The sequence below is a fragment of the Seriola dumerili genome, unplaced genomic scaffold (assembly GCF_002260705.1).
Source record: "Seriola dumerili isolate Sdu_G_001 unplaced genomic scaffold, Sdu_1.0 BDQW01000044.1, whole genome shotgun sequence".
Lineage (NCBI taxonomy): Eukaryota > Metazoa > Chordata > Actinopteri > Carangiformes > Carangidae > Seriola > Seriola dumerili.
In genome coordinates, this window is record NW_019174299.1 from 6,356,008 (window position 1) to 6,428,096 (window position 72,089).

The window sequence follows — 72,089 nt, forward strand, 5'->3', positions numbered from 1 at the left end:
ATCATCATTTGGAGACAACACATTTGGAAATCTACTCAGAGGCTTCAGCATGTAGCCTGAAGACCCAGACCTGGTCCAGCCTGTTTGTTTCAGCAACAGAAAGGGCATCTGCTCAGTGGGACTGAGGGTGACTGTATAAGGTTGCACCCTAACATTTACACACTTGGCACTGGCAACAAAGCAGCCATTCCTCTGGCAACCACCGCCGGTCATTAAGCATAATTTGTCTGGTATCCCTGTGTTGAAAATGCACAAAGGAGGGTGAGTAAAGCCAGCGTGAGGTTGTCTTCTGAGCTGTCATGTGGAGGAATGGTGGGGGCCCCATGCCGGGCGGCGGTGGTGGTGGGGCAGACAGCGACAGAGTGGCTGACTGGGGCAGCTCCCACAGGACTGTTTGGGGACAGCAGCAACCCGAGAGGGACACCACCCCCCTACTTTCCCTCCAAATCCCACCTACAACCACTGCACCACCCCCTCCCTGCAGTCGTGCGTCTGACGGTTAAAACAACAGCCCCTGTGGCCAGCCAGGCTCCATCTCCCCTGCTAGATTTACGCTTGATTCTCAGTTCCCAGCACCCTCTACTACACCCTCCCCTCTGTCTCCTGCTCCATCGGCCAGGAACCTTCTCCTCTTCCTGACTTTCTTCCTCACCTTCTGCTCTTGTAAACAGCTTCTTCAACAAGACACCAACGTTTTGTCTATATAAGTTTTGCAGCTGACAAGTCGAAGCACTTCAGAGACACTGAATATCACCTGAAATTTTGGACACTATCAGCATAATATTCTGCCCATTAACAAACAGCTGCATTCGTCGCCTGTGCTGATTATGACACACCACACGATCAGAGCTCAAAGTCTGCCTGGATCCACTTGGTTATTAGACACAGCTGTCACAAGGCCCTCACCTGAACCAGTTTGACTTAATATAATTTGAACCTAGTCTTCCAAGGGTCCAGGGCTCATTAAGACATCTCAGCTACAGGCAGAAGTTACAGTGGCTGAGTTTTGCAAAGTCATAAACACAGTGTTTATAATTTTGAGTCAATGACAGTTGACACTTTTCTTGAGGTTTTCAATGTGTTTTAGCTGCAATTGTCAGCACCATAGTGTTAGATGCACATATTGACTGTAATGTAGCATAGCTAGAAAACAATGTTTGTGTGAAATTGGGTTTCATCCACACTGATGTTTCGCAACAAATCCTCACATCTAAATTACAAAATTACTTGTTTGTCAGTGCTTTTTGAAAGTGCTTTTTGTTTTGTTTAGTTTTAAGCATCTACAGCTGTATGGCTAAGTTTGGGGAAAGATCCAGTCTCATTGTTCAAAGAAACCAGTTGTTGACTGTTGGTAGGAGACAAAACATCAACTCCAGTCTCAAGTGTGCACCCCTCCATATACACTGACCCTCTTCCTGTAACTTTCTGCCAGACTTCAAGAACATCCGACTACCTCCAGCTTTGCCACTGAACTTAACCATAAGTTGTTTAAGTTGTTTAAACAAATGATAATGTCTTGCAGCTCTAGAGGGGAAATTCTCCCTTTTTTTTTTTTTTTTATATCGTCTTCTTAAAGTTCACCGTCCTCACTGAAATACTGAATCAATAAAAACATTCGTGTCTGCTCTTTTTACTCCTTTTTCAGCATTTACCTCCATCATCCTGTGACAGACTTTTCCAGGCCTCTCCTCAAGTGCATGCAGTGAAAAGCGCCAGCCTGAACAAGATGTAGAAAGTGGCTGCATGGATGAACCAACGTCAACTGGTAAGGGCTGGTGTTAAATTAATTGACTGTTTGATCTCTGTGGGGTAAAACTCTCAAAATCAACACTGACTCACATTATCATATCTCTGTTTCTGTTGTGAGACGATTGAATGAGTGTAAGTTTTGATTTTATTATAGGTCATAAACAGTGGCTGTTAAGCAAGGCAGCAAGGTAATTCCTGAGCCACTGCATTTAGACCCACAATCAAATAACTTTCATTCATGATGCACAGTCATCCAGCAAATGTTTCCCCCCCGTCTACATGAGAAAATGTATCTATTATCTATTATAAATTCATTGTTTGACTTACAATAACACACAAATGCAACAAAATCTCCCAACTCACAGGAGATAGCTGTGTACACAGGCATGTAATGAGAAATAAAAAGCGCAACCCCGGCCATAAACCTGTAAACTGACCATCATAAAACACAACCAGTATAAAAAAAAGTGCATAAACACGAGTTAATCTTCTTTTTCCTTCTTCTGTGCGGTTGGATAGCACTTGGGATAATTTACTGTTCACAAACATGTGTCAGCCTAAAAGATGAAGGTTAACTAGCCTGAAAATAACATTTTGGGTAAAAGTATCTAAATTTAAAAAAAAAAAAAAAAAAAAAAAAAAAAGTCTCACCATATGATTGTCTATCTGTAGCGGTCTGAAGCTCTGATGTGTCAGTTTTTAAACATGTCTGAGAAACTTTTAATCTAAACCAGCAGAGCTTCTGTTAAATAACAGGACTCAGGAAAAAAAAAAGGAGGAAAAGAGAGGAAGAAAAAAAAAACTACTCTTGCCTCCCAGAAATGGTGTGAAATCCCGTCTGTCTCCACGTCTGTTTGAGTTCACAGCAACAACACAGTCACATGTTGAACCAACACGAGAGGCTGACTGAGGTGTGAATTGGAGGAAGTGTGAGGAGCTTATAGAGCCAATAAAGTGATTATAGGTTCCTTCCTATCAAGTCCACAGAGCTGCCTGACAGTTCCGTTCAGTTAAACAAACATGTTGATTTAGTCCTCGCACAGACCTGCTACATGAGGCCTTTTTGATTAATTTCTCATTTGCTATAACCTGATTATTTTGTTATTAATTCAGTCACTGAGTTTCTAAATTTCTGTTTTTTTTATTTTTCAATAGCTCAATCATTTGGTTTGTATGTAAGAAAATAGTGATAAATGCCCATCACAGTTTCCTACAACCAAAGGTGATGTCTTCAGATTGTTTCCTTTGTCTAATTAACATGCCAAAGCCCAATGATATTTTAGCTTGTTGGTTTAAAGCATTGTTGCTTTAAAAAAATGACAATTACTCTGGTCAAAACAGTTCATTTTTGTAGACTGACTATTTGATTAATTGGCCATTGGTTCCACTGTCTTATTCCTGTCTGGTGGATACGTGGAATATTTTTTTAATGTGGCATGAAAGTGGTTGAGTGAATAAACTTCACTCCAGAAATGTCACTATATCGTCACAGGGATTGTCCTTCAGAAAGCCATTTTTGGTTGGACGCTAGTATGGAATCATTCCTTCATTTTAACTTGACACAGAGCAGTGGCTGAGATGAAAGTAAGGTATGAAGTCATGTGTCTGTCACCCATTGCTCTGGCCACTGCTGGACCGCAGGCCAGCGAAAGTGACTGCCTGTCTGTCTAATTGCCTGCTTTGCCTCCTGGTTGTTTGACACGCTGAAGCCACGTGGAGGCTCGCTTGCGGTCTCACCCCGATCTGCTGCTGCCGGAGCTGTGGAGGTGAGCTGGGAAGCGCCTGGGTGGCAGGGCAACACACGGGGCCTCCCTGGCTGGCGCCTGTAATTTTACCTTCCCATTCATCAGCCAGAGATATTAATAATAACAGCACATCTGGATTCACTTTACTGTCTCGCGTTAACCCTTTCCACTGCAGAATTGACTGCTGCTGCAGTGGCTAGCGAGCCCCCCCCCCCCGTCCCAACTCAAGTCTCATTCCTCTTGCTGTCAGTCTTCATTTCTCTGTCTCATCTTGTGCTGCAGTTTTTCTTTTTTCAGCTTCATAGAGAGCCAGCGAGCTCACCTGAAAATCTTTGACATGTTTTTTATATATATATATATACACCATGGTAGCTGCCTCTTGTGGGCATCGTGCTGCTGGACTTTGTGGACATTTTTGTCACAAAAAGTACCATAAAATTGCGGAATAATGTGCAGGTGTATAAATTTAGACCATAGCTAATGCAGAATCCATTGTTGGTACCTTACAAATATGTTCATAACAAAGTGCTATGTTTGTAATAAACTGCATCAGGGATCACTAAAAGCTCTGAAAACTTTTTCCCTGTTTTTTTTTTTTTTTTTTTTTTTTTTTTGGTCCATGTAAATAGAGAAGGATCTTCATGTTGTTTTCCATGTGGAAAACCACTTACGGCTGCAGTCATTGTGAAGACATACACTTCTGCTGTACTCGCCATCGGCTGCACTGTATTGCGGCTTATTTGCATAAACTTGAATGCTTTGTTCTTTGTTGTCGCTCACACTGAGAGAAACAACAGCATCATGAGCATCAGCTGCTGCATGACGAAAAACAACATCCACATCAATTTGCTTCACATTAAGTTCTTGTCAGATCTTCGTGTGTGAACTCCCTCCGCTGACACTACCCAGCTGGCACCGGACGTCACTGCAATGTTAGAAAGACGTTGAACTCTAACGTCGGACAGACGTTAAAAAAATGTTTGCTAACTGACATTGTGACATTTAGCAGATGTTGAATTTTGGTCACCATACCTCATGACTAGAACGTCGGTATTTTCGCAAACAGTTTTCCATAGGTTTTCTATGTCAAGATGGCGTTGGCATGAGACGTTTGAAAGATGTTGGGTTTTGGTTACTATACAACACGACTTGAAACCAACAAAATATCAACGTCAGCTGTCATCGGTTTTCTACATCAAATTGATGTTGGCATTAGATGTTGTATTTGGTCACCCGACATGACAACCTTCCTTCAACCAAATATCAACGGCTAACGGTGGTGGTGGACAGCTGTGTGCCTTGGGTATTTTTGCTTTAGAATTGGAGGGGCTGCATTCGAGGTTAGGTGTGGAGATGGGAAAGTATGCAGGATACTTCACACAGCTACTTACACCACTTTTCATGAGTACAACCAAGACCATGAATGCCTTTGAAAAGAGAAACCATGCACTGTTATTGCCGTTTGTACTATTCACTATTAAGAACTACAAAAGACACAGAGTGCTTGAAGAGACATCATGGAGTCAATGAGATGCAAGAGGAGGAGGCTACGACAGCCCACTTTTTTACAGCGCCTTCAGTTGTGTTTGATACAGGTGATACGTTACGCCAAACATTGTTTTAATTATACTGAATCCTAACTGGTCCTTTTCAGTGTGTCCACCTCGAGGCTGCCCGCAAAGGTTCTTATCCCCAGCTAATTCAGTGAAGAAAGAACCAATTAGCTGAGCCTTCCATTTGATTTTTATCACCATGCCAAATAATCCAAACGTGAGAACTGCAGTTTGTTTCATGTCCACATGAGACGATGGGGTGTAAAAACTCAGACATCGGCCTGGCTGTATGCCGCCGCTGCTACATGAGTGTCCGTAGACACCTCTGCATGGAGGCAGAGTAAATCACCCTGCTGAGCTGTCTATAGGTGGAGCCAGGGCCCTGCTACTGGCTGCCACGCTTGGCTCCACGCCTGTCGCCCCAGGACTCCCGCTGGTGGTAACAGGTGACAGAGGTCTGCTGTGTGTAGAGCTGACAGCCCCCTCACAACGCATAGAAACACTTGCTTCATTACCAGATCCCCCTCCCCAACTCCTAGCTGTGGAGCGAGAGACAGCAAGACAGACAGAAGGAGAGAGAGGCTTTACTACTTTTCTGTGGCACTAAACACGAGTTTGAGAGGAGGCAAAAAGCTCAGTGTGCATCACTCATCTGCTCATGAGTCAACACTCATGATGTCACAGGCTGCCTTGCCAGCCTCACACACAACTATACTGTATTACCAATTTTCGTATAAAAGACCTTATTTATTAAAAAAAGGGGAGAGTCGGCTCTTTTTCCATGCAGTGGACTGAGCCGTACCTCCCAGAGAGCCCTGACTGTTAAACCATCGTGCCACAAACAACCTGCTAAAAACACTTAGAGTATTTCTCCCATACAGAAATAAACACTGGCCAATTAGTGTTCTTATTTTTGGAACTATTTTAGCTGCCAGCGGAGTTGAAAATATAACCAACCAGACATGGCCTGACACGGAGGACTGCAATTTCAGTCCTCGACGTCTCCGTATGGACGTCCAGGAGCTGTTGGAGCTATCAAGGCTATACATCGGCCTCCAGGATAGTTTATGTCTCTGAAATGAATCCTCGTGGTGGAACAATAGTGCCACTATTATCCAGCACAGAGAGAGATGAATTCACATGAGGATAGGCCATCTTGATTTATGAAGTGTGAATTAGGAGCTGAGAGTTTGAGACCAAGGTGGGGTCGGTGGGGGTGTTGCCTGGCACAAACAGCCGTCTGTGTTGTAGGAGCTAGAGACACCGCGACCTCCCGTCATCCCCCCACCACCACCACCACCCACCGCTACGCTCTTACTCCTGGTCTGTTCGCTCATTCACAGGAGCATCTGGCACGGCTGCAGCTTTGGCTTGTGATGATCTGTAGAAATCCAGCCAGATCGCCATGAGGGGATCAACGCCTCAGCTTCGGCAGGACGTTGAAATGCGCGAAATGCCTCGCTGGCCGCAGAGGACGCCTGCTGTGTGACTGTGCTGCTCGTCAGGCTTCATTTATATCACATGGCGGGTTGATGGAGTGCTGAATCATCCATCAAGACTGCAAGCATTTACTCTGATTCTAGTAAAATAAAGGCTGCTGACTTGGTCTCTCTCTCTCTTTGGCCAACATGGCAAAGTAAGAGTGGGTGCGTGTGCCTGCATAATTCTGAATATTAGTTTATGTCAGGGTTTGACCAGTACAAGCTCATGAGAACCCTATTGAGTTAAAGCTGACTGTAGTCAATATTGTAAATACCTGCACGTGGCCATTAATGGGGTTTACGTCTCTGGGGAAATAATTTCACAGTGACAAGAAACTCCAATCATTTTGGAAAAATGGCTCAAACATGGTCACAGCTGCGGCTGCAGATGAAATGTGGCCACAGGTATTGCCATGAGAATTGTCACTCACTGTGATGATGGAGATTTACTCTTAAAGAAAATTCCTCATTTCCTGTTTGTGCAGCTTCACCTTAGACTTCACTTGTGCGTCACAGCTAATGCTAGATTCAAGCAATATTAATGTTTATTCGTCCTCCACTCTATTTAATCACAGCCGGGCTCCTACATACAAACAGTGCTTTAATGACTGTCAGTCAGTCAGTCAGAGTGTATGTGTGTGCGTCAGTGATGCAACCATTGGTTATATGCAGGGGATGCTGATGTGAATCTATAGGGCAAATTAAATTTAATATTAATTTAAGACCAATAATAATAAGTTAAGATATTGATGGGAAAACAAGCCAATTATGGTCTTGACACTGACAAAGGCATTCGCTATCAGCGTCCATACATACATTACTGAACATCAGACCAATAACAGCCCTGTGTTAAAAAATTGAATTGGTTGAATAGATGGGGGTGTGTTGCTTCAGAAACTTCAGAAATGATGAAAGTTTATCAGACAGAAAACCAATGCACAGTTTGTAATACTCAGGGATAAGGTTTTACAACTCTGGAAGATAGCAATCACAAGGTAAACAGAAATTCAGTATTCACATTACACACCTATGTACCACAGATGACCACTTGCATGTATTTGATTGGCTAGCGCAGCACCTTGCCAGATGACAGCACGTTGCTTTCTGGTAAAAGTTGAGCTAATGTCGGCCATAGGCCTTCACTTCCTGTTTGTCCATTCTGCTTTTTCGTCACAGTTAAATATTGTGCATGATCAAAACTTCTGGCATCAGTTGTGATCAAGGAAGTTTATATACTGTGTGTAAAATTTAATTCAGATCGACTTTGACAAAAAGTGTTTTTTCAATAAAATTCAAAATACTGGAAAAATTATTATAGCAGAAAGGAAAATTGGTTCGTACAACGAGCCAAAGACTCTGAGGGGGAAAAAGTTAAAAGAATAGTTCATAGTTCAGGAGTGATGAGCCAAAACATAAAAATACTTGTTACAGTGCCACCAGTTGACCAATTTCAGTACTTGTACTTTACATTGTGTAAAAGTTGAGTTTTTGAATCTTATGAACCATGTGATCGCTCTGGGACTTTAATTTTGAAATTAAGAAGAGGTCAAAAATATTTCTCCTCCAGCTTCTCTTGGCGATATATGAGATGCTGATAAACTCATTTGTCACTTGTGTGTAGAAACACAAAATTCAGTCTCACTGAGCACTTTGTTCTGGGTTAGGGTTTAATGACTTTGTTTGGATGCAGAGTTTCTGTCTGTTAAAGTTTATGGAGGAGTGGAAGGAACATACACCAACACTGGGATTTGGGTGCTTTGAGAGTCAACTCTGCAGCCTGTGGGAAAAATTAGCTAAATGTACTATTAATAGCCCTTGTTAAAAGCCACAGATATTTATGAGTGTTGTCTACAGCCTGAAGATGACTCTCTATGGATTTAACATACAGGTTTCATTTGAATGAACCTGGATTTTTGTGAACTGAAATGCTAAACAGACATGGAAATCTTCAGATTTTCAGTTGCTAAACTGAAACCAGTTGATTTTCATATTTCAAGTTGATGCAAGACTGAGTGAAAATGGCTATCAACAGTATTGACAATAGGTCTTTATATTCTCAAACAGGACAGGAATAGTGTGACTTGCGAGAATGCAAAGCTGCCATCCGACTCATGGTCAGTGGTCAGAAGTAGCAATTAATTTTAATTAAGCTCACAGCAGGAGTGATTATTGTGATTGTGTGCTCTTGGATTGCAGAGGAATGGAAAAAAGTGCTAAACAAACTAGCAAATTGCACACCTCCCAAGTGCCAGAGTAAACAGAATAGCACCCACTTCATGTCTGTGTGTATTCAGCTTGGCAGCGTGGCCTCAATTAGCACGAGGTGAGAAACAGCGTACTGATGGAGATAAAGCATGGTGAAAGGTGCTTTGTGTTTTCTGAGTGACACTGTAGCTGCTTTATGTCATTGATAACCTCCTGCACAGAACCACTGCAGAGGGGACATCAAGCCTCAAAAGTCTGCTCAGATGATTTAGTTTAAAAAAAATAATGACCAAAAGAGACTTTCTAAATATCTCAGGTCTTTTGTGTGGATGAAAGCTATCAGAATCCTTTCTGCTGTGTGTGTTTCTACCTGAGCGTGCCTTTTCTTGGTACCAGTACTGAAGGTGTCTGCCAAGAGAGAAGTCTGCTTTTCCTCACTAAATGAGAAATCAGCAGGGAAGGCCACAATGTCCCGTGCACAGCTCAAACAGGGAGATTCATTTTGAACGCATATCCTTAAGCGCAGGTTTTAAAGTCTTCAAGAACCAGACCCGGCAAAAAAAAAAAAGAAGAAAAAAAAAAAAAGGTCATTACCTTGGCCAGATTATTAGCCAAAGGGAATTGTGTTTGGTTAACTTAAGAATGAAAAGAAACTCCTCAATTAAGCAGGCGTCTGTCTCAAGTAGCCTGTCTTTTTAAGGAGGAATATTTCACTATCAAAATGTTCCTGTGGTAAAACAGTAGGAAGGGATTAGAAGAAACAAAAACAACTCAGCATTAAATGAGCCTGGCAATCCTGATGACACTTAATGAGAACCATATTTGGACTTCACCCATGCAGCCACATTAGAAATGAAATATTCCAGTGTGTGAAATATGATTTCTTAAGAGGAAAAAACATGCCAATTTCATTTTGAAACTTCCTCAAGTGTGTGATTAAGTACTGAAAGTGAATTCAGCTACTTCATTTAAGTTGTCACTAACAAAAATAATGGATTGGTTTTAATCTTTATCTGCATTATACCTTAAAAACAGTGCGTTTTTAGAGGATTTTAATGGACACATACATTAGGTGTGTATGTGTCTGTATGCATTTGTCGTTAACTCTGCAGCGTCTCACGTGTGAATGCGCTGGATTGAGCCTATCTGTCAGGGAGCGATAGTTTATGATACGTGCTGGTCAGATGAAAAATATAAGGGTGACATTTTCCAGACTTTTCACCATCATTCGACCGTAAACTAAATGAGTCGTGTGCTCAAGTGCTTGTGTGAATTAGCTCATTCAAAATGAAACAGAGATGCATTTATCTAAAGCGGATGGTTTATGGCTGATGTAGCAGCTGGCTAAGTTCTTCCACTAAATTATTTTTCAAAGAATGATTCTCTGAGCATGAGTTTAGACAGGTTTGCAAATTGTGATACTTTCCATGGCTGCTGCTTAGTGAGCGTTGTTTATTTGGGAGCTAATTTGGCCGGCTTTATTGAGAGGCTCGCCGTGGCACCGTTACAGGCAGAAATATTGTCCCACTTGAGCTGGACACAAGCAGTAAATACACTGCAAAAAGTGCACTTAACAGGCCATTTCACATTTCATATTTCATATTCAGATTGTACTTTCCTTCAAACAAGTGGAAGCTTCTGCTGATTTTGCTCGTTTCCTGTGCAGGATGTTTTGATCCATCTTTGACAAAGGCAAAAACGGGGATGTCTCATACTATCAGGAAAAAAAAAATCACATTTAAATCAAGAAATCTGTGAACAAATTGGAAACAGATGAACTTTATTTCACCCTCAAGGTTCAGTTTTCTTCTTTAGTTTCATCTCATTCCACACTGTTGGACAGTATCACATATATTCTGTTCCTGCCCTTTATTGAAGCTTTATGATATTTACACTGCGTGAAATATTCAAACCCAAGACTCTGACACATTCCATCAAATGGAAATATTTTAGTTGTCCAACTGTGCATCATTTTATACAGGTTTCCAAAAGAATTCAGCCTTAGTTGAGATATTTCCTAAACAGACACAACCCTGACTGAGAACTATGTTAACCGCGTTGATGACTCAAACCTCAAAGTTGACTAATATCATCCAGTTGTAACTGAAAATATTTTTCATTTTGCAGTGATGTTTTCTTCAGAGGAACATCGGCCACAGAATGCATGTATGTCCAAATTTAGATGGTGCTTTTTGTGATCATGCACAGATTTTGTTTTCTTTATTTGCAAGATGGATCTAAACCTAAATATCACATCAAGTGTGCATCAGACTTTAAATGACCAGAAATTTCAGATGCGTCTGAGCAGAAAGAGTGTCTCTGAACTAAATGAGGTGTTTCCCAAACTGAAGTATGACTTTACCAGTGGTGAAAAAAATATTCAGATCATTTACTTTACTAAAATAAAATGTAGTAATAAAAACGAGAGTTCTGCATTCAAAAAGTAAAGGTCCTCTCAAAATGTACTTAAAGTATTGAAAGTAAAAGTACTCATGGACACTGTCAGTGTTAGTGTGTGTTATTATATTTAACTTGATTATCATTACTGCTGCATCAAGCAGCATTTGAATGTTGTACCTCCACAGCTGATTTAATGACTTTCAACTACAAACAATCACATTAATTATGAGTTAATATATTTTCTATGTAAAAATTGAAATGCAATGTAGTTGTAGGTGTGTGATAAATAGTGCAATAGAGGTAGAATATCATAAAATGGATATAATGTATATATACCCATATATATACTTAAATGGAGTCAAAGTACCTCCGAATTATTTGTAAATGTACATTTCCAAGTGACTATTTTACAAGAGGTTTTGGGTGTTGTGGAGGCTGCAGAGACTCCCAGCAGAAGGATTCATCAGATGACCAACACCCCTGAAGAATGAACGACTTCACTAGTCATTCCTACTGTGAGACTGATTTAAGGAGGTCTGGAAAACCGACAGGGGGCGTCTCCTCTCCCCGCATCCCTCCTCCTTCCCCTCGGCCACCCACCCCCCACCCCCCTTTCCAGTGAGATGGAAGAAGGAGGTATTGGGGATCTCCTCCTAGACAACAAACCCACATTCAAAGAGGGGCACACGAATTACATCACGGTCCGTGCGGAGGATATAACGGAGGTCGCGGGTTACGCTCAGCGCTTTTCTGCAGAGGAGACAACAGGGGCATCATGCCGAGCCCGCGCGCACGGAGCCCGAGGAGACATCTGAGCTTTGTCACGCAGTTCATTATTAAAAACAGGTTTCCCTGACGGTGCTGTTTTTAATTCTGTCACGGAATTTCATCATGGGAGTTTGTGAAGTTTAAAGAACACTCAAGACGCGGGTTTGGATACGGCTCACGCGTAATTGCGCACAAGAAAGTAGTAGCTCCCCGTGCGCACTGAACTCACCGCGGGACCGTCTGATACGGATCAATCTCAGCAGTGTTTAGCCATGTATCTGCTGGTGCTGTCTCTCGGACTTCTCATGGGCAGGGGGGTTTGTCAGCACTACTACCTTCTCCGCCCTATCCCGAGCGACAGTCTGCCGCTTGTGGAATTAATAGAGGACCCAGATCCCGTCTTCGACCCCAAGGAGAGGGACCTTAACGAGACCGAGCTGAAGAGCCTCCTGGGAGACTTTGACAGCCGCTTTTTGTCCGTTTTACCGCCCATGGAGGACAAATACACCGGGAACGATGAGCTCGATGACTTTGAGATCCAAAAGCCCGGCGGAGTACTGCCGAAGGAGATTAGAGCGATGGATTTTGACGTCCAGTTCGGCAAGAAGCACAAGCCCAGTAAGAAACTGAAGCGGCGGCTGCAGCAGTGGCTGTGGGCGTACTCGTTCTGTCCGGTCGTGTACACCTGGACCGACCTGGGGAACAGGTTCTGGCCGCGGTTCGTGCGCGTGGGCAGCTGCCTCAGCAAAAGGTCGTGTTCGGTCCCAGAGGGGATGGTGTGTAAACCTGCGAACTCGACCCACCTGACGATACTGAGATGGAGGTGCGTGCAGAGGAAAGGGGGACTCAAATGCGCGTGGATACCGGTGCAGTACCCGGTCATCACAGACTGCAAATGCTCCTGCTCCAGTTAAAAGAGTCTCTGCAGCAAAAATAAATTATAAGCTCAACATGTTTGTGATTCTTTTCTCACATGCACTACCGAGTGTAGGAATGTATTTTCTGTATATGCGGTGCCATGCAGTTATATATAACTCCCTGTACAAAGTCAGTATTATTTGTAACCAGAGTCTACTTTATTTGTGGAGAATATTGGTTATATATTTTGTATTTATGGAGATATGGCGCATAGAGCCACGTAAGGACTTGCTGTTTTCCATATTTGGATGAAGCAGATGGACCTCAGAGTTAAACGTGGATTATTGATACAGCCATCTATCAGTGACTTGTTTCATCCTGTAAATTAAGGAAATTTACTATTTATTCTTTATATTCTGCAATAAAACAACACTGAAATCAATTTAAATGCTTTTCTTTTCCTTTTTTTGATCACCTATACTCAGTCTGAGCGACTGGATGAAGTCACCTGCCCCAGTGCGCACAGCCTAAGGTTCTCAAACAAATACCATTTTAAACAACATGTAAGTTTTACAGTCATGGTATATCTTTACAATCACGTGTATAGACTACTGCAGTTTACTCCATATTACAATGATGTTGTAACACTGTAATTATAGAAACAAAAGCGGATTTGAGAATGAACTAGAACTCTTTTGGAAGGAGATAACTGGATACTGGTTTTATTTAACAATGTGGTCAATAGCTCTCCCCTGGCCCCCACTTAACCAGCCCTGTCTTATCACTGTAAAGCTGTCAGTCATACATCAGACCCATTACAAGCTGATAAAGGAAGCAGCCAGATTCAGTAATTGAAGGAATCAGCAGCTGCAAACCGTTCTCACTCTTTCACAAACCCTCCCCTCCATTTGCAGCCCAGCAGGAGCTGAGCTGAACAGCTAGATTACTCGACAGTGGAGGAAGCAGAGGCTGATGCTCCACATGTCTCACCCACTGAATCTATGACACCTTTAAAATAGATTTGTTCTTTCATATGTTAGTGTTAAAAAACAACCTACAGGCTGTTCACTAAAGCTTAAATCTCTGGTGTCTGATAAGTCTTTGCTGTGGGAAAAAAAGTTAAAGATATACAGCAGAGTTACACTTAGAAGTGGAAACCATAGTTAATCCTTTGATGTGAAATCTAGAAACACAACAAGACTGAGCACTTAGCAGCAAAGATGGAAACAAAATCAATTATTTATCAGCTGTAGATTAATATTTTAGACAATATTAAAACATCACAGACAGTTTTATAGCTTTAAAATCAGTGGTGGAACAACTTGATTTACAGTAAGTAAAATAGCAATACCAATAATCAATATAATAGAAACGGTCCTGCGTTCAAATTCTTAAGTAGTACAGACGTATTAGCCTGTCGGCAAGTAAACGTACTCATTAAGACCCCTGTCAGTGAAATAATGTTATTGAATGACCATATGTGTAAACGTGAGCAAACATGCATACTGTTGGGTAAGGAAGTGCAACATGTTGTATGAACACATGTTTTTATATGTAAAATCTTAATCTCTTACGAACCAGCAACTGTAGCTGTCAAATAAATGCAGCTGAGTAGAAAATGTAAATGCTCACCACACTTCCACCCCTGATTGAACTAATCAACCGTGTATATACAATAGTTGAAATTAGCTCCTCCTCTTCCAGAGATAACATTAATATGCTGCTTAATGCATCATTAATAATATTGTAATACTATGTCATTCTAAATGAATATTCTGCATATTCATTTGTATACACGAGAACATTTTGCAATTAATACTCCCCTACTTTTACTTAAGTACAATTCTGAATGCAGAATCTGTAATTCTGGACTCAAACAGTGTGGTTCTGCCTCTTTTACTTTATCTGAATGTGCATCAACCACAGTGTGTGATGTGTACATCCTTTGGCATCAAACATCAGTGACTGCCTCACATCTTTTGGCATCAGGCCCCTTCTTCTCACTTTTCTACCAACACATTTTCACCTTTTCTACTGATCGTGAATCGGATGAAGCTAATTAATCCCTTAAACTCTTGAACCCCTCGAAAAAAAAACCCTTTCTATAGTTTATACCAGCGTCACATATACTTTATAGTACGTATCAGTTTGTTCCAACTCTTGATTAAACCTATATGACGTGTATTTTTAATGGCTGCACCATCACGTCAAAAAGAAATATTGTAGATCTCTTGTGCTTTATTTTATTAGAATTTTGATATTTTTGGAAACTTTGGGATCTTCCCCCTAAATCTAAAGTGAAGTTCTGTGAGTTGGCCAAATAACACGAGTCTGTAAAGATGGAGCCACCATATAGTTTTCAATGAATTACTTTCTGTAATCAGTTTTACGTAGCTGCTTCTCTCTCATACTGACTGAGACAACCCCCCCCCCTCCTCTGTTCTTCCAGAGCCTCAGTTGGGTAGACTGTGGGGCACCAGAAAGCCTGTGTTTTGTTTTAGTTGTGTTTAGTCCATAATGATGCTCCTTAGCCTCAGAGCCAGTTCTGCACGTACACATGCAGCAGACAAATCCCTGTGCCCGTCACCAGATAGCAAAGTAAGGGGTGAAGATCTGTACAATACAGCTTAAACAAACACAATAAATAGCCTTTGATGTATGTGTGTGTTGGATCCTCAGTGTTTGACGGTGATCCTCTCGTCTTTTACATGATACTGTTTGTTCTTTTGCATAAAGCTCACAATGGTCAGGCTTCACAGTTGACAAGCTCTGTGGATATCCCCCTATTTCAGGTGTTGTGTGTCATAGTCGGGTGTTAAAGGATTAGAGTATAGTCAGTTAACAGCTGCGCTGGAAAATGTATCAGATAATAGTTTCTTCTAACATCTAATTTCTCTTATTTCAACCTGATTTTGTGTATTTTAAGTAGCAGGTGTCCTGTCCAGTCTATTTCTAAAGCTTTTAGGTAACTATAAACCCTTTCAGTATCTCTTCTTATAACTACACTCAAGATTTTCCCCAATGGTTCTTATTCCTCTCAAAGTTTCTATCTTTCTTTCCCCTCTGTTTTTTTTTCTGCTGTAGCACAGGCAAAGCGTTGACACCAGTCAGATGATTTGTGTGTGGAGTAATGCATGTTGACAGAGCGCTCGGTGCCTGCTAATACCAGCTGCAGACTGGAGGATGCAGGGCTGCTAATGCCCTTCGTCACTTCTGAGCCGGCTCTCGGCTCCCAGCATCGTCGCTCAGCGTGGCGCTCCTCAGCCTCGACTGTCCAAAGATCTTTTACCCGACGCTGTAATGCTTTTAGCCAACAGCAATCCATTAACTTAATGATCTCTTTGGGTATGGGCTCGCTTTATTGCTCCTTTTTTTTTTTTTTTTACTCCCTCCCCCTTTAACCTAATCAACTTTATTTTTTTCTCTATGCAGATATTCTGAAGCCAAAACATTGTTGCTGATTAAATTCTCCTACAGGGTTCAGATATTTCACTGATCAAAGCAAACTTCTCCTTGTTAGTTTTGCCAACAATATCAAACACGAGTCATTCATTTTTCATTACAGATGATAAAATTACTTTTAATAACGTTCACTGGCTCATTAATAGGCCAAAGGTAGCCTCTGTGGCACCTTCATTACGAATACAATAATAAGCCGAGCATGCCAGTTCAGTTTGTAAAAGTCAGACTGCTTAGTGATGTTTATGTAGCGAAAATGACAAATTTCAAATAATGCTGTTAAACAGTTGAACACATGAAAGGATGTGCTGTAATGATGGGGTTTGAGAGCTCTGAATACACTTTCACCACTGTACTTGGACCACAGCTCTGTAATAAAATGATACACAAAGTTTTATGCAGTGATGAAAGCCGAGAAATACCTTTTGATCTTCTGGTAGCTCAGAGAAACTTTTGACTTGCACTAGATATAGCTCTAAGACACATTACATATAAAATATCATTTAAACTTAAAAATCCAGGAGTGAGTCAAAATTTAACCGAGCGACTAATTCAAAGGTGTTTAAAAGTAATTTGGAAAGTATGACAGTGAACTGCTGCTATCATTCATCGACCAGTAATTGCGATAGTTTTAATGTGTATGCAGCGCATTTATCCTTGCTATGACCTCAAGCTATAAAACTATTAATGTTTTTCATTTGTTTTACATTCTTTAATAGAGTCTTTATGTTGGAAGTAAAATGGCTTATTACTCCAAAGAAAAATGACCCAATGGTGCCTCCATCTTTTTGTAGTGTAGAAAAACTTCAAATTTTCAAAAGATACTATGTAGTAAGTTAATTCGGGGTAAATGTGTAGTAAATCAACAACTACAAAAAAAACATATCCAGACATGAAGTGACGTACACTTAAAAAAAAAAAAAAGCATCTCTTGGTCTTCCTTAACAGATGGCTTTTGCTCAGTTGTCACAGTGATACCTCAGTTGTGAAGTTGACATCATGTGACTTAAGTATGGAAGTGACTCTGTCCACTGAGGAAGACTGAGATGCAGATGAAAAACTAGTGATTGGAATTTGAGTTTGCAAGATCAAAAATGTAAATTTGTGTATTTCATGTTGTAGAGCTTCAATAAAATGAACAAGTGTCCATAAAGAAAATGTGCATATATATATATATATATATATATATACAGTATATAAACAAATTTAATCAAAAAGATTTAGCCTCTGGTTCATGTGACTACAGACAACGAAACCTCTTATATTTGGTTTTAAATCCGTGAATTGAAATTTGTCATAAACCTGTCTGACCTATTTTTAACTTACAGTTCATTAGTATTTCACAGCTTGTTGGTGTAGACAAGCGCTGCTTTAATGAGCTGAGGGATGTGTCTGCATACATCTATCACTATGATCAAATATAAAGAAGTTTCATTCATTCACTGTCCAGATGTCCAGCTGTGGCTGCAGCAGAGGCCTCAGGGAAACGTCCCTGAATGAAGCCAGGTGTTCACTCCCAGTGGAACAGGGAACAGCTGTTTCTGTTGTTCACACGGCTCAGATATGAACCTGTTGCTAGGTTAAAGCCTAATTTATTTTCCTCCATTTTTTTTTTTCTTTATTCCCATATAGAAGCTTTTTATGCTAGTACTCCTGCTGAGTAAGACCAGAGCCCTTTAGATAAGAGTTACAACAGCGAGGGGGTCAAAAGAGTCACTTAAAAAAAAAAACATTAAATAACTACAAACAACCATTTTCTACATACTGTCTAATCATCCATCTAGTCTGTTTTCACACACGTCAGCAAGTAAAGTCTATTCATCTTTTAATTTGCTGGATCGTAAATGTAGTGTTTATATCCTGTAATAGTTATTCCTAAATCAAAAATGTATAGATGCTACAGCTGTGGCTGTTTTCAACTTCTAACCTCACAAAAATGCTTTTAACACCACAACTCTGCAGCTCCGAGGTGTGGAAGTATTCAACGCCCCACTGTACACCATTGCTGGTCAGAACTGGCCTTATACAGTCGATGGAAGACCAGCAGTTGGTTTCAGTTGTGTTTTCTTGAAGATGCTGATGATATTTTTCTTCCTGTCATGATAAAGTGTTTTAACTTCTTCCGATTTGTAATCACCATCATTGAATCTGTTGTCTAGCGCTGGTGTGACCTCAAAGGCCAACTCCTGTCTTCATCCTGTGCTGAGACTGTGTTTAGCTTGATGCATAGATGTGCACCTACATGCATAGTGAGTGAGATCTTCAGGTGCTAGAAGCAGTTTAAGGGCTCTGAAACACCAAGCTCTCAGTTAGCCTTTTATGCCACATTGGGCAATCAGTCCTGTTACACCTTTCGGTTTAGGACTGTTGGTCAAACAGAACAAGACCTTTGAAGATTTCATCTTAGTCATTTTCCCACCACTGCTCAACATTTAATGAACTAAATTTTTAATCAGAAGAAAATTGGCAAATAAATCGACATGTTTGAAATATCATGACATCTCACCCTTCTCTGTATGACAGCAGGCTTTTTGTCCCACCTTTGTGTGCGGCCATTTGAAATAGCTCTAAATACTTTTTGCCTCCAGTCGTGCTTGGATCTCACAATATAAACTAGACTGTTTCAACCCTACTCAAGCCCTAAGAGATCCTTAAGTTTATGAATCCACAAAAAAAGCTTATCGCTTCTTCGTCAGTTCATAGCCTGACTTTGAACCAAATCTTACTGATGTCAGTTTAATACTGTCCGGAAATGTCATTTAGGATTTGATATTTCAACTGGTATTCTACTTATATCTTTTATTTTCACTCTATAATTGCTTTTTTACTTAAAGTATAAATGAAGTTACAGAAATCAGCAAGCATTAAATATCAGGAGTGTTTGTGGCTGCCGTCCTCTGAAAGGCAGACACGTCCTGTCAAAAGTTTTATTTGTTTGGTAAAGGATGCTGTTTGGCATGCGGCCCAGTTCATTGTGCTCTCCCACACATCAGATAATTGGAGGCTTTTGAAATATCCTCTCTGCTGCTGGTGCTGTTCCCCGTCCTGGTCACGATGTTCAAACTGAGATGCATGGCAAGGTTGATGTTGATTTTTCCAGCATTTTTGTCCGCCGTAAATTTCACCGAGCTAGGTTTGATGACTTGTGGGTGGTGATCCTGCTGTTTGATGTCCAGAGCTCGTTAATCCAAACCTCATATGGTATGCAAGGTCAGACCCTACTTTGATGTGCACGGGCCGGCTCTGCCAAGTCTGCAGAGTCGAGAGGGCACTGTTCGTTTACGAAAGATCAGGAACCGTAGCAACCCTGACACATTTTGGCTTTTGTCCATCAACTACTGTGAGGATGAGGTCTGGTTTGTTAAAGGGGCCCCTTAGCTCTCCTGCTGCTGAAAGCGCACACATGAACATTTCCTGAGAAGCTGAATCGAATACAAATCATTTCCCAAACACGCAGGGTAATTGGAGGAATGTGTGGAACTTTCATGTTTTCCTCTGGGAGCCACCAATGCAGTTTATAAGATGAAAGCTCCATGATAACATATAATACATATACAAAATATCTGTGTACCGACCAGCTGCTTCCTTCTCCATTTGTTTTTTAAGATGAAGAAATTGCACTTATTTCTCACGACAACAAATAATGATTTAACAATTTGCTCATTTTGGGTGAAGAGTTTAGTCTTGAGCCTTTTTTGCATCTTTGGTTCAACCTCCTTGGAAACACAGAGGAATGAGTAGAAACAGTGTGTTTGTTATGTAAAATAAAGCAACAACAGCCCCCACTTTGCACCCAGCGCAGGAATTCAATGCAATTAACTCTTGAGCGTTGCATGTAAATATGAAGGTTTGGGGCTCGGCGGGCAGGCCGGCGCTCACTCACTCACAGGGATCGTGGGTCTTTGTTGTCCCGGGGCTTTGGCTGGCCGCCACACTGCCTCAGTTGGCGGCACTTAGCTATAATTTTCTCACAATGGCTGGCGTGTGAGCCGTCCATCATTCCTCTCCCGTGTCTCCCTGCTTCTTCCAGTGCACACACACACACACACACACACACACACACACACACACACACACTCTCCACTGGCACCTCTTGAGCGTCGAGCACATTCAGGTTTACCCACTCCCGCTTGCATGTCAAGTCTTTGCAATCATCCTGTCATCTTGCAACTAAACAAGCCGCCGAAGGATATTTATTAACTTACTGTCCTTGCACTTGGCTGTGATTTGATCAGATGTTAACTATCTAAAGAGATCATTTCAGGAGGTTTGTGAGATTCTCAGATTAACTGTAGGATGGATCTCTGCAAATTGTTTCCAGACCTACCGCTTTGATTCAGCTTCTTACCTACAATAACTTCAGAAAGTACTACCAAAGGACTGCTGCTCTGCTGATATTATTCTGGGCTCCTAAAATACCATTCAGTAGTCACTTCATACCAACAACAACATGATACTGGAAAAAAGTCAGTGTGAAAAGGAAGGGCCCACAAGATTGCTGCAGAATGTATTTTTTCCTGGAGTTGAAACAAATTCTAGATTTGCAAACTTAAATGGTGTAATGTATAATCAGTGGTCAGAATCATTCAGTCAACAAATTATTCTTAAAAATGGACATTTCTGGCTGACATTTCTGTCATTTAGGTCCAATGTGTTAGGAGTAAATACAAAAGGCCAGGAAATAATATCCGTAAGAAAGATACATGAGAGGCAACAAGAAGCTGTACAGGAATATTATATATTATAGGTACACGATATGTCAGATATTACGGCGTATAGCGTAAAGCAACCAAATATTAAGAAGCCTGGAGGAAGCTGGAAGCCTCTCGTCTTGTAGGATTTGTTTTGTAACCAGAATCTTGTCCTACAGTCTTCATTTTTTAGCCAGAGGTCTCGGTTGTGGATGGTTTCAGGACGATTCACAATGGGCTCTTGGCAACCAAAGCATGATAGGAAGCAAGGTGTTTGGGAAATTGGGGATATGTTTGGCAGCTTTCCTGGATAGGCTCAGCTGGAGTGTTTGTCTTTCTCTCTTTTCTGCGGGTGTTGAACATTACATGGATACACATAAGTGTTAAAACAGCTTCAGTTTTGTTATAGAAGAATTAAGAATGGTTTATATGTGGGAGAAGAGCCACCACTGGTAACCACTTACAGTGTTGCCGCTGTGTGTTGGCAGCCGCATTGTGTATCTTTGCATCATGTCTAGCAGTGTGGCTATGGTAGGATGGATGCTTTATGAGGGACTCATGCTTTTTGTGAAAATGTATCCCCTCCTAAAGTTTGAGAGAAAAGTAGCAGCTGTGTTGTCTTGGCAGAATTTGCCTTTTACTTCCTCACATATCATCACTGGGACCTAAATCACCACCCAGTGTGGATTCCTTGACATAAACTAAGGTAATATTTTCTATTAAGATGCAAAGTATTGACCAATGGAACTGAGGGAATCAAATCTCGCTCAGCTTGGTGGCATACATCATAATGCTTCAAGTCCCCAAAACTGGTCCCAACTCTGTGCTGTTTGGGTCCAGGGGCAGAAGGTAAAGTTGCCACAAATAGTGAAGAGGAAGGTCAAAAGACAGAAGAAACTTACACAGGCCCTTTGCTGTTCACCTAATTCAGACGTGCTGCCTCTATTACATAAGCAGTGTTACCAGAAGTTCAACATAAAAAAGGTTATCAGGGGCAAAAGCCCTTAAGCACCACAAACTGAGACAAAATCATCTTCACGTCTCCATCCTGATGAAGGAGCACCGTCATTAACACGCCTGTGGGTTGCTGATATAATTGCATTCTGTTAAGGTGCTGCACAAACATGTCACATAAATACTTCATGTTTTATGGGCAGGACGGGCCCCTAGTTCAGGCATAATCCCAGGTTTTACCAGTGACATTAATGTCTTGATTGTGTATATCTCACTTATTGAAAAAAGCTAAAACATGAACAAATGAATGAATGAATGAATGAATTGATACTCATTCTACACAAATTTGGTTTTTAAGGCATTTCTCATGTTATTGTTCATCACAAATTAGTTCCAGTGCAGAACTTTTTTTACATTCTGCTTGTTTGCAAATTAAATAAAGAAGATATCTTCCAGTCTTTAAACTAAGATTAGCTGAACGCCTCACAGTTCCAGTTCCATACTTAACAGCCATAAGATTGGTGTTGACCTTCTTATCTAACTCTCGGAAGTAATGTAATGTCCCAAAAAGTTGAATTATTCATTTAAAGTAGATGATTTCTAGGGTACAAAACCTAAAGATCACTTAAGCTTTCATTAAAGGGACTTTACCCCAAACAAATGAATGTAATACCATTCTTTAGAAATAACACATAGATATGTAATTAGCATTTTTGCAAATTGCTTTGCATGCATACATATTTACAGATGTGAGGTGCCTGTGTGGTATCTGTTGTTGCCCCCATGCATCTTTACGTGACGTATGCCTTGACCTCACAAAGCCTCGGGTCTTGAGCCTTTTCTCTACCTATTTTTTTGATCAAGACAATCTGTTGCTGCCTTAGCAGAGAGAGAAGAGAAGAAGCTTATAAAAGAGAAACAAGGGAAGCAGGCGGTAGAGCTGGGAAGACTGAAGATTTATCATCCAGCCATGGAGTGGAAAGAAGTGCTGCTAGTCTGGAGAGTGGGTTTCCACTTCACTTTAATTTGGTGTGAAGTGTTTAAGACACACGAGTGTGGTTTGGGGAGATAAATGGGAAATCCAGGCTTTTTCCGTCGAGACTGACACCTCTCTGTTTTCTGATCTATAATTAACTCTCAGTAGTATTTGCCACAGTTAGTTGTTGACAGGTTTTAGTGGTAATTTGCTGCATGTTGATTCAGTATTTGAAGTGTGTCTTGTTTTGTTTTTTTGTTTGCCAGTGAAAGTTTCTTTTTTTTTTTTTTTTTCCTAACACAACTGGAAGCCATCAGTTCTCATTGAGGGAATATTAATGACAGCTGCAGCATTCTGAGCGGTATGAAACTGCATTGAAGGGTATGTCAGGGGATATCTGCCATCTAGTGGTACAGATGTGTGCAGATGTTTTCTACAGTTCTTTCAGATCCTCCTCTGCTTGTCTTAGTGACAATGGATACAGAATGGAATCTGCCACACTCCTGTGGTCCGTGATTAAAAAGCGCAAGTGTTCAGCATGTTAACTGGGACTAATATTAGCACTGGATGAGCTCAGCTTTTATCTGATATTTTTAGATCTAAGAGTAACACTGAGGAAACAGTTTTGACTTGGTAAATAAACAGCTCAAGATATTTTCTTCAAAATATTTAAAGGTCTATATTTTACACTTCTCCTGTGTTTGTGATCCATAAGAAGATATATTTGGCTGTAAGAACCAAAAACCATCTCAATGTAGTTTTACATCTCCTCTCTCAGGCTTCTCTCTGGAGCTCTAGTAACAACAGGTTGGTGAGCCAATCAGAAGAGAGGAGACTTTGAGCTTCTCTACTGATTGGCTGACTCTTTTCTGAGTGATTGAATAAAAATATAGCAGATTTCAGGTAAACATTCAAATCTTGCAAGGTTGGATGGTGGGTCCAGGTGGGCATGGCTTGCAGCATGGCTGAGAGCGGTGACTGCTTTCTTGTGACATCACAAAGTTACAGATGTCCTGATGACTCTTTCTAAGGTTCAGTTTCTGAATATAGGCTGTGTGCATTTCTCTGTGGACTGAGCGCTTTGATAGTATGACAGTATTAATATAGAACCTAGACCTGACTTATAATCAAAGAGCACATGAACACCTACCTTTATACTATATGGGGCCTTTAATCAACCTCAGCAACAAGTTTCTTTATTTTTTAATCACCTTACATTTACAATTTTCAAGACACTGCACATGTCTGTGTGTGTTTTGAAGACAAAACCTTTGTGTCGGCTCTGAGAAACCTGCACTAAATGACTCGGTTCTCATATTACGAGGTCATTGGCACATTAATGGCTGTTCTATTACCTTAGCATGTCAACCTGAAGCACTGCTTACCGTCTAAGAAGAACCCAAGGAGCTGCATGAAAATGATTACACTGCAATTATACCAGCCACTTTGTTGCGACTCCTCACTGCCCAGCTGTCTGCTGCCTGCTGCCAAGAAATGGATTAGTTTCACCGCTCCTCTAATAAGACTGTTCGACCAACAGCGTGAGCCCCAATAAATGAATGAAAGCTGCAGATAGGGGGACAGAAGGAGATTAATATTGTCAGACCGTGGTGTGTCTCTTCATCCAGTCATAGCTGGAAAACTGGCAGAAGCGAGGGGCGATTCTCATTATCTCTGAGGAGCAGCGAACAGCCAGAAGACTCTCACCACGATCAAAACCTGTCAAACATTCTCACACAGGACAGGACAGCGTCAAACAGAGTGTTTTGTATCCCCGGAGGGCAGAAGTACAACCCAGGCGGTAATAAAACTCAGACAGACCATGTTGGTCCTGTAAACGTAATCTGCAAAGTGTTAATTACAACCTGGCGCCTCTGTGAAGCTGTGTGTGCTGGAAGTCAGCTGAGTCGTCAGCGGCGTCCTGATCTCCTTCCTGAACAACACGGCCTGAGCCATGGCGACAGCCTTGGAAACGAGATTTTCTCTCTGCTGGGGATCCTGTTTGAATGGGCTGCTTTAAACAAATTAAGAGCCGGTCAGATGCTGTGTTTGTGTGACCCCCTTTCTCCTCAGGGGTGAGGGGGTAGGAGGGGGGTGCAGCCAGAAATCCTGTGTTGTTTACTGTCATTCATGTGGAGGGTCGAGGGTTTGTGTGTTTACCACACACAACTTCTCACAGATGACACTCAATGAAAATGCTCTTTAAGCTGCATTATAGCCCACACAGCAGTGAGAACCCAGGGCTGTAGAGCTGCAACGATCAATCAATTAATCGATTAGCTGATCGGCCATAAATTAGTCTACAACTATTTAGATAATTGATTCGTTTCCCTCATTATTTAAGCTAAAAAAAAGCAAACATTTCTGTGGCCTCAGCTTCTCCATGTATGATAGTAAACTGAATATATTTGGACTGTTTGTCAAATAAAACAGAATTTTCAAGAGTCACCTTGGATTTTCTCAATTTTTCTTACTTTTCATAGACAATTAATCAATCAATCGAGAAAGTAACCAGCAGATATACAGACATGAAAATAATCATAACTTGCAGCCCTGCATGGCTGGTCTTTTAGTTTTTTTACTTTACCTCGACTGTTTCTGATCATTTACATCCACCAGCTTTCAGCTCTGCTTTATCCTGCAGAGCATGAAAAGCTGTTTTTATGCTCTCACTGTGGTATTCAGGAAATTCATCCTACCTCTCTTTGGTAAGACTTAATTCAGATATGTCTCTCTCTGTCTACCTCTCTCTCTGTAGCCCCACAGGACAGGTTTCAGTCAATGAGCCCCTCGCTCAGATTTTTGTTATTTTGTTATTGTGTAATGGGCCTCCGAAGGTTGATGGATGGCTCCTCTACAGGTTTCCCTGAGGAGCAAACCTTCTATCTAGACATTAATCTACTGCTGTGAGACAGACACGCTTGTTTAGCTAGCACAAAGCCCAGTAAGCTGTTGTCTCTGAGAAAAAGCTGGCCGTCTCCAGAGCCACTGGAGGCTGCGATGGCTGGAGCCAGAGTAATGACCTGTGAAATTCACCGATAGAGTTGTCCTGTTGCACACAGGTCCGCCAGCACCAGGCCTTGTTTGCGGCCTGTTGCTGATTTATCAGTGCGCCTCTCTTGGTGCCACTGGCTTTATGCAGTTTTATGTGGGTTGACCAAAGGTCAAAGAAAAATTAACGCTGTATTTGTGAATGTCAGGGCATGGAAAAATCTGTATAATATGATCTACTAACTTGTTTTGTTCTAGCAGAACAACATGTAACTTATCTGCTGAGAGGTATTTAAAGAAAAAAGCTACACCATAAGTTGTTGTCTCTAAATGATTCGATTTAACTGTCAGTATTTGAGCCCCTTTTCCACTGGTGTATTATAGCAATGGTTTCAAATATTTACACTGCTCTGTCCTGTGGAATAGTCAATGTTTTCTCTCCTCCTCAATCAGATTAGGATGTGAGTCTGAAAGTTAAGGAGAAGAGCCTTTGAAGGAGGTAAGGAGAGTAGCTGTGTCTTCCCCAGAGCAGATTATACAAAGATCAGAAGGGCAAACTTCCTGCTGGCACCTTCTGTCTGGTAGATACAGTTTGACTTTGTTACCTCAGCTTCACAGCAGAGGGAGATTCCTCCTTGTTCCTGCCCTGTGGGTGTTAAAAGAAACTGCTCGCTGGGAGAGAAGCAGGTTTTCGTGTCAAAAACTGCTTTTGTACAATAACTCCTCAGTCTCTTTGTTGTACTGCCTTCTTTCTTACTTTTTATTTTGGTATCTTCTGCTCTCTTTGCTCTTTCGTAAAAGTGCTTTGCCATGTTGTTATTACTTGATCATTAGTGTTGTTATTTGACACCAACTCTGAGTCACAGCATAATATCTGAATAATCGTTAGTGAGTCTGCAGCCAAGCCAGTGGCTGTGTGATGCTGTACAGTGGTGTTTTGTGCAAAATGCTAATGCCAACATGGTAATTTGCTGATGTTTATCAGGTATAATCTTTACCATGTCCACCATCTTAGTTTAGCATGTTAGCATGCTGTCAGTTGCATATTGGCACTAAACACAAAGTTCAGCAGAGGCTCTACTTTACTTTCAGGTACAGTCTTTCAGTTATTTGGTCGTGTATCGTCACTGTGGTCCATCCAATATTTGTCAATATTTCAGTCATGACCAAAGTTGTGGACTGGCCAATATGCTCATCCCTAGATCCATGCTGCTAGTGTGGTCAATACTAATGAATGTAAACCATGCTGGCTCATACACAAACATGGGACATAACTCATCCTTTCTTAAACTTCCAGCCGGCATCTGCATTATCAGTACCACATTTCTCTGTCTGACAAACACTGAGATCACAGTGTTTGTATCACACACATTATTAATATGATTTATCTGAGTCTCCATAAATTGCAATAAATCAGTTGTAGTTATCAACTAGGGGAAGTGAAAATATTAGTCTTATTGTAAAATCACTGTAGTTGTTGCCTGCAAAAGCTCATTTGTTTTAGAATTCCTTCAGTTAGTTATGCATGGATTTATACTGGAATAAAATATCTTGGGTTTGCTTGTAAATTATAACATTTCCTCTAAATCATTCCCTGCTCATGATCCCCACAAGGCTAGAGCTCTTTTTTTTATTAGCTTTAAAGTAGCCGACTCTTTCAAATATCCTCCTGTTGGAGCTGAGAAAAGCAGACAAGCGCTGACTGAAGCTCCAGCCTTTTCGGTTAAGTCCAGAGTCACTATAAATTATCAATCTGTTTTATCTTTTCTGCATCAAGTTGCCAGCTCAATAATTCAAATCTCTCAAGAAATGTAGTCAATTGAAATGTTTATTTTTTGTTTCTACTTTGTCATTTTATATGCTAAAGTTAGGTTAATTCTTTTTGTACAATATGGCTCTGACACATTTTACAGGTAGCTGAGTGGTGATTGAAAAAGTGTTTATGGAGCCAGGATGACATCAGATACCGTGACTAATCAATAGGTTTCTCCCTGCCTGCTTGCCCTTCAGGTGTCCGTGCATTCAGAGGGAAGGAGGCGGAGTTCATCTGGTGTAATAAAAGTAAGCTTGGAGGAAAATGTGACAGATGTGGAGGCCTGTGCCAGTGAGAAAAGCGAGAGTGGGACTGTCAGACATGTCGACTCCGGCGTAGTGATGGATGGAGAGTGAGGTAAGACAGATGACATCGTCTGTCTGAGGCCATGTTGTCATAGCGGAGGATTGCCGCTTGTCTTAACCTCTCAATATCAGAGAGCAAACTGAAGTTTGTTTACACTGCTCCAGTGGAGTGATTTAGAATGAGGGGCAAGGGAGACGTGGGTGTAGAAGGTATGCTTGCTGGAGGGTCGGATCAGGTTTCTAAACATTCCCTTTGAAATCGAATAGCAACCATCCCAGGCGTTTTAAACTCAACCAGCCCCGTTTGGTTACAATCCTCAAGGTAGAGAAGAGTCCAAACACAAATACAAACAGAAAATTGAATATCAATATAAGTATTGGCCTTTAGTTCCCCTTATTAGTCAACATCCAGCCTGGATTCTGGCTACTGAAAAAAAATGAAAATGTGAGTGAATTACTGTCTCTAGTTTGTTACAGAACCAGGATAAAGGAATAAAAAAACAAAATATCATAGCTGTTATAATTACAGAGACACACTAAAGTGTGCTAAATAGAAGACCTTTTGACAATTCTTTGTTTTGTATCAGTAATATGGATGATTGTCTCCCTGTGGAGGTATGTCAGAATTTTTCTGCTAACAAAAAGGTGAGTAAAATATGTCCCTCATCATGTCTTTTGTTGCATCCTTTGTATCGGCTGTTTACTTTCAACAATGCATCGTGGAAACAGCTCATATCTCGCTTTTAAACAAAGGCCAGAGTGAAGCAAAGAGCTGATTGATTTACAGCATCTTGTGTTGCTAAAACAATAAGACGTCCTGGGGAAAAAAACAAAAACATCCCCGGAGATGAACTTGCTGAACACTCTTCATAACAACATGGTTTGGGGTGTGTGTTATTGCGATGGAAGATGGATTGGAGTCTGTCTTGTTTTGCCAGGAGTCAGGTGTGGGGTGGGTGGATGGGGGGTGTCGGGGATTGGCACTGGGGGTGAAGTGGGGGTTTAGGCTCATTTCCAACCCCGGCCTGAAGTCAGAGCTGGGCTGGGTTGTTGGATATGTGTGTGTGTGTGTGTGTGTGTATTGGGTAGGGGGGGTGTGGGGTTGGGATTACACTGTCACACTGTTCATACTGTTTATGCATACCAGGCCACTGTGAGTGCCTCTTTGTCGCGTAAGTGTTTACTTGAATTTATTTTGGGAGAATTCCACATGACTGGGACGGGGATCTCTATAAATTATGGAATCGAGCGCTTTGTGTAATGATAACTTCTGTCAGTTAGTCAGGCTGTGTGACAGTGTTTTAAGAGTATGTAAATACAGGGGTGGTGAAAGAGGGAGAGGGGCGTCTGTGTGTTGAAAAGTGCTGTAGACTTTCTTGTTCATTTAGTCTCTTCAGCAGAACAATAACAATGTGTTCAAATGAGCTCCTTACACATCTTTCCTCCTTTAGTTTATGCTACGTTACACTTCAGCTCCCCTGCATTTCAGCGGGAAATATTGTACTTGTATTTTACAGATTCAATTTTACATAGAAAAATATGATCATCTTATAAAATATGATGCATTGTTACATACTGAACTAGCCAACAATAGCTCTGCTTCATCTGTCATAATAATCCCGCAGTATCTATAGAATAATGCAACCCTGAAAATGGTCATTCTGCATCAAGAATACTTTAAATTTTATATTTATATTTACTTAAGAAAGGTTTTGAATGCAGGTGGTAACTTGTAAAGAAGTAAAATATCTTAATACTTCTTCCACAACTGCTCAGAATAAAAAATGTCTTGCCTGTAGGTGTATAACTGAGCTTATACTGACTGGTTATATTCATAGGGACTGTGTACTGCTAATGTAATGACCCATATAGCCACCATAAACCTTGAGATTACCCTGCATTAGAACGCCGCGATCTCCTCATCCAGATCAACAGGTAACTACTAATTATTTTGCCATTAATTACATACCATTTTTTCTTTTTATTAACCGATTAATTGTTTAGTCTCTGAAATGGCAATCAGTTAAACAGAGAGAACACTTTTCTTATCCGTTATGGTTACAGGTCATGCATACTACAGGTGGGTCAAGTGTGACACTAGCAGCCAAGGATTAATACAACAAAACAACCAGTGTCGGTGACTGTCTGCAGCTGAGGATTGATGGGAAACTGTTGAAACCATCGGAAAGACTGGCTGTATTGTCCTCTGTTCTGTCAGAGAGCCTTTTCTGCTTTTACTGAGAGATTATTAGATTTGAACACCTAAGTGCCAAATCAGAAGCCGAGTTATTCTGCGGTTGCCTCCAGCCCAGAACTCTGTTCTCAGTGGATACCATAAGTTTGTGGGTTAGAGACACAAGGTGTTGCACTGCCAAGCCATACACACACCCCATACCTATACAGACCTGAGGCAAATCAAATGGAATGAGAGGCTGAAATTGAATCACTGGTCATATAGTGAAAGCGTTTCCAGTGTTAACAAGATCATCAGATGTGGATGTAGTTGAATCAGAGGACATGTACACTCTCTGGGCAAGCAGAGTAGAAACTGTGGTTGTAGATAACTCAAAACTTGAGCCACTGATGACAAACAAAACAATGAGGTTTATAGGTGTCATTGTATGTCTTTAAGTGCAAGTATATGTTGTTGTGCTGTCATTAGAGAGGAAATTGTATTTTTGTATGTATAAGGAGCTTTTAAAGTGAGAAAATCAGAAAATTGGCACTTTGTTTGCTGTCTATAACGAGACACATTAAGTTTCAGGGTTTCAGTCTCAAGTGTGTAAACTAACAAATTTTATAATTATGGTCAATTAAGAAATTGAAGCGCTCTTGGGTGTCTTCACCTTCAAGTACAACAGCACCATCTAGTGGCTTTTACCGTAGGCTACATGTTTCCATGAGGTGTAGTGGAGGGTCTCGCAGTGGAGATAGTGATAGTAGAAAGTCCTAATGACTGGTTTTCTGTCATTGTGTTTCTTCCTTAATGGATGAGTGTTACTTAAGTGACTTTTTAGCAGTGGTGCTAGTGAGGACTAATACTACACTGCTTCAGAGAGAACAAAAGATGAGTTATGACATCTTCTGTTGGTGAACGTCCCATCGGCATGATAATGGTCTGTGGTACCATCTGAAACGCCAGATATGTTGACTCACCTATGCTTAATGCTAACATGCTGAATGTAGGGCTGCAACTACAGATTATTTTCACTATCAATCTGTTTATTTATGATTGGTTAGTCTGTGAAATGTCAGCAAATAGTGAAAAATACCAATAACAGGAACCCATTGTTATGTCTTCAAACTACTCGTTTTCTCCTACAGTACAAAACCCAAACATACGCAATATATTTTGAATCTCTGATGTATAACGGACAAAATCAGATAATCGTCACCTTAAAGAAGCTGGAACCAGCAAGTATTTGGTATTTTTGCTTGATAAATTACTGTAAAGAAACCAGAGTCAGAAATAAGGTTGTACCATTTATTAGTCAATTTGACAAGCGGCACAATACAAGGATTGATGACACTGTCCTACCCTGAAAGGCTCTTAATTTGAAATAAATAGAGTGTAAAGAGAACAACATTCCATTGAAATGGTTAGTAGATCTAAAAAAAGACCATAACTGAAAGAAAAGTTCTTTCTTTTCATCGATTAAGAAAAGCAGATACCATTTATATATATAAAAAAAAAAAAAAAAAAAATTCATACAAACACCTTGCGTTACCCCATAGCCTATTACATGGTAGTGATAAGTGACATTGATTGAGCCTAGACTAATCTTTATCTACTGCCTTATGCATTTCTTTGACTTAAAAACTATACTGACAAGAAGAAACCAAAAGCTGCGCACTAACATTTTTCACCTGTAACACATGTAATATGAGAAAGCACTCAGTATTTTTCAGATGATCCTGAATGGAAAGTACTTCTATAAGTTGAGCCTAAACCACTCTCATTGTTTCAATAAGGCATCAAATATTTGTCTGTTCCATACATGTGTGATAAGTCTTCCAGCAAGGTCTCCTTGCTGTTTCACAACAATATGGACAAAAAAAAGGTACAGTCCCCATGCTGTGCTCGAGGGGTACGCTTTTATTGAATAACCTGAAATTCTAGCTATCTTTGGGGTAATGCCTTTGTGTTTAGTCTTTGAGAGAAAGAAAGGCACAGTCTGCAAAGCAGGATTAGACAGAAGAGTTCAGTCGAAGTGCTTTGTTGCTGAACTCCTCTCAAGGGAGCAGAAAGTAGCGCACATTGTTGTGGTTTCTTTTCCGTTACATCAGATAAAGACCTTTTTTCTCTGGGAGGCTGGGCCTGCAGCTCCTGAACCCATGCAGGCGGGTGAAATGAGACGTCTGCAGCTGCATGTAAAGTAAAAACAAAACAGAAAAACAAAAAAGACAACCAAATCAAATGTGGTATTTCAGTACTAGAGATTTTGAAACACCAGTAGCAACAGACACAATGAAATCTGGCATTTTGTGGTCTGGGACAAACAATGCTGAACAGTTTATTGTCAAGCATTGTCCACCCCCAAACCTTTTCCCATTCCCCACTTTGAAAGCAGTTGCCTTAAGCAATCTCAGAGGCTCATGGGAGGCTTTGACAGATTGAGGGAGAAGCTTTGTCAGGTGTACTGTCCATGATCATCCAGCCATGTCAACACAAGCACTTATTCTCTGGCCTTTGTCAGTATTAATTACAAGTCTGAGAAGATTAAAGTTGCTGGTGAATACCTCATTGAAGGACAGAACTGATGCAAAGGCAGAAGAGCAAACCTCAGCCAGAACTGAGTCTTATCTGAGCACCAGGGAGGAACAGAGATACTGTATCTGACTCCCCACATGCTTCAGCCCATTTGGAAAACTGCGCAGATAAACTGGCTGCACTGTGGAATGAAGCTCCTTTTTGAGGCGATAAAGGTGTGCACAGTTCAACACCGCGTGGAACGCAGGTCCAGTTCTGATGGGAGTTTTTCCTAACATAGAAACAAAGCTGTTGTTTGAAAGCTGCAGCTTGGGCTGGTTGCTGGTACTAACACATGTCTATACAGCATGAAAACTCAATACATTAGAGCTATATAAAAACAATTATATGGACATAATATGGACACAATGATGGTATACCCTGGAGGGAAAGGTTTTCCTGTCCCATAAGAAAAGAATATACATTTGCAGCAAATGCTGAAAAAAAACAGAGGTAGCTAATTTATGAAACATTAAAAAACAATACTATACTAGGAATTAAAAACTGGTTTACATTAACTATTGATATGGATTCACAACACATAATGACATATTATGAACTAAATGTCCGCCATCCTCAAAAGAAGCTAGCCCTCCTGCTCATGCCTACCTTTCATAATTTCTTCATTAAGTCATTCCTCTCATCTGCTTAGCTGTATGTTATAACACAGCAGATGGAAACACACAAGAGATCACTATGAATGCTAATATTTTGCACAGATTCAGCAACAATGGGCAACAGAGTTTTAGCTTGATATTTAAAAGATGAATATGAGAAAGTTATTTTTCCCCAGGACCCTGGTAACAATGCTGTGTTGGGATCTCTGAGGCTAAAAAGACTTGAGATTTGAGATTATCAGACTGTCATTTCCTGAACAATTTATAGACACGAGCAAATAAATAATCACAATCGATAACTGATGTCCTTTTTTTTAACGTAAAAATTAGTCTTTTGCTAAAAGAAAATGAAGAGCAAATTGACTTCCATTCCACAATGTGTTCCTCAGGAATTCTCCAGCGAAAGGTTTTATCTAGTTCCTTCAGAACCCCAATCCTGCCTCTTTGATCCAAAGTCCATCTGGTTTGCAGTGTGTTGAATCCTTGTCAGTAGTTACGAATGCTGAAGAACCCAACACTGGTTGGAGACTCCTTGACTGTGACAGTGACTAGATTAGCAGTGACATCTGTTACAAACACATGCTCTATCAGACTACGCGTGGGCTTCCAGTCCTGGTTCTGGACTGCCACTGAGCGATCCTGGCCGGTGTAGGAGGAATCCTGGTCGGAGTCTGAGCTGCTCTCCTCTTCACCTGTGCTCATGTCGTTCATTTTGGCTTTCTTGCCATCTTTGTAGGCCGATCTCTCTTGTTGGCTCTGGACCTCCGTGGAGGATTTATGCACACTGTTCTTCTCCAGCCTGCCTTGGACTCTAGAGGTCTGGATTTCATTTGCCTCCTTGACTTTGTCTGCTCCAGGCTGGTTCTTTCTGGCTTGCAGTCTTCCAGGGGTTGCTGGACTCTTAGGATTATATTCCTGATTTTGTGTGACAGTAGTTTTCCTTGCTGGGTTTGTTGCATTTCTCACACCTGACACTGGGGTAGTGCCATTTCCAGGAGCATCATTGCTTTGCATTGGTTTGCTCTGAAGGTTGAGAGGCTGAAGGCCTGAACCTTGATTGGAAGAGGCGTTCTTAGATGGTACAGAAGCCACCGCTTTGGTATTGGGTATCCGCTGCAGTGTTGACACAGGGCCCTGGGGTTTCTTTTGTCCATTGGGGGAGCTTAGTGTATGCTGAGTGGTTCCTTGAATGGGGTGTTTGGATGTATTCAAATTCAACGCTGCTACCCCTTTTGATTTACCAGCAGCTGCTTTCAAATCCAGACTTGTCCCACTGCTCATACTGGAGATGGACAGTTTACCCTCAGTGACATTCCTGCTCTGGCTGGATTTGTTCAGAGAGAGGGAGGCAGGCTGGACTGACCTGCCAGATCCCACAGAGCTCATGGAGTTTTTAACAGCCCCTCCCTGGGCCAGAGAACTCCGGTTCTGACTACCCACTGTATCCCTAGCAGAGCCCCGATGGAAACCCATGAAGGTGAAGCTTGCTGGATGAACAGGCTTTTTGATGGCTCCTGGAAGATCTGTATCTTTAGACGTCTTCAGGATTTTACGAGGGCTCTTGTTCTGCTGAAATTCCTTCACTTCAGGGGGCAGAGGTTTCCTGCTTCGTTTCTTTGGGGGCTCCTGTTTTGCAACGACAATCTGTGCTTTCTTCTGAGGGACGGGATGAAGGTCTCGTGTTCTGACACTTGGGGTTGCCTGCTTAACGCTGCTGTCTTCGTCATCGTCATCTGATGAGGATGAAGAGGAGGAGCATGAGGATGAGGAATCGGACGATGACGATGATGAGCCAGATGAAGAGCTGCTTGATTTTGGAGCTTCAGGCACATTTTCCTAAATAAAAGAGCAAACATTAGATATTGTGTACTAAACCCTCAAAGAATGGCGGTCTGCTTTAGAATGTACTTACAAGGATTTTCCGTGGCCGTCCTCTTGGCCTTTTCCCTCTCTTACGCAGCAGGAGCTCCCTTTCTTGCTCTCTATAAAGAAAAACAAATTTCAACAAATGCTTAATGTGGTATTAATGAATATTCATCAACTAATGTTGAAGCTCCACGTTTGTAATGTAAAAAAAAATCAGTGTTAATACAACCAACAAATTTAATAAAATTGATAAAAACTACAATATACTGTACATCAATATATACTATTTTGGTTATCACTAGGATTGGTTAGAATGGCTAAAAATGCAACAAATCTATGAACACGGGGGAAAAGTTATGGTTTGCACACAATTGTGCAAATCAATCAAAAGCATATCACTTAATGTGTGTTTGTTTCTTACAAAACAACTTTTAACTGTAACAAATTGACCACCGATTGGTGTGTTAATGCTCAACAAGGACACTCACTTCTTGTTGAATGCAGCCAACAGTCTTGGGTCAAGGATGTTTTCTTGGGGCTCCCAGCTGTTGTGTCTGAAATAAATTGACATAAGGAGTGTTACACATCGTGGTGTTAGTCAAAATAAAGAAGCAATGTGGCCCCCGTGAGATTAAATGTACCCTCCAGCCTCAGCAGTGAGCAGTAACAGAGGACTCTGTTGTTCCAGCAGCCATGAACTTACTACAGGCAAACTGTGAGTTATACTGTGAGACAAATTACAGAAGGATTGGCTGAGAAAGACCTTTTAAGATAGCTGACAACAGGGCAAGAACTAAAATATAGTCCTTAACAGAAATAAAATGAAAACTATCATTTAGGTCTGCTTTGTGTTACACAGAGAAATAGATGGTGCAGTGCAGCACTCAAAGAGCATTTCAGACACAGAGATCTGTGTAATAGCTATATCACTTATAAACTATATCTTAATAAGTAAGTTGAAAATGGTAGTTCATTTAACGGTGTATTTCATAGAGCTGCATCTTTACTATTCTGAAAAAGACAATCTGACAATCACATCTGGTTTACGCAGCAACTGGCCAGGTGTGCAGAGGTGAAAGATAAGTTGGAGAGATACATGTGTGTGAGGATTTTTGGGAAAGTTTGGCTATTTCACTGAAAACCACATAAGGTACTTCCCAACTTGTTTGCCACAGCTGCCAGATCAGATTTTAGTTATTTTTTGTTCCACAATGAGCTCAGCTATGGTGAAACCCCAACTGCCCATCTCTGTAGAAAAACACTAACAACCCAGGAAGGAAGACCATTTTTAGATCATGGAAGTGCTGTGACATTTATGGGAAGTCGTGAGAATAAGAGGTTTGTTGTGGTTGTGCTGGCACAGCACAGAGTGTCATTTAGATGGCAAAAACAACTTTGTTTTGCAGGTGTTTCTCTGCTGCATCTGTATGACAGCATTGACATGGCCCGGTGCTGTTTTCACTGAATTACTTGAGTCAGATTTGTTGCAGAAACAGACCTGAAAAGGTCATTGTGTTTTTTCTTTAAGTGATCTGAGCTACATGCATATGTAATGACCTCTCTCCTCATCACTTGTTGTTGAATGGCCCATTCTGATCAGCAGTCACCAGTGAAATAATCGACCCCCACCCTTTCCCTACACACACACACACACACACGCACACACACACATACACAAAGGATGTGGTTCTAACAGAAAGCCATGGAGCTGGCAGGCAACCGTGTGCATTGATGGTGGATTACAGCAACAATGTGGAGTGAACAGAAAGGGCAAATGACAAGAAATGAAGTCAGAGTGGAGCCTAACCAGCAGCGACACTAATGCAGTGTAAAAATAACTCATAATTCAAAATCACTTTTGAATTATGAGTTATGTAACGAATATATCAGGGTATTAAGTGGCTATAAATCAAATATAAAACAGTTCTTGGAAATCTGAGTGCTTTGATTGTCGTGTCCGAGCCACACACACAAAAAAACTTGTTTTCAGTCAGCAATTAAATTAGTTAAAAACCGCCATTATCTTCAAACAAATAGAGGAACGGAAATCCAGAAAGACAAAATTGATGTAGTTTAAAAAGTATTTTCTCTTGCTTTCCGCTAAATTCCCAAATTTGAGTTGTTATGAACAAAAGAAAGCCATTGTAAAGGCAGAATTTGTGAGCTGTATTTGGAGAAACTGCCATAAGAAACGCAAACGAACAACACCCCGTCGTTGTTGTATTTTGGACTCGGACCTTTGAGAAAAAAACGAACGGTTTAGCTTCAACAGTTTCGCCAAAAGCAACAAGCGACACGTTGTTGTTGTTTTCATTGTTTCGTGCTGAGCAGCTCCACTTGTACTTACTTGGATGACCATCCCCTCCACTTCACAAGAAACTCCAACTTTCCCTGAAAGATAAACCAAGAGAGGAAGAACCTTTGTAAACACCCGCCAGAAAAATAAAAACGCGGATATATGTTGAGACGTTTTACAGCTCTAACCTTTCTCAGTCGTTTGTTTAAAATGCATTCGGCATCAAAAACCTGCTCTCCCACGGCGCTCAGTTCCTCCATGTCTGCCTTCACCCCGAATAAGAATCCTTTATCAAAAGACAAGAGCTGCGCCAAGTTAATCACAGTTACACTCCGACAGGGCCGGGTGTGTAGAGTCGTGCCTTCAAAATAAAGGTATTGTCAGTTAAAGCACTGATAATACTGGGTGGAAAATTGCCGTAGTGGAAATATAACTAAACAGGTCTGAAGAGGCAATACCTGGATTTTTAAAAATCTAATCTAAAGTAATAATGTATGTAAATTGTATAATTCATTTGTTTGTTAATGATGGTGCTCAATTGTCAGTGTAATGTAAATCAGCCAGAATGCTAATTTGCCATCTGTTGTCTTTTACCAGATGCTAACAATGCACACTAAAATAGAACTATATGTCTCTTATAAAACTGGTTTATACAATATAACTATCATACATAAAATATTGCATGTTGCAGTTGGTGGAATAAGCTCAGGCAAGTCCAGCAATGTCAGTTGGTATTGGCTTTATTAGTGAGCAATGTAGCCAGTATAACGATTGATTATATAGGTTAAATTTTGTAATGTAGACATTAGTAAGTAAGTTAATTAAAGTGATATTTAAATTGGATAGAAGTGATGTGAATTGGAAATCATTTAAATATTCAAAATGGATAACTGATTAATTAAAATTAATTAACACAATCATCTAATGAAAGCAAATGGAAGCATACATGCTGAATACATGTTTTGTATTACTGCATTATCTTCTTTGTGTAAAATTAAAACTTAATCAACGTTTCTGCAAAAACATGCATTAGAAAAAATGGCATCCTCTTGTACAAACAGTGTAATTCTGGTATCTGTGTTAACGTATATTTTCAATTTAATGGAAAAAATATTACACTAGTGTGCAAGACTTCAAGTATAGTTTTATTTTGAAAATCCTAACCGGAATTCCAGTGCTACCGTGCGTAGCTTGACACCATTACGCGAAGAGAGGCGGGTAACTGAGAATGTGGTTGCTGAATTATGTCCCATGGCAGGCACCGTCGTATGATGTTCACATATTGTAAGTGAAAGTAGAGACATATTCATTATAAAGTAATTACTGCTTTGTTCTCAAATCAGATCTTAAAACACACTTTTTTCGACTTGCATATTCGATTAATCACTTTTCTCTACATGGTGCTTTTTTATTTTAACTTTTTTGTGTTTTTCAAAACAATTAATAGGCCTAGTTAAATAGTTAATCCTAATTTGTGGCCTCAGGTGCTCTTAATCAAGGCTCTTTAAGACAACCTCATAGCCTTACGTAAATTAGGTTTAGGTAAATGAAGTTTATTCATTCAGACATTCAATTACAACATGTTGTGAAACAGACAGTAATATACATTTTATAATTTACTTTTACTTTACATTTTATACTTCACTCACTTTGCATTAGAGAATTAGATTTAACGAAATACTAAACAAAATAAACTCAAAGTAGGCTGATGAATTCATTCACTCTTCACCCAGTTCTGTTCATTTTCCACTTTGAACCAAAAATAATAATTTGTAAAATGGTTACGCACACCTCTGCTTTTTGGTTCTTTGTGTGATCCATATAAAATCCATATCCTCATATAGGATGAGATAGAATCACCCAGAGAGACTGTCCACAGGCAGCTGTTTCCTAGTCTCACACTGAAGAATTATGTTTTTGTGTGGTGATCAAAATGAAGTTTGTTTTGTATTTTCTGTCTCTTGAGGATCTTTCAAACTTCCTGATCTGAAAACAGAAAGATACAATTGTCATATTGTGACCTTTATATCAATATTGAAAATAGTCTTATTTGTGAATTACTGAATTTTACCTTTGTTGCCTATACTTACAGGGGACAAACAGAAATGGCATGTAATAATTGTTTTAATTACTGTGTTATTACCTTTTATTCTTCGGTTTCTTCTTGAGTGTTGTGTAGGTTGTCATCACTATAAAAACTAAAACAAGAAATCCAGCCACTGCAGCTAGTCCCGTGAAGACTTTTTGCAGGACATCTTGACATGAAAAACAGAACACATTCAAATTTTAAGTTTATGCTTTTGGAAAGTTGATGCTGATATTTCTACACTGATTTTGCAGACCGCTGGAATTTTGTGTGAGTATTTTTAAAGAACCACAGTTATTTTACCCCATTTGCTTCATTGTGATCTTATTCCTCTACTTCCTCCCTTAAAATACCTGTTCTAAAGCAACCAGTACTGCCTTTACTCAAGTACTAAACTGCATCAACTAACCACATGATGGCGCTATAACAATTACTTTTACATTTTGTCCAATAGCTTCTTTGTGTCACTCAGGCACAAAGGTCTTCTGTACGTTGTGAGCTTTGCTCACCACAAGAGGAGCTTGTTTACTGAAAACTGCTGTGATCAGTGTCATCTGTGTCTTACAACAGGAAACACAACAACTTTTAGTTTCAGGACAAATTCAAATGAAAGTCAGTCCAAATTAATGTGCCTTCTTAAAAGCCAAACAAAAAATTTAAGTAGACAATATTTTTGGGTGAAAATCTGGAATAAAACAAAAACAAGGAGCCTTTAGTATGAGTAGGTTAAAATGGAAACACTCAAATTAAGTACAAGTGCCTAAATGTTATACTTCCATACTTACGTAAATGTGTTTGGTTGCTTTAAACTTGAGTTGCAGTTCAACAGTCTTAAGGTCAGATTATGTTGCCCCTACTAGCAAATTAAATGACCACGCCAGATGTAAAATCTAAAACTCACCAGACAACATTTTGCAAAATTATGAGCTGTGTGAGTAAAATCACACACAAATCATCAATTGATTTTACTAATAAATTGACAAAGTGATAAAGTGTATCAAAGCCTGATATATCTTATTCCTCTGAGCCATAGAGCTTCATTATTGTCCAAAAACTATTAAACACACATCAGTGAGCCACACTTCCACTTTCTGACATGTTCCTTTATTACCACACACTCTGTAGTTTATTTTTGACTTGATTCTGCTCCAGATAATCATTATATGAAATGCTTTATATATTCCCTGATTGAGTAAAGTTAGCTGTAACTGTAACTGTAACTACAGTGCACAGACTTTTACAAAGCCTTTAAAAAGAGTATATTAGTGACCTTTCCTTCAGTTCAGAACTGATGAAGCCTTTCGAATAAAACGTCTTCAAGAACCTTATGCAACTTCAGTTCCTTACATTCAGCACTTAGAAATACCATGACCTGGATGAATCTTCACAGACATATATTAGTGACCCATTTTTAAAGATTTACTTTATGGCTTCAGTAGGAACCAGAGAGCTTAGTCTGATGTACTCAGTAGGGAAGTCAGAAAACATTGAGAGAGGATAAACACATCGCACGATTTATTCACAAATATAGAATATTGCTAACATTGTCCCTGTTGTAACTGTTTAACAGCAGACACTTGGCATCACATTTTTACATATTCTTTTTGGAACTTACTGTGAGCAATGCCAGATGTACTTTCTAGTTTTAACCTACAGTACCTCTACATCTGATTTGGACATATGTGAAGTCGGAAATGATGGATGAATGGCCCAGTAATGAAGGAGCAGGTGTTGGAATGACACACTTTCGAGGCCACGGGGAGAGGCTCATTAGTCTGATATAAACTCACCCTGAGTTGTAGTGCTAGTAACCAGCATGTGTTTGGTGGCATTCAGGTGGCCGTCGTTGACCTCCGGCTGGATGCCCAGGATGTGACACATCAAGGGGTAGATGTTTACTGTCTCAAAAGGTCCCACTTTCAGATTCTTGTGAAACGCCGGACCCACTGCCCTGAAGAAAGGCTTCATGTCCATCTCTTGGTTGTCAAAGCCGTGCTCTCCCTTGTTGAACTGAACTGGGAAATACTGCAAGGACACACAGGGACAGTTACCACAACTCGCATGACCCAGTTTAGGTTCATTTAGACTGCAGCTCTTTTAAGCCAGTGATTTTAATAACAGGACATTACCAGCAACAGAGTTCACACATCTTGGCCTACTCTTATTTACTCAGCAGAGGGAGGTATTGGCCAAGTGAAAGAGTCATTTCCATATTGTAGAAGGAAGGCCTGTTTTCGCTTTGTGATTACTATCAACTGATGAAAGTGGCTAAATGAGAATTTTAATCATCTCTAAAATTTCCATTTTCATAAAATACTTTAAGGACATACATTCATTTGATAATGTTGTAGTATATATTAAGTTTAATGAGACAAACTGTGATATAAATACCACTATGTGGGGGACCCAGTTATCTTAGCTATTATGTAAGGGTTTCAACATACATATCCTTCCCTGAGATGAAGCTAAAAGGAGTTTAAGTGGCCATAAAATGGCCGTCAGATAATACAGTCACGGCAGGTCGTAACCTGTAGTCTTTAGATAACCCATTTCATCAGTGGATTCACAAGACTGATTATTTTCCTCATCGTCAGGATTTGAAGACATTTTATGATTTCAATAACTTAAATTAACTTAAGATTTGATGGTTCTCAATACTGACTGACACATTCAGTTGCAAAGTTGCTGCACAGTGAAGTGACTGAAATGAAAATGCTAATTTTGAATTTTGAGGCATGAATAGCTTCCTGAAGCATTTGAGAGCACTGCATGTCATCAGCCAGGCCTGGATTATCCCGAGGACGTGCAAATTCACTTGATTAAAATTGTAATGTACTAAGATTAGAATTTAACTCCTTGTCTCTAGTTCAAAAGTGTCCAGTTTCACCATTTTCTATAAATAAAACACAGCTGGTAACTTCAGTATTTCTGATGTCAAGACTGTTTATCTGGTTATTTATCTGTATCAGCAGATTAGTGTTATCATTTGATTTCCCTTTAACCAGCTAAGTAGGCCATTATCACATAAATTACTGGCTGTTAGTAAGCTGCCAATACCTCTACATGACATGGAAATGCTGTAGCAGCGTTCATTCTAAGGAGTCTCAGTAGTAAAAGTAATATCTTTACATTTTGCTGCTGTTTTAAGCACTCTGCAACTTGGCATGCTAGTGGAAATGATGACATGGAATAGCTATTTACTTTAAAGGGTAAATCAGTAGGACTTGCACTGGGTAGAAAACTGCTGCTGCAAGTCACTCTATAGTTTTAAACTTTCCAAACCCAAGTCATTGATGTCAGAGACACATATGTCTGATCACTCTTGCGGCCCCTCAGTTATTAGATAACTCATGCCTTCAGTCTGACAGGTAACATCCAGTTCTTGAACAAGAGAGACATAAAAAGCAAATGTGACTTTATCTGTCAACGCACCCCATTGATTACATATCCAGGGTCCGACCAGAGAATGATGGGGAGGATGCGATCATTTTTGGCAAAGTGGAGGCGTTCTGGCATCTCCTCCTTCTTGTATACATGGAGGTGTGGATGTGAACCCTTCAGGGCATTGTAAACCTTCTCCAGCTTGCCTGGCTTTGGCAATAGCATCCCAGAGGGTCCAAAGTCCACCAGGTGAAACGACAGGTCACTGAACGAGAAGCCCGGGATCTTGGACAGGGTGATTTCTTCCACCTGACCATTGCGGTACACTGTGGTCATGCCGTGGTCGGCTGTGATGATAATGTTCAGGCTGTTGGTCAGCCCATGTTGTTTCGCTGAGTGTCGAATGTAGCCCACAGTTCTATCAACTTGCTTGACCATTTCTCGACGCTCTGGCGAGTCCGGACCATATCTGTGGCCTGTGCCATCTGGCTCACCAAAATACAGGGTCACAAAGTCCAGATCCTGGTCTCTGAACCAGCCCATCACCTTGTCTGTGTTCTCTCGCCAAGCAGTCTCATTCTTGTAGTTGTAAAGCCGTGGCTCCACTTCCCGCACCATAGCAACCTGTCCCTGGTAACTGGAAGCTGTGCCAGGAAAGTGAAGAGAGCCCGCTTTTAGGCCCTTGAAGGTTAGGAAAAAGAGGCCACATTAACATCACACACATAAATATGACACATGTACTTTGACATGTTTACAAGTATGCCAAGAACTCATCTGTCCACACTGTCAGCGTACAAGGAAATCAAATTAGTAGTTGATGCATTTTTATTCATTTTCTTAAACGTACAGCTGAAATTTTTAGGCAGCTTTACAGCAGCTTTCATTTGCATGCAGTTAACATCTATACCTGCAAAATAGTTTCCAATATAACTGCAGTGATCTACCTGAAATCATTCAGCAGGCTTTCAGAGGTGTTTTGTCAAGAGAAATGGTTTCTAGTGCTGTAAACAGCAAAACAGTATCTCAGAGATAAGATGGAAATTGTGCTGCACACACCTGTCTCTGCGCTGTGATCCAGATAGGCAGAGTGCCATTGTCCCACCACTCATTCACAAACTGAGTCTGATAGTAAGGCTTCTTCTCAGTGGTGGTTGTGTTGAACCACATGTTGTGGATTACCCCATGATTCTCAATGTAGCGGCCTACAGAAGAGAATCACTGTCAGTCGGCTTGCACTCATTATTCATAGCGTGACACATTCACATTAAAAATTCTATCAACTTAACGGGCTGAGTGGCATGACGCTTTTGGACAAGGTCTTACGACCAACTTCGGAGATTAGAGGAATTTAATTTCAAGGAAGTTAAATTTCTTTTAGCTGGCACTGATGATTTGAGAGTCAAAATAAGAAAGGGAGCAGAGAATTCTTCCCTCAGTCATCCAAGCATAATCATCTTACTCAGCTATAAAAGCTGTTGGACCCTGGGACATTCAATTACAACTAATTCCTTTTTCCTGTGGCTTTTTTCTGTCCTTGCAAAGTAAACTCAGAGCAGTTTCCTGTTCCGTCATGATATGCAGATCCCCTGCCAACTGAAAGCACTGTTGTAGAAAATGAAACACTTTACCTGTCAAGAGGGTGAAGTGTGTAGGACTGGTGATGGTGAGGTAAGGAGGTGTGACATATAGGGCTTTGACTCCATCCTTGGCCATTTTGTCGAGGTTTGGTGTGTCGACATCACGGTCGTAATCCCACCGGAAACCATCGAAGGAGATCAGCAGCACTCTCTGTCTCTGTTTGTTTACCGGCGCTCCGAGGATGGACAAAGCCCAGAGGAGGCAGAGACTTGCAGTCCACAGCATGGTGAACACAGGCACTTCACAGATCTTAACTGACTTTATCCTCCAGCTAAAACTCTCATTTACAAGAGGATCCACCTCTTGGCATCTCACCTGAGGTTTCTGAAGCCAACATGTTCTGAGCAAAGTTTCACCAATTTATCTTATCTCTTAGATTGGACAGACTTTATCTCAGCACTTTCCTGCATGCGGCCCAATGGTGTTTATGAGTCGATTTTACGGTTGGGAGTTGTGTTCACAGTGAATTTTCCCCGTTTTGCTCTTGAGGACTGCCAGTAAAGCAGATTAATCTCTCCGGGCATCACGGCTGTTTGTTTCCCCCCCTAACTCGGTTGTTGATGCTGTCTTTCTGTTTGTCTGGCTGCCTGTCTGTGTGTCGGGAGTTTCCTGTGAATCATTGACAATGGGGAAATGACACTTTGATGGGTTTCACCTTGAGTTGGGATGGTGCATGATTGATCTGACACCAGGAAAATGAAGAGGAAAATGAGAGTATATTCTTTGTCAGCTAGCGGTGGTCTCTCGGGAAGAAAAGACCCTAATAGACATATTCATTTTAATAACTCTAATGTGTATATTAGCCTCAGGATATTGTTAAAAGATCTTTTAAAATCTACATTGATTTTTTTTAGCAACGGCCATGACGATGGACAAACTATTAAAAATGAACTGCAGCCTCCTCAGTGTTTCAGCTCAGATCATACTCAGTGTTCTCATCCAGACATTATATATCATGCCTTGTGATGTAACCTTATCAACGTCCATCAAATTGCTAGACAAGCTCACTCTTCAAATTTGTTCTTTATTGTGTATGTCCTTGGCAGAGGTTCAAGGGAATTGTCTAATCTTTATGGAGATAAGGGATAACATTCATCAGCTTTCATTTACCTCATTCATATTCATTAGCATTCTCATATTAACTCTATATGTTCATCGTCCACTGTCAGCAAGATTTGGAGGAGTGTTTAGGACTGCTGAGACCGGTGGAAGTCTCAGATCTCTGCTATGAGAACTTTATCAAACACACACACTCTGAACTTAAGGGGCAAGCAAACTTTATCCGACCCTCTCAATCCTGCACAGAATTTCCACAGGGAATCTCACATTTTCTTGAAGAAGAAAAGTAAGGTTTTTGCCTTAAGCACTCCCTGCTGCCCATACACAACCAGCCAAAACAACTTTGTCCGTTTGAGCCGGAGCATGTACATTATTAATACACAAATTAACAACATGGTATTTCCCAGGCTGAAGAGAGTGTATTGTGTCTTTAAGCAAAGGTTCTGCCAACTCATGCTAATCATCATCTAGAAAATGTTACATCCTGTGAACATCTGTAAATCCTCTCATACTGTACATTCAAAAGTGCGTCCTACAAACTTCTGAATCTGTCAATACAATTCAAACTTTAGACATACAAAAATGAAATGGAGTAGAAGTCAACTCATGTCTATTTTGAAGGGAAGTTTGTTAATTTTTGATTTGTGTTCTTTTTTTTGTACTTTAGACTCTTGAACAAAGTGACAAACTCTCCACACACTCTCTCACTTACTGCTGGTTTATTTATTTTACACAACGTTTCTGTCTATACAATTTTAATCATGTACATGAAAGAACAAGCCTTACAACACTTCCGAATGTTGTATACATACAGTACATAGATGCAAATAAATAAATCATCCAATCAGAGAAACATAAAAATGTGTTCAGCTGGTGCATTAAATGCTAAAACACACACATAGCCATCAAGGTTATTCATTACAGACAACATCTTTTCATAAAAAACATCCATAAAATATCACAAGCTTTGAAAAGACAGACCGTTAATGCGAAAAGTATTTCATCATGCATCAAAGAGCATGGAAGCAATATCCATATAACAACCACATATTTTCCCAAAGTCAAAGAATTAGAAAATGGCAACATCAGGTGTATGATAAAAGACCTATATCCACAATTTACTGAATGCATATATTTGCCGTCCATGGAATAACTGCACGCTGCCCAAAGAATAAGGGAAGTTGATAGATATGGGATCAATACAACAAGTCTATCTACTGTGTTTCATTCACCAGTTAATCTAATTTTGTGGTCCTTTGATTGGATAATTTAATTAGCATCTGTGTGTGCTTATAATCCTTGTAATGTTTGTTCATAAACTTGATGAAGGTTGTTTGAACCAAAAATAAACCAGCAGTAATCGAGACAATCAAGAATTTGTTACTTTTGTTCCAGATGCATCTGCGACACATGCAAATATGTAGAGATTTGTCAGTTTTTTGATGACATACTATCAACTCTTTAAAGATTAGTCCCTCGAGATCAAGATAAAAACACAAGACCAAATGATTTTTTTCCCCATGATCCTCACAGCTTATTTGATTTTACGCAAAATGGCTCTAAATAAAAGTTGTATAAAATTACATTTTTTGAAAAATAAAAACATAATCTAATAAGTGTGATGATAGTTGTGAGAATTGTCATGCTAAAAAAAACACCTCACGATCAAGCGAACTGTTCAACATTTGAATTTCCACAATGCATATAAAATGTTTACTCTTAAGTCTGAATTGCTGATGAAAGGAGTCAGATCCAAACACAAACAGAACCACACAACGACCCCTTCATGAGTGAAAATAAACTCTTAACTGCATCTGTATTCTGTTCACTTGGTGTCTGAATGGCAAACTGCTTCTTTCCCTGCTGTGACTGGAAGTAGACCATCAAGTACCACGCCAGCGTGCCGAGATCGATGTGTTTTGAATTGTGAGCAAACAAACTTTTGATGCATGAGTGGCTTATTATCAGGTTACATGCAAGCAAGTCCAAGCGTAAGACTTCAAACCAAAGGAAAACTCCATGGAGGTGTTATTATTTTCCTATTAGCAAATTACACGTTTGGAGCAAACATCATGTCAGCCTGGTTAATGTCTTTTCCATTACAAATCAGACACAACATTCTTGATAAACAAATCTACAAAATGTTCACTACCAACACTTTTCAGCAGATGATTTTCTTAATATATAAACATATTAAACTCCAGTTTTGGAGATATATTTTTTTCCCTAATATGCACGTCTACATTTTGGCAGTTTTCATTACTATCTTCAATTTTAAGGATTTTCATTATTTATTAACTTGTACAAACCCCATGTTATGATCTCAATAATTCATATACATATATATATATATATATATATATATAAACAGTGACTTGAAAACCTTCAGGTTAGATAACTTTAAGTACACTTGTAAGTAAATTAAGGACATTTCACATGAGGATATTTGTTCACTTGCGCTTCATATGAATGCAGGGCCTCTAGTTTAATCAGGGTATTTTCCCATAAACAGTACTGCTGCTTTTACTTTATGTGGCTATAATCAATATTTGTACAATGTATCAAATGGCAATGTGAAAACAATGTGACAATGTGAAAAGGGTTAGTAGTAACGAACCTAAAGAGAATTATCACCTCCGTCTGCAGCTCCCCTCGGCTTCATGGAGCTTAATAGGGAGTTTCAGCTCTTTGTTTAGCTGTCTGTCTCGCAGCGTTACTGTTGTGGTTCACTCTCACCGCTCTCATAATGTTGTTTCCAGCAGCAGCAGGCAGCTGTTTTCAGCGTTTCCTACTCAGCACCAAACAGAAGACAGACACAGTTAGAGACTAACTGGTGAACATACTGAAGCATTTAGCAGCTAAAGAGCCACATATTTCCCTCAGGAGCTTGTAGAGACCAAAAGCTAAAACAGAGCTAAAAGAGACTGAATCCTGGACTTAGATTTATCAAGTGACCAGAAACACACATCCACATGAATGATGTTGTTCTGTAACTGTTAGTTGTGGTTGCTTGTATGTTTATTAAGATCCGCATTAGTTGCTACATAACAGCATCAGCTATTCCCTCAGGGGTTAGTGCAGTCTCCAAGGTGACAGTGCGAAAATACACATACATATGAGCAACTGCTAACAATTTCACTATATGAACCTAAAAGGTAATGATGCCAATGATGTGTTCACAGCTTGTTTCCTGCTGCCCCCCAAGTGGTCAAAAAGGTAGTTCTTGTAGGTTTATGCCAAAAAATAGGTCCTTCACCACTGACCTCTGCTACAGACTCCATTGGATGTACTGTTCCAGCACTCTGAAATTAGTGAAAATCTCCTTTACACACCCAGATAGCTCTTCAGGGCCGGCTTCCTGCACTGGCAATGAGTGTTTCCATTGAACATAACTGGCTAATCCCTAATGGTGGCGTAAGAACAGCATTCATACGACACTCAGTATTTGGCAGGTTGTGAGTTGTGCTGATCCACAGTGGATCAGGCCTCCAGCCTCCAGCAGGCCCCTCTCATTGAACAGTCTTATTAGGGAAACAGACCAGATTTCAGCAACAGCTGAGGTGCAATGGCTGTGGTGCTGCAAGGAGAGCACTCTTTCACACCTGTCAAACAGCCATGCTGAAACTGATGAAGAATGAGGAGGGTTTGAATGTGAGCGTGTGTTTGATTTTGCGTTAATGTAGGTGTGTAATTTTCTGGCCCAGTACTGTACACACCCACATGTGGTCAACATGTGATGACAGCATGGAGCTTAGGGCAGGGCTCAGGGTCAGAGATTTACCACAAGGCCAGCATAGACAGGTAAATCGGCTTTTTAAAGAAATAAAATCAATCTGTTTTATTCATATCCAGTGTCGTTGTTGCCAACTAGGAGTAGCATTAACAATCTAACATCCATGTCAGCACTTTATCAAACTGTACTTATACTCAAACTGACCTTGAGTCTCTGTCTCTACCCTTGGACAAAGCCTATATGCGAGTGCTGCACCTGTTGTGTGTGTTGACTTTGATTTGATAACAATGAGATTAACATTTAGAGAGGGTGGTAGTCAGTTCCGGCTGACTGGCACAGTGTATGTAACATACTGTATTAAAATCGAACAGCAGGAATGTGACAGCAGATATTCCTATAATATAGTAGCTCTTACTCCAACAGGCCACTAGCATGTAGTAATCTTCTTTTCAGTCCACCTGCATCCTGAATCTAACAGTTGCTAACCCACAGCAAATCAGCTTTCCTCTTCACTAATTCCTTATTCGCTCTCTGAGCACTCTGTCAAGTAAATATGACTGTTCTGTTTTTTGCTTGTTGTTGAGCTTCACTGTCCAACAGTTATTTATTGGTAAATCAGAATGGGGAAAATATGACACTTGGTTAATGATCAACTAAACTTAAACCATAAAAGATACCATAAACATACAGTAAATTACACTGTACTTTTAGAAAACAGTTGAATTGAACTTTTACCTTAAAGCTTACAGCTTATTATTGCCTGTGATAAGAGTTATATAGTTCAGAGATAAGAGAAAAGCAACATTTAGTGGTAATATGATGCATTTTGTTTATGAATATCTTGATGGACCTTTTCCATGCGAAAAAACACTATTCAGTACTAATTCTGTACTCGCACTCACATTTATGTATTTTCTGTCTGGATCAAAAATCTTCTGAAGCAACATTTTCATTGTAAAATTGGATTTAAAATCCAATCCTGTTTTAAAATCAGCAGATTTTATAAAGCTGCACAGACCTTAAAATAAAGGAATAAAGACACCTTATTGTCCACTAGTGGCACCTGTGTAAAATAGTCTCCCAAAAATGAACTACTTTCATTCTGAGTAATGTTTGCTGAAGAATTACAGTGCCCAGCTGTTTGAGGTAATTGCACAGTCTTTTTTTTTTTAAATTTTTTATAGAAAATACATATTTATATATATTTGTTAGTTATTTTAGATTTACATCTTTAGTAGGTACCATTGGGCTTGATAGCCACAGATGGCGTAGGAGGTCAAAGTATTGACATTTTCATTTTTTAACCACAAGAAAATTAAAATATGTAATAATGCCAGACGTATCCTTTGTTTTTGGAATAGAGTCAAAAGCATTGCCAGCACCACCTACAGGCTGTAGTGATTATTACACCCCACAAAATGTAACCAAACAAACTACATACCAACAATAATGCTGTTTCTAGAGACTCACCAGTAGCCTGAGATGTACAGGTTGCCCCGGAGGGTGGGACTAGTCCCCAAAAGGTTCATCCTGGGCAGCACGAATGTTCTTAGTGAATTTAGTTACAACGTTTCTTTTAGAATTTTATATTTATTCTGAGTATTTGCGTGGAAGTTTTGGCCTGATGGTGGAGAATAGTCCTCTACAATCAGCCTCCTCCTGATTTGCAAGGGCAACAACATAACATGCATACAGACAAATGAAATGAAAAAAGTGGGAAGCAAATATGTTCATATTAAATTGCATTGCAGGCTTCAAGAGAAATCTGTAGAGTAGTGGACAACAATGAAGAGCCAAGATGCAATATGCAGTATACAGTAAATGGCCATTACCACCCTGGAATATCTGTAACCTTAGCCTGTGTTCCATGTGTGTACTGTGTGTGAGAGACAGAGAGCGGGAGACTGAAGGTGAGAGAATGAGTAAGAACTGGGAGCAGAGTGGAGGAGGCTCAGGCTTGTGGAGGCAGCTAGGCTGATTTGCGGCTTCATTCCAGCGCGTGGGCCCTTTCAGGCTCTGTTGCCTGTAACAGGTTGATGTGATAAACTCTGTAGCCGAGCCAGTCAGATGTGGCACAGTGGAGGCGCCCTCCTCCTCGCTCCTCTCCCTTTGGCCTGGTGTCTCATTGTGGCGCTGTGGGGCTCCGATGTGCTGGCATTACACTTTCACACGGCAGTAATTGATTTCTTTAATTTGCTTCAAGAGAAACTGTTGTCAGCCAACCAGGCAGCCATTTTTCAGGCCACTTTAATTAAATGCCAGGTCTTTAGGTGTGATATGAAATTCGTTTGGCTCCTCTGATCTTCTACTCCTCAGACAATTCATTAACATTTTCGTTTCTGCCTTTATGTTTTACACAAAGCTTCAAAAAGGAGCTCATCAGTGACATTTCGGTTCCTGCGCTATACATTCAATCATTTATTTAAGTGCATTTAAACTAGAGATTAAGTGCAGTGTGGCTGTTTCACTTGAGATAATACAGAGTCTCAGTCAGCTGAAGAATTCATGAGAATAAAAAAAGCAGACCTTCAGTTGGGTGTCTTTTATTAGAGGCTCTGTTATATATTGTAACTGTTCCAGGTTACTAAAATGTACCTGAAGACAAGGTGATAATAGAATTAACTGTAGTGAATGTTGAACAAAGATTCAGGTCCATGTTCCTCACTTAAAAAAAAAAAAAAAAATATCTTCCTCACTCTGGTGGCTAGCAGCTACATTACTCTGCCTCAGTGGTGAACATGCTTCATCCTGGTTGCTTTTGTCTCTTTCACAACAATCAAAACTGTCATTAGGCCTATAATCTGATGGGAATTATAGGTTTAATAGTATAAAATCTCTTTTGCATCTCACATGTAATACCTGGTGAAACGGCACAGGGCAGGTGTGTCTTCGGTCTAAAGATGCAGAACCATTTATTTCTGCAATAATAGCAGGGGAGCAGGCACACCTCCCTAATAATATCCTGATGCCTCCCCACTCGCTCTGACTCAGAGATCTTCTGAAATGCCCCTCTCCACTCATCCTCTCAGAGTGGCCTTCCTCTCATGGCTCATGGAGATGAACAGCAGCTGCCTCTTCCTGCCTCCCACCATACGTCAACACATCAGCACCACTCTGCCTGCCTGCCAGCCTTCAAACACAAAAAATATGAAGCCCGGAAGAATAGTTTGTTGCAGTTCATATTACATGTATTGACAAAAAAAAAAAAAAAAATATATATAAATATATATATATATATATATATATATATATCAAATAGATATTATATTAATAAATAGTATATATTGTGTGTGTGTGTGTGTGTGTGTGTGTGAGAGAGAGAGAACATATTTTTTTTTTCACAGTTGAAATTAGTCTAGATTTTGTCTTCATTTTTTGCCATGGTGGCAGCATAGCTTTAAGGAAGACAGTGCTGGTTGGACAGCATGTGCACTACTTTTGTCCAGACTGAAATATCTGAACAACTATTGGATTAATTGCCATCCTGTGCAGACATTCATATTCCCCAGAGATGAAGCCTACTGACTTTGATGATTATTCCGAAGTCTTGTTGTTCCTCATTTTCCAACAAGTATTGGATGGATACGATATTTGATACAGGTATTTATAGTGCCAAAAGGAGGAATCCTAATGTCTTTGATCCGCTAACTTTTCATCTACCACCAGCAGCAGCTCAGAGTTTTCTCAGAGTTAGTGAAAAGTGACATCTACTGGATGGATTGGTAATTTTCGACAGACATTCCTGGTTCCCAGATGGTGAATATGGTGAGTAGATAGTTTACACTGCAGTTGGTTTTCAGTTGCAGAAAATACTAGAAATAAGGGACAGCATTGGCAAAATCTAAGACCAGAGATTTCTTTGCTTGGACTGAAAACGAGGTGGAGCTGTTACTGAAAGTCACATGGGTATAAGGTCGCCCCGCCATGGGGGCAGAAAACACAGATTTGGAGTTGTCTCAGAGCAAATGCAGTGACATATTAGAGCAGTACCGGGATTGTTTAACCATCAAAGCCACAAATCAGGGAAGAATATGTCGTAACTCATAAGACCCAATTAGGAAGCGAACATGGGTGTCTGCGTCATCCTTTTCAAAGGTCTCTTGTCCAGAATAAAATACAACCCTGAAAGTTTTCATACTAAAATGCTGCCAGCTTTTCCAAACGTATCAGTTTTAGGCTACTCCAGAGTAGTATGGAAGTGTATGTTTGAACTGAGCATAAATTGAAAAAGGACACTTCATGGTAAAGGGTTGAGTGCTCTTGCTGTTATACAACGAGAAGATCTCCAAAGACTGAGCATAGCTGTGACTGTCCAATAGATGTGGCTGCATCGCAGTTTGCTGGAAGCATTTCAGACCCTGAGCATCTTCAATGTGTTTGTTCTTCAGCAGCTGCATCTCCATAATAGTTTAGGGTTGTTTTGCCAACATTTTGTATTTTACAAACATATTGAACACACATTGGCATCTCATACATACAGATACTTTGCTCATTTTAATTACTGTATGCAACATGCCGTCTAATCTGTATTTTCTAAATAGAATACTGTATATTAGCAGAAAAGAAACCGTAGCATTAATTTTCCTGCTTCAGAGACTAAACCAAAAAGAAAAACCACTTTTGTGTTGTATGTATACTGACAAAGTCAATAGCTATGAAACACATAATTAAATATTAAGTTAATTATAAATTGATATCAGCATTTATATACATTGAATAGTGATGCAAGCTGCTCCTGCTAAAATAGACCTGAACATTTAGGGTCAAAAACTTTTGTTAAAAAAGTTGTCCACGCAAACATTGTGGTTTCTGAGAAACCGAAGAATCATGCTGCATGCAGTGTCAGGGCTTCATCCCAAATGCATTTAAAGAAAGGTTTTCATCTGGAAATAGAGCGGGAGGCATTGTAAATGGGACATTAAAAGGAATCCCACATCAATTTCCCACACCAAATGCTGCATAACAGGAGTAATTTTGACAAAGTAGCCGTGTGATTATTTTTTATTTCCATTTGAAAGCAATTAGCTGAAAGGTCCTTCCCTTGAGTTTCTGTGGCAGAATGTGTGGAATGACTCAGGATAATTGCTGTGAAATGAACAGAGTGCCAAGTTGAGAGAAGCACGAAAACCGCAAGGGTTCCCTCTCCATGGAAACGCCCTCTGCCTTTGTCAGTGCACCAGGAAATTAGGCAGCAAGTGATAACGGGGCTTGAATGAGTAACAAATGCAGGGGGGCGAGTGATATTTACTCCATTTCAAGCCATTACAGAAATTGAGTGTTTCCCCATGTCTCATGCTGTGCCTACTGAGTGTTGGATGCAGGAGGAGGAGGGTCATTAAACATGGCAGCCGCTAGCGACATGCTGGAGAAAGCCGGTTGAACAACAGTTTCACACCACCGATGGGCAGGACAGATATAATGAAGCCCAGTGCTGTCAGTGTATGGCACCAGCTGATGATACTGATGCCTGAAAGGAGGACAAGGTGTTAGACGAAAGACAAGGCTGAGACAGTGTTTGCAGCTCATCTCATGTCTTTGCCACAAGCTGCCTCCTCAGCTTCTGCCCTAATTGCTGCCTTGCTTGGAGGCAGCTCTCCCTCGGTATGCCTTTCATGCCTCCTTTAATTACGTCAGCCGGAAAGGAATGTGATTGTTATTGTCATTACTCTCGTTAGTAATTAAGCAGCTATTGACTCCTTCCCTACATTCAGTCTGTTTGATTAGGCCTGAGGTCTGGAGATATGGATTAGGCTCTCACAATGTTGCAGCCGTACAGCGCTGCAGTCTTTTGTTGGCCGAGAGCCATGTTGGCCGTACACATACAAGCTGAGGAAGATGAGGGTGGGGAAGAGGAAGAACTTAACTGTTGCCTACTATTTCAGCCAGGGAAGCAGGCAACTGTCAGCCTGTGCTCACCATGGAGAAGTTGGAACGCCTTCACCCTTCATGCTACCTCATTGTTGGTGACACCGGGGGTGCGCACCTCCACAGAAATGGTACAGAAAAAAAATCATCCACGTAAATCACCAACGCAGGGCTGTCAAGAATCTGCGGAACGAACACTTAGGCAGTGGTGGTGTAGATTCGCCTCAGCAGTGATGGAGGAGAAAGAAAGTCATTTTGCAAACTGTATAGCCAAAGTTCAGGAGATAAAATCTGAAGTTTTCTGAGTTATCATGCCCTTATGTCTCTTGACGAAAAAAGGCATTGAGAACCAGCATGGCTGAACAGACAAGAGGAGAAACTGAGTTATTCAACGCATTGGTTTAATGAAAAATCTTTCCTTGTCACTAGCTTTTGCAGTTGCAAGCTCTGTAAAATCCTTGTAAGTGGCCCTAGAGTTATTATTCTTTTTTTTCAAACTTCTATAACAGTACAGTCCACTGTGTTTCCATAGAGCCGTTTATTCAGCTACTCTTCATGACATTTGTAATTTTGGACAGATTCCCTGGTGAAGTGAAAACTTTTTTCAGTAGTAGGTTCAGTAAATGATACTGAAAAGTAGAGGTTTAATGGGTCCAGTTTGTTGTAACCAACTCCCGAACATGGGGACCTGAGTCGGGTCCCGCTGTGTTGCGTTAGGTCTCGGGTCAGTGTGTCCATATGTATCGCTATCAGCTCTGATCACGTAGTGGTCATAATCATTAATTGGTGAAGCATCATGCTGGTCCCAGTGATGGTCTTCTTTCTCTGTCTGGGTCTGTTCAGGTTCACCACTGTTTGGATCAGGTCTCATTATTGTTGGGGATATTTCATGCGCTTCTGTTAGTGGTAGAACACCAAATTTGTTCATTTGCATGAAAGATTCATGCACATTTTAGAACAACTCATGAGAATTATTACTTAAAAATTTAATTGGCTGACGTGAACACATAAATCACTGTAGTGACAACTTCTTACCAAAGGTGTCACTAAAATCAAAAAAGACACAGAGATTCAGTGGGTTGCCATCTTAAAACCCAAGGGATTCCCTCCCTTTGGGGAAGTGGCAGAGTAAGATGAGAATAATAGTCTGAGTATAGAAGAGGGAGTTCAATAATCGTGCAGGAGTGACAAGGACCCAAAAGCAATTCCTGACTGAGCACTAATCCCCACTTTTTTTTTTGTGAGACGCACAGAGAGTGAGATAAGCCTGGAGGTTAATGCAGAGGCGTCTCTCCTCCGTCCTCGGCGGTGACAGCCCCTGACAGGCGGACCCCAGCAGCACGCCTTGTTTATGTTAATGTAGGTGGCCCGGGCCAGCTCCCACACTGAGCAGCGCAGATAGAGACGTCAGAGGCTCGTAAGAGTGACACTCGCAACCTCTCGCCGGGCTACCCAGGATCTCTGCGTTCGCATATGAGGGGTAGGCAGTGGAGGAGTACCCAGGGTGAGGGAAGATGGGTGAGGTGACACGGGCCTGCTGGGACTCCCACCCACCTAATCATCTGTGGTTGGTTCATCTACTTCTTCACACTTCGTTTGAACCACAAATGACATCTTGGAAAGAAAGGGAGAGGATTCTGCTTTTAATGTATGCATATTTTAAAATGTGCATTTTTATACCAACTCTATTCTGTTTTACTTTGATAGGGTCAGACCCTGACAGTTACAATCAAAACTAGCTATGCACTGCCAGTTTTGCCTTTATTTTCTATGCACATGTTACGTTATTCATAAAACTGGCATATCTGATGTACCAAACAGCATACAGGAAACTGATTCTTTTTGTGAGTGACATGTGGAATAGAATTGCTACTTTTTTAATGGTAGAAATAAAAATGGGTTGTATATCTTTTCAGAATAAAACCACATTTTGAGCTTCTACCATCATATTTGTATTAAATTAACAGTGGATCAGTTGATTATTGTAGTTGATTATCAGGGAGCTTTTAAGTCATATATGAAGCAAACAAAGCTGCAGCTTCCTCAACAGCATTTTGTCTTTTAAATAATTTTAAGAGAAATATCCTTGGGTTTGGAACCGTTGATTGGACAACATGAACAGTTTGAAGATGCCACTGGGCTCGGGGAACTTGTCATTTCTCACAATTTTTGTAAACATTTCAAAGAACACATGATTAATATAATAAATACATCAATCAATAAATATGTATTTATATTGGTACAATAGATAGGATCATGTGAAAAGAGGAGAATCTATGTTAGCAGATCTTTCTTTCTTCTTGACTATAGAAGGCAATTTTACCCAAAGACTACCCAAACATTTTCAACAAGCCAGCCTGCAATCTGGTTTCCATACAGATTTTTTAAAAATCTATAATGAAACTTTTATCCACTGCCAAAGAAAACACTGTACCTCCTGGTGTAGGTGCCCCATATCAGCTCTGCACTGAGCACACGTTCCTTTTGTTGTTGTTCCCTTGTTTATCTGTTTGCTTCTCCGAGGTATCATCCTCATCATATGCCTTGTCTCTCACTGATGAATGGCTGTGCCTTGGTCACCTGCCCCCCCCCTCCCCCCTGTTTGTGTCAGTGTGATGTAGGGCTGACCCATGGAGGTGGGAGCAAGGTGGGGACATTGAGACAGATGAAGGGTCAGAGATGTGTGCCGAGAAGCTTCTCCTCTGGGTCTCCTTCACCCCGATGTGCTCGACCCGCGCCAGCCTTTCATTCTAATCTGATGATAATGATATTTGCTCAGGACGACCTCTGCTTGCACAGTGTAATTACCCCCCCAGCTTTCTATGATCTCAGCTATTGGAAATCGATGGGCCATAAGAGGGCCCCATCAGAGCTTATTATTATCACTGCTCGCTTTTCGTTACAGTGCGATCAGATTTAATATGTTGTCGAGTTTTTTACTGCATGTTTTCCCCCTTTTTTACGTCGACTACTTACTTACTTATGTCAGTGTGGTTAAATCAGTGTCGGGTTATTCTTTGAATAGACACTCTTCCCAACATTTCTAAGATTCATACTGTACTTTTGTTTCTTTTATCCTGCAAAGATAAAATCCCAGTCACAGACAATCAAAGGTTTAATATCAAAAATCATGTGTTTCTTCTTGATTTTATGCTCCCTAAACTATCCCCCCAGTGCACACCAAAACTGATTCTAAGGATATTGTTGAGTGTTATTTTGTTCACCGTTGGCGTGGTAGCACTCAGCACTTCCATGCTTATCCATGCATTTGTGAGTGGATGCCTATTTAAATCAGTTAGGTTAGTCCACTTTGGATGACTGCTCTGGATGACTCCCTCCATTAGCTACTCATCCCGGGTTAAGTACCCTGTGGAACAGACGGCGCTGGCCATCAGGTGACCCTTCCGCTGCGCTGCCTTGACTGAGACACTTCAGTTGAGGCCTTGCTCTCTGTGACTTTCCGAAAGCATCCCCGTAAATAGACCTTTCTTGTACTACCAAGGGTGTGCGTGTGGTGCACTGATCTGGACAATATTGCTACTACTTCAGCCTTATGAAACCCAAACTTGTTCTTTCACGAGTAAAGCAGTGTCTTTGCGGTGACCTTCGCGCTTGTTATTGTGTCTTGTGTCATGTCTTGTCAAAGAGATAAGAAGATCACAGGTTAGATTTCATCAATGAGGGTAAATGAGGGCAGAGTTAAGACACACTTTTTGGACAGAAGACTGAGCCTTGCTATACAATTAAACAAAGACAATGGGCTTTCTTCATGGTACAGTTGTGAGGGCCCGGGTTATTTATTTTTTGTTTAGACCAGGTCATTGTTCAAGTTGTATGTCTTCAGTCATACCCCCACTCCTTTGAGCAGCAATTTCCTTTTATTGACCCCTGTAAAGTGCCTGGATCTGTAAACATCTAGGGGCTGTCATGTTTTTATGAGCTGAAGGAACCTAATAACACAGCAATCAGCATTTATTAGAAGTCAGTGCATTTGTGGGTTTTTTCACAAAGGAATCCAATGCGAAACATGTCCCCAAATGCACAGGAGATCCTCTGACCTCAGAATAACAACAGTGGTATCTTAAGGTCGCAGAGTCTTGAGGAGGTCGCGAGACGGATTTTGATAAAACAAACATTCGAGACAGAAATATGAAAAGGATTAAAGCCGAAGGAGAGGGGTCAAAGGATGAAGGAGAGAGGATTGGAGGTGGTCGTTGGTGACACGGATTGGTTGTGAAAATGTATTTTTAGCCCAGGACAGAAAAGGTGACAAAGGAGGAGAGGTGGAAGTGATCGATATGTTTGTGCAAAGGGCAGAGGACTGCCGAGACACAACAGTGGAAGTCATGAGTGAAGCAGTCTCTCGAGGGGACGACAAGCTTGGCCAATGTGGAGACACAACAAATGAGGAAATGGTAACAGAGACATGGCTGATGAGCATGGGTTGCGATGGGAGAGTGGGGGTGCTGCTAAGTGACAGGAAATATTTCTTATGAAGAAACTGTAGGCCATTTCAACACTGGAGCAAAGTCCAGGCTTCTAGTTGCCTGACTGATAATAGACAAAATGCGAAGACATATGTTGCAGTTGGTCCAGTGCTGCCATAGGAGAACTGTGGCTCTAATGCTTCTTTAAAGCTTTGTTTATTTGAGAAAAAGGAGTGGAAATAATATTCACATCTACAATTATGACACTTTTCGATTGAGCCTAAACTTGTGCACTCCTGTTTTTATTTTCTTAAAGATCTGACCCTTGATTGTATCAGCTGCTCCAACTCTGATGAGCTTAGGTGGATGCCAAACTTCCTTTCGGCGACACAAGTCCTTCAACTAAACTTATTTTTACACTGGTGGATAAAAATCATACTTGGTTAAATGTTTGAGCCTGAAGGACAAAAACCACCTGTTTTTAGATGCTTCGTCACTCTGCTCTTCTTCCACTTCCACTGCTTCTCCTTCAGTACTCACGCAACAAGATTTAAAAAAGACCAATCTCACAACATCCTGGATTGATTCATTATTCTTTATTTATATCAAATGAATGTTGATATAGTTTAATTCAGTTTCAACAAAACTTGCACACAGTATAGACACTCTTCCTTCATGTTGGCCACTGTCCACAGTTCTGAAAATCCACATCATGTGGCCATACAACATCGTTCACTCCACAAAATATTTTTGTTCATTAGTTATCAGCTTCCTTGTCTAGTGTAAAAGAGTTCACAAACAGCTGAGCCAACTCCATCTGCTTTAAACAACAATTTTACAATTTCACACCACACATTTGTTTATATGTTTTCAAAGCCTGTAATATTTAAAAAATCACTTCCGTGGGCACATAAACCAATTGTAAATAGAAGAATTTTAGTTGAGCATATATTTTAAAAATTACACTATAAACCACATAAGGTCAATGTCAGTCTTACAGCCTCTGTAGTAAATCATGGCTTTGACATTTTATTTTACTGTTTAGACACATTTCATGTTTTCATCCCATCAACATGATTCACATTCCTTCACACAACCTTTCTGAGCTTGTAGACAGATTTCCAACACTCCCCACTTTCAGTGTGTGGTTAATATATACTAGCAACCTTTGGTCTTAACTGTCCAACTATACTCTGTGTGTGTGTGTGTGTGTGTGTGTGTGTGTGTGTGTGTGTGTGTGTGTGTGCGTGTGTGTGTGCATGTGTGTTTGTGTGTGTGTTTGTCTTGACTTTATGAGTGTGAGCGTGTGCATGCATGCGTGTATTTCTCTCAGCTGCGACTGGTTAAATGATTTCTTGAAGGGCTATAGAGCGGCCATTTCATTTTGGCACCTAATAACAGTCAGGTCACACTGTGCCCCAGCTGATCCTCTTTGATATGGTCCGTGCACTTGCCCAAGCCTTCTTTCACAGGTGCCAATCATTATAATCAAGCCCCCACCTCCAGACCCAACACCATCTCCACCCCAACCCCAAAGGGCACGCGGTGGCTTCACAGTAGTTGTGTTGAGGAAGAGGAGAGTTTAATCTGCCCCCTGTTCTGGCAGACGGGCCATATTCTTTGACCCTTCCTAAAGCCAGTTGGCAGTCTAATTCCCCATCTGAGCTTTCTTCAAAATACAGTTCTGCAGTTCTTCTTCAAAATACTGAAAAAAAAAAAACACTCTCCAACCCTATCACTGAAAATTTCTGCTGCAAACTCTGAGCCTTGTTACGTAAAATACTTCTACAGAGAACTAAGCATGCATGCTCTTACATTAGAGCAGTTGCCTTGATCAAAGGCATCATGGCACTAGGAACTAATGTTTTTGGAAGGCAGAGATTTCCCCACTCATGTACCCCAGACACATCTCCCAGCTAGCGTGGGGATTCAAACGGGTCACCTGGCAAAGGTTACCCATTTCAAAAAGGCCAAGGTTCAAAGGTGAGCCTGATTTCCAGATCCCATGAATCACTGGCAGCACATTATATTTAGCGACTGGCTGGGTCTGACACTGCCCTTTTCTGAGATGAATTACTAACTTCATTGCTCTCCCCAGCTGACTGGCCAGTGTTAAACCAATGACAGCAAGACAGAAATCAAATTGAACCCCAGATCAAATCAGGGCAACAGGCGCCAAAGGCAGCTCCACCTTTTAATGAAAGCTTGTAAGAGCAGCTGATTCCAGCTTTTAACATTTTGTCTATGCTGTTACAATTAGTGGAAATGATGAAATTGAAATTTGGTTTTGTGTTGGTAAAGTAATAACATCTTACTGGAACTTTAATTTTGTTGTCAACTTGTCTCTGTATCTTGTTATTATGTCATCAGTATGTTTGGCCACAGTGTCATTAGTGAGCTTTGATGTATCCATATTGATTATCCTAGGGAAACAACCATGTCTCCTAAAAAAAAGAAAAATCACAACTATGATGCAACAGCTTATTTGAAAGAAATGCATTGTCACCTAGAATATGTTTCATTCCAAAATAAGGAATACAATTAACAAAGTCACAAAGTGTTCATACTGAATGCACCTGCAAAAAATTCACTGTCCACCAATTTCATTTTTCTACAGTATTTGCTTGTGTCCACTAAAGCTTGATAAACATTGTTCTGGTTGTGTTTACACACTCAAAGCAATTTTTAAAGGTTATGGAAAGATCATTGTCTTGGTTAAATTTTCAGTGAAGTAAATGTTTACTTGAAGTATGGGCAGTATTTCAATTTTCAATACTTAAACAAAACCTCTTTCTTTAACCTTAACTAAAGTGTTTTGAGGCCTCAGTGTAACTACACATGGGACTTAGGACACTAACCCCAGTCTCTGGTGTCGAAGTCTTGTGCTTTGTACCCAGCATCACAATTGACAATCATTTCAATCATTTCATTTCCAGTTAAATGGTAAAGGTCTGTGGCTTACCCTGAAAAACCAAACCATTGCTTTTGGAAATATCCATTGCTGCTATCAATTTTAAATTCTTCATTCTTCTCATATTCTGAACCAACACTAAACTCACTGCATTGGGGAAGTGGCAGACACCTAGTGGGCATATATCAAAACTTCACCAAGTAAAACCAAAACTACAGTACCCTTTTTAATTGACCCTTTAACAGTAAACACTGCCAGTGCTAAAGCAAATGTACCAGCTAAAGAAGTTACTCAACTTCTCAACCATAAAACATCCACAACACAAAATGAACAAACAAGCTGTTTCCCTGTCTTACACTTACAAATCAATCAATCAAACAAACAAACCCAGACCAGGTATTTGTTTTGCTGTATACTAACAGAATTTACAGTATATCACACCACAACAGAGGATTGCTCATTCATTTATTTATTCATGTATTCATCCCTGCACAGAGCCGACAGTCATATGGTTTATGTTCACACTCCCATGCAACATACGAAAGGAATCTATATACTGTCGCATAGTGATTGTTTTCTTTTTATATAGGCTTTTCTAACGGCAAATATGAAAACAATTCAGCGAAACAACCATTTAAAAGAATGAATTCTTACCTTCTCATGTTAGGATTCGGTGGGTATGATCCTGAGATAAATATTTGGTTCTAGAGGTACACAGGTACAGCTACTATAACTTTTATATTGCTTCTCACCTCTCACCAAAACTTTTTGTATGACTTTACAATTGTTTGTATGTCAGTATTTTAGCTTTTGCTTTCACGGTTATATATTGTCAGATCCATCATGACACGTTAGTTTAATTACTGGAAATAACCTCTTTCTCACACCACTGCACGTCTTTCCCCAAGCACTGAATTACCCATAAACCATGCTGTTTCCTGTCGCACAGCGGACTGTTCCCCTTGCCCATAGTCCCTTGAGAGACTCATTCTCTTAGATTTTTATAAAGAAAACAAACATGTTGGACGTGCTTTTTTTCCCCCAGTCCTTCCTCCATCTGCTGTTATCAGAAACTCCAAAAGCTTTTAGTTGTTCATCTGCCAGATGAACAGCACCCTCTCCCTTTTTTTGTGCTGTAAAGAAGAACCAATTTTTGCCTAAAAAGGGTCCAGCAACTTTGGAGCCAGATTTCCAGTCCGGTGGCATTCGGTGTAGTTGAGAGGCCAGTGGGGGCTCCCGGATCCCAGTCCTCTGAGAAGACTGGGGAGATGGCATTTGTTTATGGTGATTATATTAAAATTTAAAAACTAAACAGGATCAGTCAATTTAGACCCTAAAAGCTTTGTAAAGTTTTCATATTACGATGATACTAAGTCACTTTATTGGGTAAAAAAAAACTAAATTTGATCCTTAAAAGACGAAGGTGAAACCATAATTCTTTCTTATGCTCTTCTGTCTTATGTTACATTGAGAAGGAACAGTTTGAAACTAACTTAATATAAGGTTTATTTTAGCAGTTTGTCACCCAACTCTGCAAATGAAATTTTAGGGATTCAATTCAGAGATTTAAGGAAGTCTGAGTCAGTGATAAGGGTGTGTGCATAGATTATGGATTTGACTGAAACATTTTTATGGGATTTTATGTCTGAAAGTGATGGTTGGTTCGGTTGATGGTCTGCAGTAATACATTTTTTCTTTTTGTGACACAAGGCTTTAAACATAATATTTGATTTAAACTCAATAAAAGGGAAGTAATACTTCTGTTTCTGTGTGGTGTAAAAAATTAAATAACCTTTAAAAAGGTCAGAATCTGCCATGGTGGCAGGTTTTGTAATGTATGTCTACATGTTGTGAGTGAGGAGTCCTTCATAAACACTGAAAACAAACTGCTTCTGAAATGTGACCTCTAAGGATTCAAGTCTACATGTAAAACATTTTTAACTTCATCGTATTTCACTAGTTTACAGAAGACATTAATCTTGTCACTCAGTAGGTGTTGATTTTAGTCATCTTCACACTGCCGTATATTGAGTGGAGGCTGGAGCAGCTGAAGATGTGGTAGCAGCATGGCCTCAACCTGTGTTTTAGCCCTAATCTGTAATTGCATCCAGTGAAGGAGGAACAGCCTCTCTGACGTGACCAGCCATGGAGCACGAGGCCAGAGCTGCCGCGCAAAGCCAGAGAGAGATGGAGAGATTGAGCAGGAACAGCAAACACAGATAAAAATGAATAGAAAAAAAGAGAAACCAAACGGATTGACTTTGGTAAGAGGTCACTTTTGAAAGTCCTCCCAAGTGATTGTTCGAAAGTACCATTTTTTCTCAGTTCAGGACACCCCAGAGATGTGAAGTGTAAGGTTATAGTATGGCCCAGTGCTCTATATTAATGGTGACTTTGGCTCACCTAATACGGATTGTCAGGGTTATAGCCCCCGGGTGCCTGCTGAGCAGAATGTGAATGCAAAAAGAGCCAATCCCTCTCCCCATCCCCTCCCTGGTCACCAGGGCCCCACCAGCCCTCGCTCAAGGTTACAGCCCATACAGCCTGGCAGCAATGAAGCCATCAGCGCTGATTTTAAATGATACCCTGGACGAGCCACCACTTAATGTGTTCCCTCTCCCTTTACTTTTTCTTTAAACTCTTGATTATATCCCCTTTTCAAGTTGATATTGTAATGCGTGATCAGAGGAGAGGCTGAATGGGAAAGACGCACTTCTCCTTGAGTCGGTCGCCGGAGTTCCTGCTGGGAGGAAAAAAAAAAAAGGAGAGGTTATGATCAAGGGCCTGCCTCTTAAGCCCTGAGCTATGCGCAGGATGTTTTTGCATTTCAGTGTGTTTCGATGTGAACTGAAACCTGGGTATAAATGTTTTGCTGTGCCAAACTCCTGCACAAAAATCCTCAGGAAGTCTCACACATCATGTGTACATTTTCCAGGGAAACTACAGTTCCCATTCTGTAATTACACCGTTCGATATCCTCCTTACGGCTGTCAAATGATAGCTCCAACGGACACTGACACTTTTTTTAATGTTACTCCAATCTCATTGCTCATGTAGATTCCGCTAATGCTTACTGGACGAGTAAAAATGTTATTCTAATGATGGTCGAGGGAGCAGGGTTTTTGCAGGTAGTTGTTATGGAAACTGCAGCTGCAGCTTAACTGTACGATAAGCCTCCTCTCTTACCCCCACCCCCCCCATCTTCTCTTCCCTTTCGATCTAGTGAACACAGCATGTTGGAGTCATTACCAGAGTACAAATGGTTAAGGACAGAGCCGAGACATCGAGGGACAACATTCACTCGGAGAATGTGTGCAAACTGTTTCGTGTTGCTATCTGTGAGCCACAATCTGACCCAAACAGATGAGGGTTGTCATGCATTTCTATTCACTTTTAGTTAATTCATTCCTGAACATTATGTTCATTTATTCCTTATTAATAAACACAATACATATGTTGGACTGTGGTGAAATCTGAAATGACATATGTACCATTTTTGGAGACTTATCTTTCTCTGCTTTTGAGAAATGATGATTTGGGTTGTCGGGTTGCAAATGTCTCACTTACGAGACCAATGGTGTAATATTTGTTTTCCTCACTTTAGTGCTTAGTATTGATTAACTGCTAAATTGCATAATTGCTCATTAAAATCCGATTTATGGGCAGTAATGTGTAAGTGCTGCTTATTTTGCAGCTGGATACTAATGCACTCAACAGGATGGAGCTAACATTCCCAAATTGCTATCAGATTTTAAAATGGTTGCTTTGTGGTAAATGATGCTGTTGCTAAAGGGTTATACCAGTCTTTTTTTTGTTTTGTTTCCCACATATTATCTTCATTAAAATAGCACTAACACTGATAATCAATCCCAGATCCTGAAACTGCTTCACGTCCTCCCACCCAACTATTAGACACCATTTTTGACCAGTTTCCTGCTGCAACAAGTTAAAGTTCAAAACAGTTTAAATTGAACTAATTCCTACTGAGATTAACACCATGAAAAGAAGAGAACACTAAACTGCCATGTATCATGTATCGAAGTCCCCTAAACGTTTTATCATTTGATGTCCCTGTTGGCAGGACACCTTTATTAGTGCTTACCAAAACACCCTAACAATAATGATTCACATGACTGTTTGTCTGTCTGCCAACGCTATAATTGTATGTTTAGGTTTAGGTACAAAAAGTACCTGATAAAAGACAGCTGACCAGCAGTCTCCCCTGTCAAATGTTAGCTATTCACCCCGATGTCCTCTATGTTTTGTGGAGCTATACCACCGCACCATTTCCGCTTTTGCTTCTGAGCGACCTGCCATAATTTGCATGGCCACAAGAGAGATGTGTCAGGTAAACATAAATACAGGTCATTTCAGGCGTTGAAACAAATGGCTGGTTCTGTCATTATTTCTGGCGGGAACCCCCCCCCCCCCCCCCACACACACACACACACACACACACGCGCTTTTCAGATGTAAGGGAAACATTAGCTTGCATGTTCTCTGAAATTGTAGTTGTATGGTTAGTATTAGCTAATGATAGCCTTCCCGTCTGTCTCCTGGGGTTCAGGCAGACAGAGCAATTCACCCGACCTGGATCCTGACACAGAAGCAGACCAGTGTGTTCTTCAGCTTTCACATTTCAGTAGTGATGCTGAAGTCTAAATTAAGGCTATGAATGAAGTCTTTTTTTAGGGTGTAATTTGAAACATAACACAGGGCTTGCTTGTCAAGGCTCAGTGTGTCTCTTTTAATTAAGTTATTGATTAAATGGACATGTTTTAATTGATGGAGGCATTATTATAGGGTGCTCAAATGATGCTCAACCCCCCGCTGTGAATGTAAGAAGATGCAGCAGGAATTCATTCCAGTTGAGACTTTTTAGTCCCAACATAAGCAGTTCAATTTGTCATTAATTGGAACCTTTTATTAAAAAGTACCTCCAGATATGTTGTGTGAAACAGACCTCTCACATTCTCGGCACAGCTTGTCTTTCACCGAACAAATGTTTAATTCAGAAAAGAATTTAGTTTGGAGAAGAAGAATTTCTCCGAAGATTGAAGGCCAAACAAAATGTAATTACTGCGAATAAATAAAAAAGTGGATATTTTTTGACATTTTTTTTTTCCTGATTTCGACATGGCTTATAATGGGATTGAACTGTTTGCAGTGACTAATGAGCTCCATGTGAGATCACCCAAGGTTACAGCCGGCAACATCACAGCTTAATGTGACTCGGTGTGTGACAAGTTCCCTCAGTTTTCCATCGAGCCTCTGTCTTACTGAACTTCCACAAACTTCAGCTGAAAGTGTGGTGATGTCAGTAATGATCTCCAAGTAAACCCAGCTAAAATAGCACAGTGACCTCATTATTGTTTCCATAGTTACAGAATGGCAGGGTTACAGTTCCTATCCATAGCGGCGTTCACTTCACACAAAATACTGCATTTTCACAGATGATAGTGGTTAACAGCTAAAATTGCAACAAAAAAAAACAGCTCATGAATTATAAGCAATGTTGTGCAAATGCTGCTTATTTTGCAGCTGGATACTAATGCACTCAGCAGTGTAAGAGCTCAAATTCCCAAATTGTGATCAAATTCTCTAACAATTGCTTTGACAAATTGAATATTTGTGGTAAATGATGGTGTAGTGCTGCTGATAATGGTTTACATCAGCCTTTTGTGTCTTGTTTATCAAATAGTATCATAATTTAAATTGCACAAACAATGATATCAATTCCAGACCCTGAAACTGCTTTGCTGCCGCCCACCCACCTATTTTACTTTCTGTGCCAGAGAAAGCATCACACACTTAGCTGAACCAGCTGGCTTTGTCAGGCAGGGATCCAAAACATGGATCTATATTTACTAGGTTATATCACTGTACATGAGTCAACTAAAATAAAATTAAACTCACGTAATGATTGAAGACCTCATTGTCTCTCAGGCTTATAACATTTAGACAGTCTGTTATTTCCATTTGGTTAAAAGGTAAAATTATATTCCTGCAAATTATATTCTTGCATGTGAGAGATGGGGATTTGATTTCCTGAATTATAAGTTTGGCTTTCAGCAGTGCGGTGGCTTTTTTTTTTTTGTTGTTGTTGTTGCTTCTGTTTCCCAGGCACAGTCTTGCCTGTTCCCTTTCCCGTTTCTTGGTGATTCATCGTAAACTTGACTGTGCCAAAAGTGGAGAAGAGGCACAGCAGGGGGGCATGTCAGCAGAATTGGGACAGACTGGTGTCAAGAATAACAGTAATCTTGGCTGTCGTGTTTGCTTGGTCTAGGTCAGTTGTTTATACCACAAGTTGCGTGTTCTGTAACATCTTATTCTAGAGCCATGGGCATTGCACCAGATTTCGGAACCTGGATGCAGGGATTTGCCCCCATTCAGCCGCAAGAGCATCATTGAGGTCCGACGCTGATGTGTGATAAGGTCCTGGCTTGCGGTTGATCCCAAAGGTGTTGGATGTGGTTGAGGTCAGGTCTCTGTGCAGACCAGTCGAGTTCTTTCTCACCAAAGTGGTGAAAACCATTTCTTTGTGCAGCAGGGCATTGCCATGTTGAAACAGGAAAGGGCCTTGTCACTAAGTAAGAAGTACACTTTTATCTAAAATGTCATTGTGGACTGAAGCATGAAGAATTCCCTTCTTTGGAACTAAGGGGTGTAGGCCAAACAGACCTGGCCATAAGTACACACAAGTATGTAGACATAGTCTCCACTTACTTTATAAACACATGTAGTGTATTTTGTTGCTTTAACAGTAGCTTTGATTGTGAAACTTAAGAAAACACGGCAGCATGAAAATGAAACTATTTTATTTAATTGCTTTGACATGTTTGTTGTGGAGTCAACAAAAACCAAACTTACAATATTCTAAACCAGGCAATATAAAAGACTGCCATTTCATCAAAGGAAACAGAAACATGTCGCTTGTGTAGGTGAGCTTTAAAAGATGACATGATGAGCAAAATGTTAAAAAAAAAAAACACACTAAACCAACTAGATTATGTGTGTATTCTGATTAGTGCACACCAACGTGCACCCCGGCACATGCTTAAAATTTCTCATTTTATACAGTGTAGCAGGACTCCATCTTAGAGAGTCAAATTGAACGCTCCAACCACGCATTTTTGAGCCGCTGGTTCAGCTGCAGACAGGTGCTCTTGAATATTCATTGGCAATGAGCCCTCACGGATTCTAATCACTGTCAATATGTGTGCACTTTGCAACTGTCAACTATTCAGAAAACAAAATATGCCCCCTGCTTCAACTGCTTATGAAAATTTATGATGCAGGTAGAAAAATGGAGCGTTCCCAGTTTATCTATCTGAGTTTTGCAGTAAGCCTGAACAATGGGATTGTTTTCAAATTATGTGGAGTTACGGGGAGAACACAGGTGTGGTTTCGCGTAATAGGTAATCTGTTCAAATGTGTGTGTGTCGCCCTCTAATCTTGTCAAAATTTTCAATTAAATGTGCAAATGCATTGTGAGACGACAACTTTTGACTTGATGGTCAAAAGTCTCTTTTAGTCTCAGGCCAGCTGCATTTCCTTCAACTCGGCCTCCACCGCTCTTCTGCAGGAATGTGTCGGGCACTCTCATTTGCAGTTCCTTTCCAGGATCTATCTAAGGGTTTCCAGATGTCACCTTCTTGATGCTACAGAACATGGTTGCTCAAACTCCACCCACTCCTTATTAGGGTGACATCCAAACATTCCTGTCCTGTTTGTTCCACTCGCTGTTTATTTGAAAAGGTTAGTGTCCAGAAAATCTTCATGGTGCTGCATAGACATTTGTTACGAGCAAACTTTTTCCGGTCTCTTGTTGTCATCTGATGACATCCAGAGCCATACAGGGACGTACATTTGACAGGGCCCTGTTACAGTTTCAGTGTGGATGATACAGCTGAGGATCCAATTTTACATAACAGCCACAGTGATGGACTTGCAATAAAACCTGGCTCCACAGCTGTCTTTAACCCACTTAAAGACAGCTAGATGTCTTTGGACTGCAAAGCACAAAATCCCTACTTTCAACACAGGATAGGGAATGGTCCTAGTATATCATCCACTATGTGTGTAGAACACTGTTGGGGTTTGGAGAGGCGTGTCAGTTGGAGGGTTTAGTTTTCTTTCTTTAGCTTTTATCAAAATCAGACAACAGCAGCACTGTTTTTTTTTTTGTTCAAACAAACTTAAAAAAGGCAGACATAGGGTTTTGGAGAGGAGTTCTGCGTTGAATGGGTTAACAAAGTGAGTGACTTTGACACGGGAGACAGATGTTCACATCCCATTTTCAATATACAGTCAATGATGGATTCTTTTAATCATGAGCGCCATCATTTTTGTAACAGTCATATGAGTTATGGACGGCACTGACAAAGCATGCAGTCCTGCCAGTAGGTTAGCAAGGTCATAAAACGCTCACATGCGAAACTCTTGCGTCATTTTGGAAAGCTATTACAAATGACCAGTTTTGTCCTTTAGTTCGGACTAACTTGTTGAAATCCATCCTTTAAAACTCTGTCTCTGAGAAGGCCTTTGCGTCAGAGGGTTTATAGCTTTTAAGCGTTCGTCGCAATCAGCAGGTTCAAACGTCGTCCTACAACCAGCTGGCACAGTCCTACACCTCAGGACTCCACTGAACTGGGATGAGGAATGCGAGGTCAGAGCCAATGCCATTGCCAGGGCTGACTGAGTCATTTTACACTCTGTCATCACTCTTATCACAATTTTACCCCCTCTTTCACTCTATCTTGATTGGTCACTCCTCTCTGGAACACGTCTGCACCCTAGAGGCTTTATCTATGATTCCTTATCATGCCCAACTCTGCCTATCTCTCACAGCCCTCCACCCCCACCCCCTCTTCTTTCCCTTCTCTTTTTCTCTCTGCACCTCTTTCTCACTCTTCCTTCCCATTTGTCTGTTGCTCTGTCATATTTGTCCTTCTCTATCTGCTGTAATAGAGTTGGAATTATGTGTTGAAAGTAAATAGTGTGGAGGTAAAATAGATGTAGGTTTCAGCCAGGCCCCCGTCCAAGAGTACACATCCACAGCTTCCCGACTTAATTATATTATTCTTTCTTGAGTACATTTTGTGTCATATTTCCTGGTTTTACCCTGTAATCACAGGGATGAACTTATCACTGCAGTACATCAGTGAAGATAGCTAGACTTTACACTCTGGACAATGTCAGCCAGGCTTGACACTAATTATGATATTTTCAAAGTCAGTCAGATTCACAGCAGAAGCACATTTATGCAGGATCCATTTGAATTCTTAATTGTGCCTTACTGTTAAAAGTAGAGAGTCTGGGTATTTAGTGTATAGCCTTAGGAGCTGTTTGCCCTTGGCGATTCTTTCATCTTCAGATTTAATAGCAGGAGTCAAACAGTGTTTGGTAAATTTGACTGGGGTACATCAAGTAGCTGGAGTTCCTTGTGCTAATATTGACCTGAGGGAGTGGGTGAAAAGGAACGTGTGGGACATGAAGATTCCTCCGAGATG

General features: G+C 40.5%; 3 protein-coding genes across 3 annotated transcripts; 1 reads left to right on the forward strand and 2 right to left on the reverse strand.

Annotated features, from left to right (window-relative positions):
* The first annotated feature begins 11,764 nt into the window (after positions 1-11,764).
* On the forward strand, positions 11,765-12,815 carry LOC111217685 (noggin-like). Its single transcript, XM_022739664.1, has one exon. It carries the CDS (start codon positions 12,174-12,176, stop codon positions 12,813-12,815), a length of 642 nt encoding a protein of 213 aa, XP_022595385.1. The 5' UTR covers positions 11,765-12,173.
* Positions 12,816-31,444: 18,629 nt separating this feature from the next.
* Positions 31,445-37,743, reverse strand: LOC111217430 (chromobox protein homolog 2-like). The gene is made up of 5 exons (XM_022739292.1): positions 37,666-37,743; positions 37,529-37,572; positions 35,670-35,735; positions 35,228-35,297; positions 31,445-35,151 (listed from the first exon to the last, which is right to left on the reverse strand). The coding sequence occupies exons 1-5, from the start codon at positions 37,735-37,737 to the stop codon at positions 33,802-33,804; spliced, it is 1,602 nt and encodes a 533-aa protein (XP_022595013.1). The 5' UTR covers positions 37,738-37,743; the 3' UTR covers positions 31,445-33,801.
* A 1,383-nt stretch (positions 37,744-39,126) lies between these two features.
* Positions 39,127-44,822, reverse strand: LOC111217676 (ectonucleotide pyrophosphatase/phosphodiesterase family member 7-like). Its single transcript, XM_022739650.1, has 6 exons — positions 44,573-44,822; positions 44,001-44,146; positions 42,996-43,625; positions 41,354-41,588; positions 39,621-39,732; positions 39,127-39,463 (listed from the first exon to the last, which is right to left on the reverse strand). Exons 1-6 carry the CDS (start codon positions 44,805-44,807, stop codon positions 39,406-39,408), a joined length of 1,416 nt encoding a protein of 471 aa, XP_022595371.1. The 5' UTR covers positions 44,808-44,822; the 3' UTR covers positions 39,127-39,405.
* Between the last annotated feature and the right edge of the window lie 27,267 nt (positions 44,823-72,089).

Coding starts and splice junctions, on each gene's coding strand:
- LOC111217685 (XM_022739664.1), top strand. CDS start 12,174: ATGTATCTGCTGGTGCTGTCTCTCGGACTTCTCATGGGCAGGGGGGTT.
- LOC111217430 (XM_022739292.1), bottom strand. CDS start 37,737: ATGGAGGAACTGAGCGCCGTGGGAGAGCAGGTTTTTGATGCCGAATGC. Junction 37,573..37,665: donor TAAACAAACGACTGAGAAAG/GTTAGAGCTGTA, acceptor TTTATCTTTCAG/GGAAAGTTGGAGTTTCTTGT. Junction 35,298..35,669: donor TTGGCTGCATTCAACAAGAA/GTGAGTGTCCTT, acceptor TTTTCTTTATAG/AGAGCAAGAAAGGGAGCTCC.
- LOC111217676 (XM_022739650.1), bottom strand. CDS start 44,807: ATGCTGTGGACTGCAAGTCTCTGCCTCCTCTGGGCTTTGTCCATCCTC. Junction 44,147..44,572: donor ACACTTCACCCTCTTGACAG/GTAAAGTGTTTC, acceptor TCTCTTCTGTAG/GCCGCTACATTGAGAATCAT. Junction 39,733..41,353: donor TACTAGCACTACAACTCAGG/GTGAGTTTATAT, acceptor TTTCATGTCAAG/ATGTCCTGCAAAAAGTCTTC.